The 70,131-nt window shown below is 38.1% G+C and overlaps 2 protein-coding genes, 1 long non-coding RNA gene and 2 pseudogenes across 4 annotated transcripts; 2 read left to right on the top strand and 3 right to left on the bottom strand.

Annotated features, from left to right (window-relative positions):
- Window positions 1-23,094: 23,094 nt before the first annotated feature.
- On the bottom strand, window positions 23,095-26,449 carry LOC137746569 (uncharacterized). Of its 2 annotated transcripts, XR_011069869.1 has the most exons (5): window positions 26,209-26,449; window positions 26,041-26,079; window positions 25,442-25,528; window positions 24,666-24,753; window positions 23,095-23,164 (listed from the first exon to the last, which is right to left on the bottom strand). It is a non-coding gene; the product is annotated as an uncharacterized lncRNA (long non-coding RNA). The 2 variants fall into 2 exon arrangements; XR_011069870.1 differs by lacking the exons at window positions 23,095-23,164; window positions 24,666-24,753 and adding an exon at window positions 24,790-25,143.
- Window positions 26,450-28,470: 2,021 nt separating this feature from the next.
- On the top strand, window positions 28,471-29,441 carry LOC137746891 (L10-interacting MYB domain-containing protein-like; annotated as a pseudogene).
- Window positions 29,442-31,831: 2,390 nt separating this feature from the next.
- Window positions 31,832-32,578, bottom strand: LOC137747887 (UPF0496 protein At2g18630-like; annotated as a pseudogene).
- Window positions 32,579-43,127: 10,549 nt separating this feature from the next.
- Window positions 43,128-43,921, bottom strand: LOC137746668 (EPIDERMAL PATTERNING FACTOR-like protein 2). Its single transcript, XM_068486668.1, has 2 exons — window positions 43,586-43,921; window positions 43,128-43,461 (listed from the first exon to the last, which is right to left on the bottom strand). The coding sequence occupies exons 1-2, from the start codon at window positions 43,709-43,711 to the stop codon at window positions 43,201-43,203; spliced, it is 387 nt and encodes a 128-aa protein (XP_068342769.1). The 5' UTR covers window positions 43,712-43,921; the 3' UTR covers window positions 43,128-43,200.
- Window positions 43,922-59,977: 16,056 nt separating this feature from the next.
- LOC137747412 (ubiquitin-conjugating enzyme E2 1-like) lies at window positions 59,978-62,090 on the top strand. Its single transcript, XM_068487516.1, has 6 exons — window positions 59,978-60,155; window positions 60,228-60,312; window positions 60,421-60,513; window positions 61,509-61,597; window positions 61,694-61,779; window positions 61,878-62,090. The coding sequence occupies exons 1-6, from the start codon at window positions 60,090-60,092 to the stop codon at window positions 61,921-61,923; spliced, it is 465 nt and encodes a 154-aa protein (XP_068343617.1). The 5' UTR covers window positions 59,978-60,089; the 3' UTR covers window positions 61,924-62,090.
- Window positions 62,091-70,131: the final 8,041 nt, after the last annotated feature.

The following is a 70,131-nucleotide window of genomic DNA, read 5'->3' as shown; positions in this document are numbered from 1 at the left end:
TTTATGCAAAATTCGTGGGATTCTATCACCTATCACTTCTAATGTTGTTTCTCACTGTTTTTAAGTGTTTTTAGTGCATTTTAAGCTGTTTTGGTGTGTGTTGAAGTAAAAATCCGAAAATTTGAAAAAAGTGTTTTGAAAAAGCCAAAAAGAGTTGTTTTTGTGTGTTTGTTTGTGTCTTAGGGTACCTTCCAACACAATGATGAGGATTTGGTTTTTAATGCATGACTGTTAAAGAGAGTTACAAACAATGATGGACGTGTGATTTGCTCTTTGGTTTATGCTTGGTTGTAGTTATAGTTTACGAATTCACATGTAATCACAAAGGATAAAATCAGTTTTTGTAACATGCTTGAAGGAAGGAACTCAAACAAACGCTACATCCCTGAGAGACTTGAGCCTAAACGTTTATTTGGAGAGTTATTAATCTGTGCATTCTTGTTTTCTAAAGTCGTTGCATGATCTCATTATTCTTTCCTTGGTTGCTACTTAGAATGCGTTTCATCACTATAGTTCCAAATACTAGAACTCATACCCGTTTCATTCAAAGCATGAAATTGATTAGCATAACAAATAACAAGATGAAGTTGTGTAGTAGTCACCACCATAGCCAAACAGCCGAATCCACCCTTGTCACTTGTATTGTAGGTTTAAACCCCTTTGAGCCTTATTTAGCCTATTTTCTTGTTAACCACATCATCCTTACCTAGCCTAGAATAGGACTTTCCATACCTTTGTTCTTAAAGTATAGTGGAGCATAACTTAGAAGGAATTCCTATTGAGTGACATTTGTGCAGAAAACAAGTGTGGGGGAAGGGATTTTGTGAGTGTGGGTGTGCCAAAGTCTTAAAAGGGGCACAAGAAAAAGAAAAAAAAAATTTGTGAAAAAGAAGAAAAAGAAGAAGAAAAGAAAGAAAAGGAATGAAAATAAGTGAGAATGAACTCACAAGTGAGATTGTTGAAGAAAGGGTCCAAAAAGTTGAATATGGCCCTAATTTTTGTGTGACTTCCCCCTTTGGGTGATCAAAGTTGACTTCCGCGTTCTAAAGGGAATTCTAAGTGCCTAATTCAATACTTTGCTCACTATTGCTTTAAGAATGTTTGTTATCCTTTACCTTTCGTTGTTAGCCAATACCCTAGCCTCGTTACAACCCTTTGACTTCTATCTTGATTGTTATGTGTTTCAATATGTGGAGTTTAAAGTGGGTTTGGAGCATATGGTATCCCTGGTTCTCGTATCTAGGTAGTAGCATTCCATTCATGAGATCATATACATACATGTTAATAATTCCAGAAAATGCTTTTCTTGTTCTAACATATGTGAGTGTTCGTCTACATGTTTACATCAATCTTCTCACGTATACCTAGTGTAGGGAGTGTAGTTAGAAAATCTGTGTGAAAATTGAGAGTACACCTAGTAAGGAATTGAGGGAATTCTCTAAGGCATGTTACTACATTCAAAATGTTGTTTTAATTGATTAAATGCGAGCTAGTGAATGATGACTATGATTACGTATGCTCGAGGGTAAGGATTGCTTAAATCTATGTGAGTAGTGATCTTTAACATGTTATGTTTCATTGGAAATCCCTGAGGCAACGTTGGAAGGTTTAGAGTTATGTTTTGTTTCTTTTGTTTATTTGTTTTGCTCGAGGACTAGCAAAAGATAAGTGTGGGGGAATTTGATAGGAGCATATTTAGGCGACTTAACTACCTTATTCTAGTGCATTTGTGCTATTATTTCTTAGTTAATGTCGTATTACAACTCAATTTCGTGTGTTTGTAGGTCCTATGGGTTAAAGTATCAAGAAAGTGCATTTTGGTGCATTTTGGAGCTATTTTGGGCACTAGGTGGTGAGCTTGTATGTGGGCTAACATGGATGGACGAATTTGGACTTCAAGAAGTTGGAAATGTGATAAGAAGAGGAAGGAACTAAGCTAAGGACAAAGTGGATAAGGAAAGTGCAAGAAAATAGGAAACATTATCCAAAACCTTATCCAACCTTATCCAACATTATCCAATTATCCAAAACATTATCCAAACCTTATCTCATCTTATCCTATCCAAACCTTATCATGTCTTACTCCTAATTGCATGGGGACCTAAATGGATCATTCTAGAACCTATTTCTAGAAGCATCCTAGTCTAGAAGGCCCAAATCTGCCACAAAACCTATTCTTTCTAGAAACCCTAGAAAAGTGGCGCCCAAACCTTTCTAGAAGGCTTTACCTTGCCTTGCAAGGCAAGCTACCCTCTCCCCTAAATCAGCCGCACCTTCCTAGGCCCAATCCCTTTGGGATTCTGAATTCCAAGGCCTAATCCTTGTGGATTTGGGTATACAAATCAGTTTATAGAACTATGTGGGCCAAAACCTTCTCCTAAGTGGATTTGAATCACCATGGCCGAATTCTAGGGCCCTAATCCACCAAATCAGCTAAGTAAACCCTTATCTAATAAACCCTAGGACTATATAAACATATTTTCAGCCACAAATTCGTACCACCCCCTTATGCTATTCAGAAACCCTTGTGCCGCACCTCCATTCTCCATTCTTGACCTCCATAGACCTTCCTCCACATCCATACACCTCTGCCGCACCCTTCCCCACCATAATCAACCATTCTCCATCCCTCCAAACAAGAAAACACCATCCAAAACCACCAATTCCATCACCCTAACTTTGTGCCGCAGCAAGGAGGAGGAAGAGGAGCCAATCTGTGCATCGAATCCATCTTGGAATTGCTGAGCATTTAGGTGTATTCTTTCTTATGATTTCCATGTTTAAATTCAATACTTTTTGTTGTGCAAGCATGAGGAACTAATCCCCCCTTTGGCTAGGGGGGAATTTCAAAACCATGGTTATATTTGCATGATGATTTGATTACTTTCAGTTGTGATTTCATGAATGATGAATTCAATTTACTTATCTATTTTAATTAAAACTTGCTTATGTATATGAATTGAGAGTGCACGCTTGATTTGCATGCATAAACATGATGCTAGGGTATGAGGGAACTTCACCTAATCGTTGGGAACTCACATCCATGAGTAGTTAAGATTGTTGGTCGCAATTATGTTAAGTAAATTCTTGGTATAAGTATCATGCGCTTTCATAGTTACGAATGCCTCGTCAACACCTATGATTTCCATAGAACCTAATGATCTTTGATTGTCTTTCTATCATGCGCTTTCATATAGAAAACTTTTAAGGAATAATTTGATTGCAATGCGCTAATTCCATTCAATTCAATGACCTAAGGGAAATCTGAGAGTTAATTTAAGCGTACCTAATTAACTTGGGGTGTTGAGGTTCATAAATTCATCGAATAAGCAACTGGAGATTATTTTGTATGCAAGTATGCCATGTGTGGAGAAAAAAACCTCCTAGCCATCTCACCATCCACTTAATTTCACCAATTTCGTCAGAATCTGCCTATTTTACATATTTGTTTTGTTTGTTTGATTTTCGTCAAAAACCAAATCCCCAAGTATCTTAGAGTGTCTAATTAGTTAGAATATGTTTTAGATTGTGTTTTTGAGTGTTTTGATTCAAGTTGTTACCCAAATTCGTCCAAATTAGTGAAAGTGCTCAAAACTGCCCAGAAAGTGTTTTTAAGGCAGTTTTGAGTGTTTTGGGGCTGTTTTGAGTCTTTGGGTTTGTTTTAGTGTTTTTATTGTTTAGCTTTGCATTCTTTGAGTCTAGTTTAGTGTTTTAACCTTTGTTTTACGTTTTTGAGTCAGTTTCCAAGTGATTTAGCAATCCCTCCTAATCCCCGGTTTAGAATGATCCCTACTTATTTATATGCTACAATTGTCAAAAGAGGGTTAATTTGTGTGTTAAGTTAATTTTCGCATCACGTTAACACATAAGTAGAAGCTAAGTATCTTTTGATGTTGTCAAAGGTTTCTTGGTGCTCCTTTCTCCATTCAAACTTTTTTTGCCTTTTCAATCTCAATGAAGGAATTAAAGGTTGAATCTTCCTACCAAATTGGCAGTAAATCTTCTTAAAAAGTTGATCATTCCTAGCAACCTATGCAATTGTACTTTTTTGGTGAGTCAGAAGTCTCAATGACGGCTCTGGCTTTGTTCTTATCCACCTCCACACCTCTTTGGTCTACCATGAATCCAAAAAGTTGCCCAATCTTACTCCAAAGGCACACTTTCTGGGGTTCATTTTCAACTTTTGCAATCTCATCCTCTGCAAAGCTTGTCTAAGGTCATCGATGAACACTTCTATACTATACCCAATTAGATCATAAAAGATGACATTCATTGCCCTTTGATATGTGGCACCATCATTCTTTAGCCCGAAGGGCATCACCACATATCCATAAGCCCTTACATGGCCTGGGCGCCTAATTGTTGTTTTGTGTACATCCTCATGTGCATTTGTTATTTGATTATAACCAACATTTCCATCCATGAAGGACAAAACTTTGTGTTTTTCCACTATGTTAATGGACATGTCAGCTATTGGCATATGGTAATCATCATTAGGAGTGGCTTCATTTATGTTTTTTATAGTCCACACCAAGGTTATAAACAACGCTAGGCACTAATCGGGCGGTGAGCTAGGCGGGCTAGGTGGATTTGTACTTTTCTAAGTAAATTTATTATGTAATGTATAAATAAGTGCATGTTTACCAATAAAACGTACTTGTATAGAGTATTTGGAAAAGATAAAATGAAAAATAAAAGAATATATAAGTATTTATAGGAATATTCTATAATTTTAGAAATTTTCTTAAGACTATAAGTTTTAAATCATTATTGGGCTCCTTATTTATTTTATTTTTTTAAATACTTTTGCTTTTATCATGAGAGACTGGGATTCAACCACCTGCTCATTTATCCCTATCTATTTAATAGCTTATTTAATAATTTTTTTTTCTCTTTCTATCCTCTATCCTACTCTGCAATTTACTCCCATCTTCCTTTTTTCTCATTCTTTACCTCTACAGAACCCACCTTCTTCCCATCCATCATATTCTCAGTGAAGTATGGTTACAAATAAGGAATAGCAGATGCGAGTTGCAGGTTTGAGTTGCATGAACGACTAGGGAATAGCAAGTTTGATGCTTTTGGAAATTGCAGATGCAAGTTGTAGGTTTGAGTTGCAGACGGGGAATCAATGAAGCAGATGCATGTAGTGGTGAGATTGAAGAACCTACCTAGACTGCCGCCTAGAGCGCCTAGCAAGCGCTAAGGCGGCCGCCTAATATTCTCCGTTTTTTGTAACCGTTCTGGCTAGAATCGCAGTGAGGCTTCGCCGCCCAGCTCCTAAGTGGCCGTCTAGGGTGATTTTTAGAACACTAGTCCATACAACATCATACTGTATTTGTCGATACTTTCAAAGCATGTACAATATTAGCCAACCATTTTACATATTTGGTAAGTCTTATAAAACCTGCCTTCACTAATCTCTCAATCTTTTCTTTGATATTCTTTTTGATCTCCTTGGACATTCTCATTGGTGCTTACTTTATTGGCTTGCAACCTCCTTTATTGGCATCCTATGCTCCACCAAGCTTGGATCCAGTCCTGGCATTTCAGTGTAATGGCATGCAAAATAATCCTTGAACTCATGTAAAAGGTCAATTATTTTCCCTGATCGTCTGTCTCCAATAAGCCACTGATATGTATTGGCCTGGAATGTCCTTAAATTAATGGGTTCTAAAGGATCCTGGACTTCAGGTGCCAACTTGTCGGGCTCTGTAAGCGAAAACCCTATCATCTTTAGGCATTTGGGCTCATCATCAGGCCAATCAAGATCGTAGGTACCCTTTACCATTTAGATGGCTATGTCTACCTCTTATTCTCCCAAAATTTCTCTTCCGTATTCATCCTTGGTTCTAGAAGTTCCTTACTTCCCTATTCGGCTATTTCTCTGGCTGAATCCTACTTGATCTCTCTCATCTCCCTTGCATACTCCAGCAGTCTCTTGATTAAGGACCTGAATGTTACCACTTGGTCATTCTTGATTTGATTTGTAGTTAGACATCCCCGAGTTTAGGATGCTACATAGCATTAAGTCCAGTTCGGATGGCCAGTATTATTTTGCGGCCAAAGTTAGTCTTGCTTAGGAAACCTATATTCAGGACATCCCTTGGCATGACAAAGATTGGTTCAAATACATACTAGTTGCTGATTGAGCATAGGAATGAGACATTAGTAGAGTTTAGTTTCTATTTAGCCCTCTAACTGTTCCTAGCTTTAAAGACGAGTTGCTTGATATTAGAGTGAGTCGTCCGGACTTGATTCGTCGAGCGCTGCAAATTATGGCTATCTACCGTAACTAGAAGTGGTTATTTTCTACTAAGGGCTTCAATGATTGGGGGAAAGACATTGACGCTTTTCACTATTCTAGATTCCCTCTAAAGATTTGGATTGGGTTGATGTTGCAATGCCTATAGAAGGCCACACTCATTTAAACTAGTGGATACTTTATCACTTGTCCCAAAGAAGTGGAAATATCCTAGGAACTTTTCTTGTCTTCCAATTATTGCAACTCCTTAGCCTTAATTGATGATTAAAGACATGCCCTTTGTGGGTCTTGGAGAGGAAGATGAAATCCCTCTCTGCAAGGGTGCTCTTGCGTCGTAAACTCCCAGTGTCTCTACCCTTACATCCGTGGTAGATAAAAAGCCTTCTTAAATCCCCTTGTTTCCTCCGATGGTGCTGCCCTATTCCTCGGAGTCGGAGTCCTATTTTTCTTCTTTGGTTTCTTTAACTAAGTATTCCATCTGTGTCGAGTGAAGTTGTTGTGCCCTCTATTACCTTAGTGCCAACTTCTATCCCTCCGCTGCAATTATTCGCAGATGAGCCATTCACTTATGATGATCTTCTTCCAACAATCCTATTAAGATTCGAAAGGATATCTCATCCTCCTCTCGTGATTTGGCCTTCAATTGGCCAAATTGCACTACCTTTGAATGTTAGTGGTATTCAAAATGTGAATTACGTCCATGCATTGCTCAGAGTTGCTATTGCCCCTACCGACTTCAAAAAAACTTGTACCTCTATTGATGATTTTATGATGCGGTTTTATGAGAGTCGCTATGAGGTATCTAACTTGATCTTCCTTGTTTTACTTCATTGATATTCATGAATGCCCTTTGATATATTCTTTGTGATAAGCCAACGTTTGGATAGAGATTGCCTTATTTCATCAAGCAAGGCGAATCCAAGAGCTTGAGTGATGTTATGGACCTCGAAATAACGGCGAAGGGCAGAACAATAGTTGCTAGCCCAAACTGAAGAACTCAAGAGTGCGCACGCCAAGCAGCAAAGTTATTGTCATCACTAAATGGCTGTTAGTGGGGTGAGTTATGGAGAAGAAACTAGGGCAGCAAGCAGGAACAAAAAGGCTGCAGGTTGCAGTGAGAGAAAAAAAAAGAGAAGAAAGAAAATAAAATAAAAAAGGTGCAACTGACAAAAATGGGAGGGAAGAAAGCAAGACAGCAAGAAGTTAGACGAGGAAGAAGACAACAACATTGAGGAAGGAAGGAGAGAAGAGGAGACTTGCTTCTTTCAGTTTTATATTCTCAAACCCATGTCTTTCTTTTGGTTTAATTTGAGAATAATGTGTAACTAAATTTTTAGTAGTTAGGGGCTGTTTTGAAGCCCCGAATATGATTGCAAATGTGTTTTGACATTTCGTTTCAATTTCTTTTATGAAAGGATGAAAATTGCTTCACTACTTGTCTCATTGATGAATTCTTTATGTGTTTTCTACGGATGCATACTTAGTAAGCATATTTAGGATTTTAATACAATGAATATGTGTGTGTCTACCCTTGTCAAATAAGGACCTACATATGTTCAAGAGTAGTACTTGTTACTTGCGATTAACATGTGATTCAATTTCTAGGATAAGTAAGACAACGCTAGTACTTACGATGCCTTGTGATGAGTCAAACTCTTTTCATTCGTAATGATTTCTACTTGTTAAATCTATGAACACGCCATTCTAGATTGCATGCTAGGGACTAAGTTAAGTTGAAAATGTCATTCTCTTAATATACTACATAAGAAAGAGTAATAGGTTGAGTTCTAACATTGAGCCAACTTGAGCATCTTCATCCAGAAATGAAAGGAATTTGAATGAAACAGAACATGTTTGCATGATTATTTAGTGGTGGATAGCAATTCCTGTAACTCGTTTTTCTTAATTAGTGAACTACTTAACATCTGTTTCTATCATGTTTTTGTTTGATTTAATATAAATAGAAAATCAACTCTAAAAATCCCAAAAATTTGTGCAAATGTAGTTCTGTGTCTTTAGTGTCTGCATATAAAATTTCGTAAACTTTAGATAAGTGTAGTCGATCTAATAATTATTTTTCGGTGACTGGTCAATAGGGACAGTAGCCCAGTTTTTGTGACATTTTAAGTAGTTAGATAAAACAATTTTCTGCGGGAAAGATCTTTATTTTCATATGCTACAATTAACAAATCTTAGTGTTAATAAAAAAAAAATCAATAAAATATTTGTGTGCTACTTAGTGATGTGCTTTTAATCCTAGCACCTTCCTAGGATAATGTTGTATGTAGACGGGTTGTCCATCACATGGAAAGTCGTTACATGTTCAGATAGTTATGCTCTCACAATCAGCGTAGGACGAATTTTGCTGGCCCAAATCAGTTCAATGTCAATCGGTCTGCACCTAGGATTTCAGGCTCTACACATTATCGTCATCTTTTCCTCAGGTCTCACAGTCAGCGTGGTCCCCATTTTGCTGGCCTAAACCAGTTCAATGTCAACCGTGGGCCTCATCAATGCTGGAACTGCCAGCAATTTGGTCATATTACAACCCAATGTCCACGAAACACGAATTTCTAACGTGCCTTTGTTGGAATACATGTTACCAATCCAACAGATTCCCGTTGGTACCTGGGCTCTGAAGAAACTAATCATATGACTATGTCACACCTTTCATTCAGTCTTCTACCACGTCACATTCCTCTTATCAAGTTGTTATCGATAATGGTGCCTTTCTTCCCATCGCTCACTCTGGTAATGTCATCTTTTTTTATGAGTCTTTTATTCGTTTTTCAAAATTTCTTCATGTTCCTTCCCTTCGTAAAAATCTTATGTCTATTGCTCAACTCACTCATGATCTTCTTGTTAATGTTACCTATTATCTTTGGGGCTATGGTATTCATGACTTATATTCTAATAAACTCGATGTAAAGATAATCTCCATCCCATTCTGCCATCCTCGTTCAGTCTCCTAATTTCAACGAGCTCTCGCCACCATTATCATTCCATCCTCTCCCTGGCATTGTCATCTCGGACATCCATTTGATTATGTTCTTAGAAAACTAGTCTCTCAATTTTGTTAGGGTTTCATCTTTCTTTATTTTCCAATAAATGTAACCAATGTACGCTTGCTAAGTCTACACGTCTTTCTTTTTTGTCTCACAACCTGTTGCCTCTAAAAATTACAAAACCTACGTGGCGTGCAGGCCGAGTAACTAATAAGCTAACTACGTCATTTGGTTGAATGCGGGGCGTGCCAACTCGTCGGTCGAGGAGTAAAATTTGTTGATGCTGTGCTGAGTGTGTTGCTGACTTCTTGATCTTGCGACTGCGGCCGAGGAAGGAACAAGTATCGGCCTTTGGATTCTCGAGCCTGAAGACAAGGCTGCTAATTCTGCAAAGTTCACGAATTGTCGGCCCCGGATTCGGTCACTGTGATTATATTCGTGAGAATATAAGCACGTCGAATCGACACCAGACTATATAGACACAAGTACTCAAAGGTGATGTATATCTTGATGGTAAATGTGGTTCGGCCGTCAGAATGCCGAACTTTGAAACTCACTTGTGAGTATCCAATCCTAAAATCACTCAGCGTTTAATGTATCGAATCTCATAACTCGTAATACCTTACTTCGCCGAGAAGGCTAATAAGATAACCTCTGCCAATAAGGATTCGGAAACCCTTCTCGACCGAGACTTGGATAGGTAACCAGTCGGCCTCAATGCAGTGCTGTTTATCCAAACTGAAGGTGATCCTTGGTCGATTGATTCTACGACGACAGTGTTGTTTATCCAAACTGAAGATGTTCGCCCGTTGCCTCCAAATTACTGTTTATCCAAACCGAAGGTGTGTTGGCGGAGAAAGAAAAATGAAAAATCTCACGTTGTTTGAGAGGTTTGCGCAGGGCAGTAGTGTGTTGAATTGGAGACCTCGATTGTTGCATGATGTCTTGTATTTATAGCACCAAATTCTCTTCGAGATCGAGTCAAAATCATATCTGGATAGGGACTTCATGTTCTGTTCCAACTCCACTCGACCAATCCTACTCCTATTAGGACTTTGAACTCACCCCTTTTTGAGGCCATATTCATTGCTAGTCGAGAATCCAAATTGCATTAGGACCCCTTATGGTATCAGGACTTATTCGACCCTCTTTTCTTATCTGAACTACTCCTTCTTGCAATAGGACTCGACCATCCCTGCTGAACGGCCCGAAACTACCAAGCAGCCCACATAATACACTCGGAAAGCTTTGGGCGGAACCTACGCTTGGCCCAATAACATTTTGGGCCCAAACATTGCCCCCTCGCTTCTGAGGTCTTCGGCCTAGAATCCCTTGGCCGATTTTTGACCTTGAGGAAGCAAACCCCAGGAGATAACTACGGGATAATGAAAAGCCTAACACATCCTAACCGTCAGGCGCATTTATGTTACATGATTGCACGACCCGAATTTTCCACACGTCTTGCCATGTGTCAACCCCTAGGCTAACCTAGCAGCTTTTAATCATGACCTTAGAAAATGTGAGCCAGTCGAAATGTCCTCTCCGCATTAAATCCGCCGTAACACGTAATCGTGCGTCCTCGAACCACGAAAAACCTCGATCCCTTCCTCGAGATCCCCTAGATATCCATAATGATTAAGAATTTCCCAGTCGATTTTGCCCTAAATTTTGAAAATCAAATGCTTTTAAAGATCAAATGTTTAACCTTCCTCTCAATACACCTATAAATACCTGAAACCTTTCCATTCGTTTATTACGCTTCCAAACCCCTTAAATCTTCTTGTCATTCTGCTTTCAAAATCCCAGAAAACTTCCCAAGCTCTCCCAGAAATCCTTTCAAGCTCTCTGAAATGGCTTCCAATACCTTTATTTCCAAACTCTTTGACGAATGTGCCAAATGCCGGGACTTCACCGACTGGAGTACCATAAAAAACCTACGATGCCCCTTATCAAATCTTGGGGCAACTTTTCAAGGACAACGTTCTGGTGTCCATTACCAACCTCCTCAAGGATCATTGTCTGGCACCCTTGGGTCAAGGTTTCTACTGGTCGAAGTAGGAATCAACTAAACCCCAAGGAGCTTGGCCTTCAACCACCAAGACTTAGGTAGCATGGGTCGAAATGATGGAGAAGTTCTTTAGCAAAGAATGAAGGGTTCTTGGCATCTACGATGCCATTAGGCTCTCGACCATCGAGACTATCATGGACAATGAGCTTCTTATGACAGCTTTGAGCTTTTGGTGCTTGGCCACTAATACCATGGTCCTTCCGCTCGACCTCATTAGTCCTACTGTTCTTAATATCTCGGCCATTCTTGGGACCTCTCATTCGGTCTTCCAGTCGACGTCTCTCTCTCTGGGTGTCCATCTAGTCTCGACCTCAAGATGTTCTTCGACGAACGTGCCGTCGAATCGCTAAAGAAGAAACACCAAGAGCCCCTAAAAGAAGAAGTTCATAAACTGCACAAGAACTTCTTCAACTACAACACTCTTATCCAGCACTTCGCTGGCTGAGGCAAAGAAAACTTTAAGAAATGAGAGCATGAAACCTTCCTTTTTTATTGGTACAACAAATTCATTTGTTGTACCAAGTCAAGTAAGTGTTTGATCGAGAACATGTCGGTTGCTGAGGCATTAGCCAGTGGTCACGTTCTGGCCCTCAACTCGGCTGTTCTTGCCCAACTTACCCGTTGTCTGGCCGAGGCAACGGTAAACAAGATTGATCCACACCAGACTGGCCCACTCTAGGTTCTTCAACTCTGGCTGCAGGTCTATTTCACCACCCATAGGCCAGAAACCCCAAACTTCGTACCCACAAAAATCTTGGGTCTTCAATTGGGCTCTAGACCCCCCCTCCTCATTCGGTCGAAGAAGTTTTCAAATACTTCTTCGGCCTAAAAGAACTCTCTGATGATGAATTCTTGATCTGCCATCATCAAGAATACCCCTCTTCCATCAAGCTCCCTTCCTCGACATGGGATGAAGCCAAAGATGCCGACCTCCGAAAGAGCCTGGGGTCGTTTATTCTGACTCGCGACCTTCCTTTTGGCTGTGACGCCAAACATACAAGTTGAGAAGTCTACCGACCCCACTTCACCGCACAGCAACTTGGATATCTTCAAGGTTGCCCGTTGCCCCTATTATCATCCCATTCTTTCCTGAGTCGATGACGTCTTTCTAGTTCTTCGGAAAGAGAATGCAGGGAAGTCGAGCAAGAATTTCAAGAAAGATGTGAAAAATTCCGCCTTCGGCTAAAAGTTCCTGAGATTCTCAATATCGCGACCTTCGTCGACTGGTGGATCGCTTATACTCAAGACTTATTCGACGTGCATGTCAAAGACGTTATCGAGAAAATATTCGACGACCGCTCGAAGAAGACTTCCGCCCCCATAGAAAAAGATCAAGGTATTTGTATATTTTTATACCTAACTCAACTCTGCTAACTTGCTTTGGTTTCCTTAGGCGGTCAAGCGCTGAAAATGACGGAAGTGATTGTTGCGGCCGCTGTTAAGAAGAAGTCAATGCCTTTTTCCAAGAAAACCAAAACCATCGCACACGCCCTGTCGAGCAAACAACCCCGCTAGGACGCCGAGACGGGAGCTGAAGCTTCTCCACCTCCAAAACACGTCAAGAAATTGGCGAAAAAGGGGGAACGGAAGATTCACGTCATTTCCAGCCAGACCACGAGAGCAATTGATCCTACTGTCTCTCTTCCCTTTCCGGTTGTCCAGGCCTTAACGGAAAAAAGGTCAACGTCATCCCATCAACAAGCCGAATCAATCCCTAAGGTTGTGGCTAGACCAACTGTCGCTCTATCTGCAGCTTCGAAGTCGGCCGTTGCACCTGTTGTGGAGAAGATGGCCACACCCGTCAAGACAACTCCCAACAAACAACCGACGATCATTCTGGAAGACGTATGATTCTATTGTTGGTAACTCCCTTTATCTCATCGAATTTGCAAGTATTGACAGCTCTTTATCTTAGGATGACGCCAATGATGAGATCTAGTTGATAAGTCGCCCTCGACCAGCCAAAGCCCCTATTGTAAATCCCCCTTCCGTGGTTGAGGCGGCCGCCCCAAGTCCTTCAATGCAAGGGCCTCGACTCTGTAAATGAGTGAACGACCTTACAAATGACAGTTTCTTAAGTATGAAGAATGTCGCTTATTTGTCCGATCTTCTGGAGCGGACTCGGTAACATTTTACCACTTTTGAACAAGTTCTCCATGCCTAGGACAACTTAAAGACTGTACATGAAGCCAATCGGTCAGAGGTCAAGGCAATAAAAACGAAGAAAACATAGCTGACCAGTTTTGATCGCCAAATTTCTGAGCTTCAGCTTCCGCCGAGTTTCAATAACAAAGGTTGGTTGTTGCTTCAGAGCACGAGAGGGAATTCGAGGCGAATAAGGCTCGATTGACGACTTTCGCAATTGGCATAAAGCAGATCCAGCAGCTTCAACTTAATAAGAAGACAAGGCAGGCCAAGATCATACTGAGCGAAGTAAGGTGGTTGGAGTTAAAGGCCGTTCTCGAAACCTTTCTCCCCTCGACCCCTTAGAATTTTTAGGAGCCTTTTATAAATGTATCTGTACGTCTTTTTATAAATTCAATACAATGATATTCATTCTCGCATCTCCCACGTGACTGGATAGTATTTCTTTAAAAATTTTCCATTGATTGGTAATTTATGAACAAAACTAGTTCGGTCTTTAAGGTATACGCCCCCTTGCCGAGAACTTTGTGGACGATGAACGGTCTTTCCTAATTCGGTGACCATTTGCCAAACCTAGGGTCTTTAATCCCCACGGGCAACATAGTTTGCCAAACCAACTCTCCCTCGCCGAACGTTTTTTGTTTAACGCGTTGATTATAAGATCACTCGGCAATTTTCTTCTGTGCTACTAATAAATTACACACGTCAAGCCGAATTTCTTCCAAGTCTTCTAACTCTTGTCTCATGGCTTGATTGTATTCGACACTAAACAAGCTACTTTGCTCGATCACTCGTAACGAGTTTATACTTTGCTCGATCACTCGTAACGAGTTTATACTTAGCTCGACTGGTAACATAGCGTCATGTCTGTAAGTTAACGCATAAGGAGTCGTTCCGGTGGTTGATCGGGGTGAAGTTTGGTAGGCCTATAATGCTTCATTTAGCTTTAAATGCCACATCCCAGGCCTTTCTCTTACCGTTTTTTCAAGAATACCGATCAATACTTTATTGCTTGCTTCGGCCTACCCATTCGCCTGTGGGTAATACGGCGTAGACTACTCAAGTCGAATACTCAGGTTCGCCGTGTATTCCTTAAACCTGTCGGCTGTGAAGATTGTGCCATACAAAATTGCAAATCTGGTCACAATATGTTCCTCTACAAAATTGCAAACTTCTTTGGTCGTTAATTCGGCGTATGGCTTTGCCTTGACCCACTTGGTGAAGTAGTCGGTTGCCACTAATATCCATGCGTGTTTTGCCACTCCAGAAGATGGCGTGATTTTACCGATTACGTCCATTGCCCATCCTCTGAACGACCATGGTTTGGTAACTGAGTGGAGTAATTCGGCTGGGGCTCTCTGTATAGGGTCGTGAATCTGACATTGTATGCATCCCCGTGCATATTCAATGCAATCCTTAAATATACTAGGCTAGAAGTAACCATGTCGACAAAGCAACCAATGCATTTTACGCCCAGATTGGTGCGCCCCACAAATCCCTTCGTGTACTTCAGCGATTGCTTGAGCCTCCTCTTGTGGGCCGAGGCATAATAACAATAAACCATCCTCACCCTTTCGATACAACTTATTCTGGTATGACACGTAGTTTGTAGAATGTACTCTCGTTTTGCGGTCATGTTTGTCGCTAGGATTGTCGAGATATAGTATAATTGACGTTCTCCAATCGTCTGGCATTGTCTTAACGGTGCATACATTTACAGGGTATCCTCGTTCTAGCAATGACGGTAAAAACATCACTCGTGTGCGTATCACTTGACTGCGCTGGAAATCTTGCTGATTAACCAAGGCTGGGTAAGACAGCCATTCTGTGGGTGTTGCTTGGCCTAACTTGCCCTCTGGGAGTTGTGCTCCGGAGGCTATTTGGGCGAGTTCGTCTGCGTTAATGTTTCGAACACGTGAAAGGTGCTTAAATGTAATTCTTTCAAACGACTCGGCCAAATAGGTGGCAACCATGTGATAGGGCGCTAGAGTACAACTTATGCAACGAAAAACGCCGTTTAGTTGGTTAATCACCGAGGATGAAGACACGAGCTGCTTTTAAGTCGTGGAGGACGTGAATGCCGATAATGAGAGCTTTATACTCGGCCTGATTATTCGTACAACTGAAATCTAACTTGAGAGAGAAATACCATCGGTAGTGGTCGGGAGATTGAATGAAGATACCAACACCAGCCGAGGTTGAGGTGCTAGAACCATCAAAATGCATTGTCCAGTAGTTGTCTCATGTTTGGACTAAACCGATGTCGACTTCGCTGCCCTCAAAACCATAAGAAGATAGGTGTTGGGCCAAAAAATCGGCTAGGGCTTGACCTCTGACGGCCTTTTGGGTTACGTACTGCAAACTGAACTCTGATAATGCCATTGTCCATTTCCCAATTCGGCATTTGACGATAGGTCGCATAAGCATGTAACGAATAAAGATCTGGTTATAGCCAGCATGGTCGTCCATGAAGGACAACGTTTCATGATTGGTTGCGGCATCAATTAATAAATCTAAGATCAGCATCATATATTCATCCTTGGGAATTGCCAATTCAAATTATAAAAATCGATGCAGATGCGCAGGGCTCTACTTTTCCTTAGCACCGGGACAATATTGGCTAACCACTTGATGTACAGAATGGTCAGAATAAACCCGGTTTGCAGAAGTCGAACTAATTCGTCCTTTATGCCGAGTTGTACTTCGGTTGAGAATCAGCATGGGAGGTTGTTAGAAAGGCTTACAACCAATTTTGATGCGTAACTCATGTTCAACGAGGTTTCGGTCGAGGCCTGGCATCGCATGATAATTCCACGTAAAACAATCTTTAAACTCGTTGAGTAATTTACTAAGCTCGATCTTCATGGAAGAAGGTAACAACGCACTAATAAACAACAGCCGAGGCTCATCGGCTGTGCCAACATTTATTTCTTCTAATGGGTCTTTGACTTGAGGACAATTATCTTCGAGTTCGGCCAATGCGGCCTGAACTTTGTCTAGCGATAAAATTGGGCCGTTATCCGCTTCGACCAAAAATTTGATGAAGTTTATGCCCGAGTGTGGTTGCTTAGCAATGGCATACCAATGAGCCAGTAGACATTCCATGGTGGATGAAACCGCGACCTAACGCCTTTCTTGTTTGGCAGCGTCAGTCATCGGCGTTGGTAATTAGATCTGCCAAGCCGAGTCTCGCCGAATCTTGCTGTACAGTTTTGGCCCCTACCTCGATGGCTTTCTGAACTGAAATTTGAGTCAGCCGTTCGTCCTAGTTGAAACCCTGTAAGGTGATGTAGCCAACGTGATCGTCATAATAGCGAGCCTAAATCATGTTGGTTTCAAATGGCTGATTGTCGACTGGATGGACTACGATCGATTTGCCATCCCAAAAGATGAGAACTTGGTATAGCGATGAAGGAATGCAACTTATTTGATGGATCCAATTGCGGTCGAGCAACGCATTATAGTTGGTCTTTGAGTCAATTATAAAGAATGCAGTCATGTGGTTGCGACTTGCAACGCTAACTTCTAATAGAAGCACTCATTTGGTTTGAAACTTGTCGCTGATGAAGCTACTCATCATAATCCCTAATGGTATGAGCTCGTCATTGGAGCGGCGTAATGCCTTTATGATGGAAATCGGCATGATGTTGATTGTGGCTCCACAGTTAACAAACACTTTGGAAATGGGGTATCCTTCAATATGAGTCGTGACGTATAACGGCTTTAGATGTTGGAGATTAACAGAAGGAGAGTTGGGAAACAATTAGGCCAGGGCTGCATTAAGTTTATCGACTTTACTAATTTCCTCATCTTCCTCATGAGCGATAAAATCCACTTGTGTTACTTTTTCGGCAACCACGTCCCCATCCAAAAAATTGGACTGGTGGGTTCTCGGTTGAAATTCAGCCGGTATGACATGGACCATGTTGATTTCCATGTGCTCGAGGATCAAAGGACCCATCAGGTCTTGGTCGTCGACTTCCAGATTAGTAGATGTGGTATCAGTCTTTGGAGTGTCTTCAACCGGATTATTTATCACCTCGGTATGTACCTGCTCTTGAGGCGCGTTGACTGAACCTATTTCATTCTGATTATCGTCCTAGAGCCTGTTTATTGCCGAAAAGTGATTTTGTTTTTGTAATGCTTTACGAGCTCGTTTTTCGTAGGCGATTTAGGCATTCCTTGTGTCCAGGTATGCATCTAAGCACGCCACACGATTTTCTTCATCGGCCGTAAGGCCAAAAAGAGACACGGTCGAGAAGACTTCGAAATGATATCGTAGGTGTTGAAGGTCTTCGAGTGAAAAAGGTAGCTCGACGATGGCTATATCTGTGTATGGGTCGACCTCAAAGCCGGCTCGAGCCTCATATATATGCTGGAACCTAGCTTTTATTGCTGGATCGGTGGTTTTCTGAATAATTTGTTCAGCATCAAGGCAAGTTAGTGCTAGGTCGAGGGCTTCCTAACATGCCTTGGGCAGTCCGTACAAGTCATTGGCGGAATATTTCTTATGAAATTCCCGGATGTACTCCAAGGATTCATCGAGAAATGAAGAGTGTAGATTGCTTCTTATCTGAAATGCTCAAGACGAGCCTTCATCTCTCCGGGTCGAAGAAAGAGCTTGATGCGTTTCTTGAACTCTTCAATGGTGGTTTCAAAGTCGCGATCAACTGCCTTTTTCTTTTGAAGTAATTCGGCCATAATGGTCAGGGTAGGTCGGTCGTCACCACTTCCTACTGCCTCTTTTGGTTGCCACCGGGTAGTCGAATTAGCTTGTGCTTCTTGTCGTCGAGCCATGCAATCTATCTGCTGATGACGACGTTTTTGAGACTTAGATAACGCCGTATACAAGCCAGTTGGAGAATTGTAACTATACCAATGTTGGTCACGTGGCTTAGGTGGCTTGAAGGTTTTTCGACCTACCGATGAACTTGAGCTGCTGGAGTTACGTGAGTAATAATCCTCATTATAGAATAACGCGTCAAAGTTAAAATGTCGTTTGACTGGGGTTGGGTCTTTTGCTTGTACCTGTGGGCCGAGTTTCTTAAACACTTGCCGTCGTTGGTCGGCACCGAGTTCCTTCAGTAGTTTTGCTGCGACCGTGGACGGCGGACATGAAGTTGGAGCCGGAGATGTTCTCTTTTTAGGTTCAATTTGTGTTTTACAGTGGCCACACAAAACCATTGATTCATCAGTTTCTTCAGAACTAGAACCTGATATAGGTTCGACGATGGCCAGCCCTGAAGACTTCATGGGTGATGCATTTGAAAATAAATTAATCTTGAGTCTCGGTTGGTAACCTTTCTTACGGACATGCTGTACCGGGACGAATTCGACCTTCTCTTTTCCTTTGTTCTTAGGGAGATGAGCATCCACCATACCAATTGTCATCGAGGGGAAGGGATTGACGTCAATTGCCATCTGTTTCTCAGGGAATTTTAACTTACCCTTTTTAATCCAACTTTGAATCGCATCACGGAACACGAAGCAATTATTGGTAGCATGCTTGTTTGAATTATGGTACTTGCAATATGTTTTGCTTTTCAATTCTTCGGCCTTAAGAATGTTGTGTCTTGGCCGAAGTTTTATGATCTTTGCTACCAACAACTAGTCGAAAATTACATCGGCCTTGGTGATATCGAAAGTGTAAACTTTTGATATTTTAATCATCTTTTTAGAGGCCGAGCGGGTTTTGGCATCTTGGGGACTGATTTGAGCTAATGCCTTGCAAACGTATGGTTTATCTATCACTATTTCAGCCACATCCACACTAGCGTATTAAGGATCCTCGCTTTCGGCCAATGCGTAGCTAACCGTGGGATTCTTGTATATCGTTCCCCGGGATGGGGACTTTGATATTTTTTCCTTTCGGAGCAAATAATTATACTGCTCAGCGTGCTGAGCAAGTTTGTACATATCTCGGATATTTGCCCCTAGGAATTTCTTTTTGTATTCCACGTCCAGGCCGTTTAGGGCAATTATGACGAATTCAACTTTAGGGAGAAATGTTCTGCACTAATTCCTGGCTGACTTGAACCTTGTTAAGTATTCCATTGGCGATTCGTCTAAAGCTTGAGCCATCCTAGCCAACGATGAAACGGACATTTCCATCCCTGGTCGATATAATTGTTCATAGAATTTCTCGACCAATTCCTCCCAACTCTGGACGGAGTTCGGCGGGAGATTGATGTACCAAGCAAAGACTGAACCTGTTAGTGAAATGTTGAATAGCCGCAGTTTATGAAAGTCGTTATTAACGTCTCCATATTGCGCAGTGAACCGAGCTACATGTTCTAATGAAGATAAAGACGATTCTCCGGTGAAAAGACTGAAGTCAGGGATCTTGAAGCCTTTAGGGTATTCAAACTTTTCCACATAAATCGGGTACAGATGGATGAACTTTGGGAACTTCGGCCCTTTTTTTAAGGCCGAGTTGATCATTATTTGGACCTTGGTCATATTGACGGATGCTGCTTCTACTCCCTGGTCAGGCCCATCAGATCTACTACTTGATCCGCCTCTTTTTTCCAAGTTAATTGGTTGTAGCCGAGCAGATCCCTTCTCAGCTTGTAACATCCTTAAGGGGAAACTGTCAAGGTTGGCCCACATGGCCATCTTCAAAGGCTTTACTGACCAATAGTTTAAGCAACATGGTCTGTGAATCACTATTGCTTTGTATTGCTTCAAGCAGATTATTCATTTTCTGGCCAATCGACTGTTCGACCTGCCGAGATTGTTCATCCAGTCGTTTTAGAAAAAACGACCTAGTTTGCAGATCAGAACCTTCTCCACCATTTTTGTCGCAATCTTCCACTATTCATTCGAAGAAAATGCCTGCCGTTTGGTTAAGAATTTCTAGGTTGCGAGGTTGTCCACCGAGATAAATCTCCTTCTCTTGGTGTGTCACACTTGTAACCTCAGGTGGCACAACAATGAAGGGATTTTGCACCTGAGACAAATCTTGTCCAGGGCCTTGTACTGGTAAGTCGATTGTTGACTTTCCCATGATTGTTTTCTTCTTTATAGACCGTGTCTTAATGGTCATGAACTCTGAAGATCTAGCACAATGTCCCAGTAGGAGTGCCAAAATGTTGACTCTAAAAATTACAAAACCTACGTGGCGTGCAGGTTGAGTAACTAATAAGCTAACTACGTCCTTCGGTTGAATGCGGGACGTGCCAACTTGTTGACCGAGCTCGGTCGAGGAGTAAAATTTGTTGATGCTGCGCTGAGTGCGCTGCTGACTTCTTGATCTTGCGATTGCGGCCGAGGAAGGAACAAGTCTCGGCCTTTGGATTCTCGAGCTTGAAGACAAGGCTGCTAATTCTGCAAAGTTCACGAATTGTCGACGCCAGATTCGGTCACAGTGATTATATTCGTGAGAGTATAAACACGTCGAATCGACACCATACTATATGGACACAAGTACTCAAAGGTGATGTATGTCTTGATGGTAAACGTGGTTCGGCTGTCAGAATGCCGAACTCTGAAACTCACTTGTAAGTATCCAATCGTAAAATCACTCAGCGTTCAATGTGCCGAATGTCGTAACTCGTAACACCTTACTTCGCCGATAAGGCTAATAAGATGACCTATGCCAATAAGGATTTGGAAACCCTTCTCGGCCGAGACTTGGATAAGTAACCAGTCGACCTCGACGCAATGTTGTTTATCCAAACTAAAGGTGATCCTTGGTCGATTTGAAGCATCACCGTTGATGTCAAACGGAAGCCAAAACAGGAATGCTGCAACCATCGAAGTATCGGAACAACAACATGCAGCAGCCGCGGCGAAGGGAAACGCAGAAAAGATAATCTCGGTCACTGCCGCCATTGCTGCAAGACGGGTAAAACCATTCGAGTTTCGTCAGTCCATCGCAACTCTCCTCTTTCCACTGCTTACGCCGTTCGCGATGATCAGAGAGGAGGAGGAGGAGAAGTTCCAGGAGGGCGGAACAAAGAGAGGCGTGTAGCCGACTAAATAATACCGTGGTTTTGGACGGAATAACTAAGCGGATATTAGCCGGATAAAGGAGGTGGAGCCGGATTATTTAATCCGGTGACTATTTAATCCAAACGGACACCAAACACCGTATTCCATATTATTAATACTATCTGGTACCTTATACGGTGTGTCAAAGAGGGCCTAAGCTTTCTCCGAAATATGGTACACATGAAGTATGACCCACTTAGCAATGTTACTCCTTCAACCCGAAAGAGAAAAATAAATAAAAATATGAATTCTACCTTTAGCATTTAAGAATTGTCATATAGAATTCACTAGGCAATGCTGCCCGCACGTTGATGTGGGATTAAAAACTATGTTGATTACTATGCTTGAAAAACGCAGAGATAGTCGAAGAAAACAATAAGATAAATTTAGATATACAAAACACTATAATCATTCACTGCGGTTCATTGCTTTCACCCAATTTTCAACTAGGACAAGCATTTGTACACAAAAGATAAGAAAATGCTGGACTATGTACACGCATAAAATATTGGTCAACCAGGACTACACATTTTTACCCGCATTTAGACAGAGAGCATTGGAAAATGCTGGAACCTAGGTTAGAAAGAGTTATTTACATACCAAAAAATAAGAGAAACATTGTTCGATGCATATAGATTAGAGGTGCGAAGGTAACTTCTATTCAAAAGGAAGATTCAACGTTCTTTGGGCAGCAGAATGGACAGGAGAAAGTTGATAATGATCTGAAATAAACAATATAACCAAGAGTTGTTTCAAGTAAGAAGCTAGAAAAAGACAATGAGATGACAACATTTGGCAACTATTTTTCAGTTAAGGCAAAAACAGATAAAATGCTTTGGAGGAAAATTAAATGAACAATAGGATACCAATTCAAAAAAAAGCATGTAATAAGAATCTTAAATTTCGACTGTAGTAAGTTTGACAGACAGCTTCTTAAAAAATTGAAAAATGAGAATAGATTTGTTGAATTTGTATATGTTGGGTTTTTTCTAGCCCATGATAAGTTGTCATACGTCTATAAGGAATTATAGTCTTAGAGGATTAAATTGTTTTCCCAATTGGAGTTGTTTACCCAATTGGAGTTAGTTTCTCAATTGGAGAGGGTTTTATAACTAGTTTCCAATTAGGATTAATAATCCTTATTGAAGAAGACCTTTATTATGTCTATATAAAGGGACTATTGTACTAGTTTTGGGGAGGGAGCAAAACAATAAATTGTATACCACTCAAGGGATTAGAGTGAGAATATTGTAAAATGTGCAAGAGAAAAGAAAAGAGATTGTACTTCTTGTTCTCATTCTTTCAGGTTTTTCGTCAAGTCCTAGTTCTAGAGATTTGGCAAGATTATTGCTTGTACTCATTATTGATATAATGAAAGATTGTTGTTGTTGTCCCGTGGACGTAGGCACATATTGCTGAACCACGTAAATTCTTGGTGTTATTTATCTTGGTTATTTGTTTTCGATTTCCGGAGTTTGTTCTATTTTTCCCATTCTTAAACGCGATATTCTCGAACAGTTAGATAAATTAAAACTTGTACAAAAAGCAAGTATAAAGAGTAGTTACCTATCTTTTTTGGAAGAACCGGAATCTGTTTTTGCAGTAGTTGGAGACAACTGTTTTTTCAATAGCTTGATAGGAACTTGGTCAAAGTCCTACACATTTTCTTCTGAGATATCTTCTACATCACTGTTTGAAATTGGTGACAAAGATCGGCAAACATGAGCATGCGATAGTTTAAGATTTGGACATTGGTAAAACAAATTATACAATTAGGAATGACCATTGGTCAGAACTGGCAAAAAGACGTCTTCTGACCGATTCCCTTTTTCTTTTGTATGACTGAGCACTTCTGTCAGGCGGCGAAGCAGAAGATGAAACTGTAGTTGATGACACTGTGATGTATTTTAGCAAGCTCTGTGGAGTTGCTAGTTCCATGGTTAAATCTTCTGAAACGTTGTAAATCAAGACATCGTTCATGTTTAACATGTTTTTCCTAGTTCCAAACCGTAAATGAAAAATCTTCTTCTGCCCTATCAGTCTACGAAATTCATTTGGCAATTGATGTTGATCCACCAGTCTTGGATTGAGCACTAAATCTCAGCAGGTTGTGCCAAAAAGCTTCTCACCAGATTTGCCAATAATTAAAGCAATCATTTCAATGGTTTCGTCCTCAAGGACCAAGTTTAGTTTGTACCTGCATGTAAAAGTTTAAATTAGATAAGATTGAACATCAGTGATATATTTCTTATACAAAACCAAAGAAAACACGTTGAGAAAAACTGTTTAGTGTTTACTCTTTCTGATCAAGACATTTTGAAGATCAATTGATATGAAGTAAGTGAAAAAGAAGAATGAAAACTTACGGAAGAAAAGAATTTGAACAAATTATTTGACATAGTGGATAACCATTTGAGTAAATAATGAATGTCAAATATTTTTAGTGAATATTAGTTTTTTTAGCACTATCGTTTTAACAGATTGATTAATTAACCAATGCAATGAAAAACAAATGCAGAATCTAGATTTTTAAACCCATCATATGATGAATACTTCGATTGAGTAATATCAATTTATTATTTTCCAATACCACTTAAAGTGGGAAGCATAGATTTTTCATTTGTATATAACTATAATAAACTGTTCCTATGAAAGATACTGTTATGCATTATGACAGCAATAATTTTAACCAATAAGATGGAATGGATTTCTAATTGCATAACATTGATATTTTAAAAAAAAATTATTAGAACACCAATAATTTTAGGCAGTAAATTGTAACATGAGGCACAGGCAAAAAAGAAGAAATGGAAGAAATATTTTGTGCAATTGGTGATATAATCATAACATGTTAAAAAATACCAAGGAGTTGGCAGCTGGTTTGCATGTTTTTGGCAAATCAATTGCCCAGTTGTTTGATCTTTGTGCATTTGTTTGGCACATTTTAGGCAAGCACTGTACCACCAATCGTAGTGTGTGTCAAACTGCTTGACAGATGCTTTGCAGAGAAAGGTTTTGTACTGTAAAACAATTTAACAAAGACTTGTATAAGAAGGATTAATAATATTGATATTTTTAACCAAATGTGTCAACATGCACTCAACATTTTTAACAAAAGATAAACAGATTAAATAAGATTAAATACCCAGTACAAATCTGGATATAAAAAAGCCAACTCTTCAATTGTTACCTTCTTTGCTGTCTGCAAGATTTGAGCTTTACTGGCTTGTTTTGAAGAGGGTGGCAGTATTTTTAAAGGCTCTGTGAATTTGGAAAAGCTGCATAGTTTAAAATAGCACATTAATTGACACATTTTGTGAGAATAGCCTTTCTTGTATTGTAAGAGCATATAACATTTTTTTAATAAATTGTAAACAATATTCTTCATGAACTTAGTAGACATTGTTATGACCGGCAGACGGAATTTATTTACTTTTTATTCCAAAAACGATACATTTTAAAAGACTTACAATCAACTTGGGGACATCAGACCACCTATGAGTATCAGGATTTCACATTGCAAATTGAGTTTACAATTATAGGAAACAAATAGAGGTTTAGTTGTTCTCTAAATCTGGAAGTACCTGTGATGTTTTTTTAAAAGACTATTCGCAATAGCTTAAACCAACTCGGTCCCTTTCGTTATACATTCCTTCACTAATTCCTCCCTAAATACCATGAAAAGAAAAAAAACAAATCAGAATTTCACCCACTGCACAAAAACCCATCAGCATAGTGTGAAAAAATCACTATTTCACTTAAAGACTGCCACTTTACTCCAAATAAAATCCCAATTTCCAAAAGTAAATTTTCAATTAATTTCTCAAAAGCAATCATTTCAAAAAGCCCATAAGTATACAAAAATATTACCGAAAAATAGAGATATATTGAATAAGTAAAGAAGAATAACTTTAGAGAAGGGGATGGAGGGGAAGCTGTCATGAGGGTCAAAGGCCATGAGATTACCCAGATCGACTTGAATATGTTGCTGCCGTGTCTCCATTGCTGCTTTCCTGCAGTTGCTTTTCATCCTCTCCATTCGACAGTCCAGGTCTGCAACCCCAAAAACATACAGAAACGATTAGCTTCGCGGTCGGATTATCAAATCATGCGGTGACAGGACCGACATACACGCAAATAAAAAAATTCATCAATTTGTTTTTTCTGAATCCATAATTCAGATTCGAGTTCGAATTCAAGCGACTGGATATTTCGATTTGCCGTTGATTGGAACGATCTGGATGAATTTTGGTTTCGGGATTCTAGGAGTGGACGAACGCAGGTTTTTTTTTTTTTTTTTTTTTTTTTTTTTTTTTTTTTTCATTTCATGAGCGATGAGGCAGATGAAAGCAGATGGAAGCAACCGGAAGCAACTGGAAGCAAATAGAAATCCTGACCAGACCAACACGTGGGCAAAACCGAGATGAACTAAGAACAACTTCAATAAAGAAACTAATTGATTCAAAACATAAAAATCTTCCAAACCAACATAAACAATACATTTGATTCCCAAACAGAACCCAGAATCTAAAATAGTAAAAATGGTAAGGAATATTGCGGATTACCTTTGACTTCATCAAGCTCGCGTGATCGTACTGATCACCCTGTAAATTTTATATATATATATATATATATATATAATAAAACAAAAAACACACATGAAACCAAAAATAATTTCAGGGAAATTGATAGATAATCAAATTTATTTGCAGAGGCGAAGAGGGGTAACCTACCGTACTACAATTTACCTCTACCAAGTTAAATGGATTATACTCATCCAGCCATCTTGCCCACTCTGATGGAGCAATCTTTCTTCAATTAATCTACCTTTGTTGGGCAACTATGACTGAGTTATGGGTTGTGGATTTAAGATTTCTCTTTCGGGGAAAGGAGGAGGATTCTAGGTTGGGGAAAGCAAGGAGCAAGGAGAAAAAGGAGGGTGCCCAAAAAAAGCTAAACGATTTCTAGGGTTTGATGGAGCCTGCAGCCAGTTGAAGGAAAACTGAGGCAGGTTTTGGGATTGAAGTGATTTTTAAAAAAGTGGGCATGAAAAAAAGTTGGAAAGGTTTTGCATGTTTAGTAAACTTTTAAAATCAGCTTTATTTCAAAGTTTTGGATGAAAATAAGTTAAAAATCTAAAACTGCAAATAGCAGCTTCCAAAAACCAGTTTATTTTCAAAAACATGGGTGAACCGTAAGTTTTAATGAATTTTTCAATAACCCAAAATTGCCCTTCTTTCCTCACACTTTCAGCTCTCGCCTTCAACACGCTCTCGCAATACCCGAACCAGAAAACCAGCGATCTCTCTCATTCCAAAAACCAACGATCTCTCTCGTTCTTTAGGTTTCTCCGACTCGGCGTCCTTCCTTTGGTAAGCTTCTCTTCTCTAAAATTTCATTATTATTTGTTTGGATTTTTAAATTTGGGGACAGGAGAGTGAGAGGGAAAGAGGGGTGGGAAGAGCAAAAGGATGAGTGTATGGGTGTCGGGAAAAAAAATTGGGAATGGAGGGTCGGGAAAAAAATTAATTGGGGAAGGTGATATGGTTTGTGGAAAAGTTTAATTGGGAAAAAAAATTAATTGGGGAAAAAATTAGGGTTTGTGGAGCAAACAAGAAAAATTGAGAGAGAAGTTTGATTACATCTCTATTCATTTTTTTTAGAAGGTCTACTTCTGATTTATCTTAGGGTTTAGGTATCTATGAAAGGGTAATTTCCTATAAAGCTCTACTCTGCTTCTAATCTGTGAACTCTGCTTCTAATTTGTCATGAGCCGTTCCCTCGTCTCTTGTGATTCAGCACACCCCTCTACGACACTGTTTCATCGTCTTCTTCAAGCTCTCGCAGTCTCTTCTGAAACTCCAACCTCCAGGTCAATGCTCGTATCTTATCTCTCTCTCAGTCTGCTATCGTGTTTTATATTATTATTTTTTTCTTCTGAATTCTTCATTTATGTTATTCTTTTTAATTAGTACTAGGTTTGAGTTTTTGGTTCACAGTTTTTGGTTTAGGCTGATTAATATCCTTTTTTCATTCTTTTCATGATTTCTGCTAATTTTATTTGTCTAATTTTTGTTTATTTGTAGAAAAATATGGTTATATTTGGTTCCTTTATCGATTTATATATATTTTTATCATGATAGTCATCCAAAAATGATGCAGAGTACTATCTATGAGATTGTGGTGTAACTTAGATGTGGTGTAGTCTCTAGTTGGTGGAGGTTCTTGGGTTACATTTCGTTTTCCTGTTACGACATGATAAACTTTAAATATACATATTTTGAATTTAATTGGAATGCAAGTGTTAAGATCTGTCATGGTAGAAGGTCTACATTCCTTAAGGATATAAGTGATAATATAACATTTTATACTAAGTTTCAGCATGGGCCAATTCAAAACTTGAAAAATGTTACCTAGACAATGGTTCTTATAGGAGGAACCAGTGGTTTTTGTTGGAGCGTTGTTGTTAGTGCTTCATGTTTTCTATATCGAATGTGCAGTCCACACTTGTGTCACTCGGCTGGATGAGTTCCATGTAGTAGGTTGTTTATTTAAAATACTAATGTTCATGTGGTATTAAATTATCTGGTCAAATATTTCTTCATGCTCAGTACCAAACATAAGTCTTGTGTAGAAGGGTTAACTCTGGAGTTCAATGATAATCTGGACATCCATCCTTTATTTGTTGGCAATTATTCTCTCAATGATTCAGTTGGTTTACCTCTCTCTCAATGATTCAGTTGGTTTACCTCCTACCAGTCTTCTGTTGCTGTTCTTGCTGTTGTTGTTATTGCTATTGTTTTGTGAATTGTTGCTGCAATTCTTGCTATTGTTTTGTGAATTGTTGTTGGATTCTATTGTTGTTTTTGCTGTTGTTGTTCTTGGTTATATTACAATATCATTTGTTATTGTTTTAATATATATATATATATATGTATGTATGTATGTATGTATGTATGTATGTATGTATGTATACAAATCAGTAGTTGGTATCGATGGCAAAGAAGGGGGCATCTTCGTCAAATCCTTCAGATGGAATGCCCACATTATATCTATATTTTGTGATGTTTGCATTAAGGAGGTTGAGGCCGGGTAAACACTTTAACGAAGAAGGATATGCAAATATTAGAGCTAACTTCAAGGCAAAGACAGGGCATGATTATAAAAGAGTGCAACTAAAAAAATAAGTGGGATGCACTTAAAAATCAATGGAAGTTGTGGAAAGAGCTAGTTGGTAAAGAAACTGGCCTAGGGTGGAATTCGAGCAAGGGTACCGTTGATGCCTCTGATGAGTGGTGAAATAATAAAATTCAGGTTTGTGTATTTATCTTTTAATATGTATTATGATATCATGCAATATGTATTAACCATATTCTTTCTTACTTGTAGATAAACAAAGAATATAGAAAATTGCAAAAAAAAGGGCATTAGTCCTGAGATGGAGGACAAGTTGGATAGGATGTTCTCGAGTACAGTTGCTACCGGTGAACATGCCTGGGCACCTTCATTTGGAGTACTACCACTAGAGACAAGAAAGGAATCTATAGGACAAATTGATTCAGATGATGAGGAAGAAATTGAGACTATGCAGGATCTAAGGCAAGCTAGTACGAAGGGAAAAAAAAGAGTGGCTTATCAATGAGAATTGCAAAAGAAGAAGGTTGATAAGAAAGGGAAAAAAAGTGGAGGTGTTGCAAAACTTTGTGGTCAAATTGACTGTCTTGTTGAAGCTTATGAAACTAGGAGTTCTGCAAACTCATTGATGAGGTCGCCGCATATAGGTACTAGTACTCCGGAAGTGTTAGTGGTTGTTGTACAATTGCCTGGTTGTGAACCACCTAGCGAGTTACGGTTGTTTGCTACATATTTATTTTGTAATGCAGAGAAGCGAGAGGTGTTTGGCACGATGCAAGATCCTGAAGTCCAGTTGACTTGGTTGAAATATATGTTCAATAAACAACAATAGAAGCTATAACTATGAATAATTACTATGTGTGGTTTGTACTTTGCATTAAGATTATGTGTTGAATGTTGCTTATATTTTGTGTTTATTGAATGTTGGATTATATGTTGAATGTTGGATTATGACTTGTTCTTGAATGTCGGATTATGACTTCTTAGTGATTGTTGGATTATGACTTGTGGAATGTTGAATTATGTGTTAGGTTACAGGTGTATATTCAATATGAACACCTTTGATGATGATGTTGAGGATTTGAAGGATGGTCTAATTATATGCGCTGTAACGAGAGCTGTTGAAACATATTATTTAAAATATGTCCACAAAACTCCGTGTATGAATTCTTCCCAAACAGGTAATATTTGGTTGATGGAAGTACTACAAGGAAATGATGTGCGATGCTATAGAATGTTTAGGATGAACAAAGATGTTTTTTTATAGATTATCCAATGACCTGCAAACTAATTATGGATTGAAAGGTTCAAGGAGAATATATTAGGAATGTTCTTGCATATATTGGGACATGGTGTGAAAAATATATTAGCGCAAGAGAGATTTCAACATTCTGGTGAGACTGTTAGTAGATATTTTGGTGCTATGTTGGATATCGTATGTAAGATGGCTATAGATATTATCAAACCAATGGATTCGGAGTTTCATGGCATTCCCTAAGAAATAAGGAGAGATACAAGATGCATGCCTCATTTTAAGGTAAAGTTTGACTCATCTTCTAACTTATTTGCAAACTATAAGTGTAGGTTGACGGTTTTCTTCTATGTTATTATTTTTAGGATTGTATTGGTGCTATAAATGGAGTACATGTTGAGGCTTCAATACCACATTCGGATCAAGTTCCATACATTGGTAGAAAAGGAATGCCGACTCAAAATGTTATGGCTGCATGTAATTATGACAAGCAATTCACATTTGCTTGTGCCGGATGGGAAGGCACTGCACATGATACAAGGGTTTTCTATCCGTGCTACGAAATCCAAATTTACACTTTTCTAAGCCTCCAAATGGTAATCTTATTACTTATTATAACATTGTACATACTTGCTTTCTATAATTATTACAATACAAAACAAAATTTTCAATTTTCAGGAAAATATTACTTGTTAGATGCAGGGTACCCACAAATGAGAGGTTACTTGGGACCATATAAAGGAGAAAGATATCATCTTCCATATTTTCGTAGGGGTACCGAACCAACGGGTCATAAAGAGGTATTCAACTATGTGCATTCTTCTCTTAGGAGCATCATTGAACGAACTTTTGGGGTATGGAAGAAAAGATGGGCAATTTTTAAGGGATATGCCTAATTACCCGTTCAATAAGCAAGTAAAGATTGTCATTGCTACAATGGCTCTTCATAACTACATGAGGAGGTATTCTAAACGTGATCGCCATTTTGATGACCCCATGGATTATTGTGAAGAGAACGATAGTAGTGACGATGATGATGAAGAATACCAAAATTATCAAGCTGAAGGATTACATGAGATAGAAGCATTAAGAAATAGAATAGCGGCAAGTTTGATGAATGCATCTAATTAGACTACTTTCAAGTACATTAATGCCTAACAATATTGTACTAATGAATCCTAACTATTCAATTTAAAATATTTCAATTGAAGTAGTTTGTCATACTAATTAATATTTAAAATAAAGTTTATAAATATTTTCTTTTAGAAATAAAGTATATTTAGTAATTCACCTTTATTTGTTAAGAAAATTAAATTAATGACACATCTAGTATTATACCCTTTTTAGTCATTTCACACAGTCACAGCTGTTTTACATAAAAGTTTACCAAACACTATAATACTGCTTTTTTTTTTCCAAAAGCACTTTTACAAAAAAGTTTTTCAAACACTCTGCTGCTTTATTTCACAGCTGCTTATTCTCGCAGCACAGCAGAAGTAGTTTTTTTTCAAAGCACAACAATACCAAACCAGCCCTGAAGCGGTGGAAAGGAAGCAATGAAACCGTGAGAGAAGAAAATTAAAAGGGAATGAAACCGTGAAAGCAAGATTGAAGCGGTGGAAAGGATAAACAATGAGTCGAAAAGAGAGAGGGAAGAAGCAGCGAAAACCCACGCGTCCCATTTTTTTTTCCGTTTGATAGCAAAGCAATAAGGGCAAAGTTGAAAGAAAAGAAAAATGGGCGAGGGAAAAATTGGATATTCATTGTAGAAGTAATAGTGAATTGAGTCTTAAACGACACAACGAGAATTATCTTGAAAGTTAGGCTTTTAGTATATATATATATATTTTGGCCCAAGGTTAAGAGTTAGCTTTAGCATGGTGTATACGTTTCACTAATAGACCACCAAGAAGATAGCAGTGATCAAAAACACATACCAAAAATTGTATTTCATTGGTCGAGATGCCTAATTATTCTCTCAAAATCACTGCCCTTATATTCTGGCTCACATTATCAATGGTTTCCACAAACACATCAAGCTTCATCTTGATTTCATCTATCACTAGCTTCATAGCTACGCTCTTTTCTTTAATAGCAAAATCAGCATTGTGCAACAGTGATTTAATACCATTTTTAAATTTGTCAGCAAGCACCCAGATGTTGTCCAAGTCTTTCATTGTGACGAATGTTCCAATCTGCATTTAGCTGATTATCTCCCTCTGCACTTTCAGTCCCCTTTCGTAGTTATTCCAAAGTATATTACACCATTTTCCAACTAAACCTATTGGAACAGCGAATGCTCCTGCTAAGGCCTTTACAAGTAGTGGTGCAGCAATGGCAGTTGACACTACAGAGAAACCAATATAGAGACGAATGTTTGAGAAACTGCAACTTCATAAAAGAAAACTTGATAAGAAGTTGAAATCAGTGAATGCTTGAAGGAGGGTGCCAAATGTTATATTTGTTGGCACATTTATCTCTATATTGGTTTCTCTGCAGTTTCTTAAACATCGATACCCGGTTCTTATTAACAGTCTAAAACAGTACAAAGAACTTATCCATGAAATGATCCCCAGCTGCGTTAAATGCCCTCAATTCTTTTAAGGTTCTCTTACATTTGCCTCTGCCCGTATTTCTTCCTCAAACTGCCTAATTGCAACTTGAATTATCAGCTGGTTATTAAGCGCACGATTAAGACATTGTTCGAGGGAAGTAAAAAAGTTCAACAATAGAGCACAGACATCCAAACATTGCACAATTCCAAAATGTTAATTCGAGAAAATCAAACCTCACAAACTTCAAGATCGCTGCTACAAAACTCATCTCAAGGAGGCTGGAATCCAACTAAGTTCGACTATCATGCTCATTTTCCCAACGACAGCCTATCGGTGGTGTACGCGCACCTATTATCACCTTCATTCACATGCCGCGATTTCTCCGGTAAGGCTTTAACAGGCTTCTCAGGATCCTTTTGGTGCTCTTAAATTGCTTGGTCAGAAGTAACCCAAAGCTCTCTCTCTCAGACATCCCTCTCTTCCAACCAGAAAAATGACATCATCATCTGTAAATTTTTACTATGTATATGTGTGTGTTTTAGTAATTTTGGTTTGTCCTATTTTTATTCCAAGATAAAGAAATTATCACATTTTGAAGTATTTCCCTAGGATATTCCTAAAACTGAAAGTGACCTAATTGCACTCGTTTATAAATAGATTATCTTGAAATGCAATCCTCATTTCTCATTTGTAGAGAAACGGAGAAGAGAGGGAGAGAAATGCCAAACATAGCTGTAAAGATCTACAGTGTGTTCTTCGAGTTCCTCTTGAAACACCATTTGCAAGACCGGATCCAAACCCAACTCGACGAGTTAAGCACCTTTCTCTTTCTCTCTCTCTCTCTCTCTCTCTCTCTCTCTCATTGTCCTCATTTCTAGAACCGCCATGGCATCCATGGGGCCAACCACGCCAATCTCTCTCTATTGTGTGTATATTAGCTTGACCTAAATTGTGAATTGTGGGTTTTTTTTTCTCTGTTAAAAACATGGAAATTTTTATGTCGTCTCTTTCTCTCCCACACACACACAATCACACACATAATCATCAGCCCTTGGTTTAACTTTCTGGCCAATTCTAGCTAGATGTCCTGATAACTATGTGGGTAATTTGTCACGGATGTTTGGCCATCTACTTGGGGTTGTCAGCTATCACGATAAATTAGAAGGTTTTGGAAAGTGGGTTTTCGTTAATTTAATGTTAATTGAAAACCCATTGATGGATTTTTCAAGTTAAAGTAATTGGTTTGGTGTTTTTTGGAAGAGATCCAAATTCTTTAATTTTCCAGAAACCTAGATACATTGTACATACACTACATGCACATGACAATGCATATGATATGCTCACAGATATGAACTTAACCCAAAAATCCATAGCTCACAACTCTCTCTTCGAAATCAGAAAAATGACACAATGAGTTGTGAGTGTTTACAATTTATATTGGGTATTTTCTCATTTCGCTTTTGTGCATAGTGTGCATGGAGCATGTGCATTTTGTCCTATTTTACTTCCATAATTAAGAAAATTGATCATTTCTGGCAATGTTCCAAAAAATATGTGAATAAAAGAAGGTGTCAATAAAGGGAAGCTTTACCATTGTTGATGTCTCTATGTTAACGTATTTTTGGATAACTTTTTAAGGACTTCAAATATACCCCTAGACTTTCATACAAAAATCTAACAGATAAAGCAAAGTAATGTTACACTTACCACATATCTGTGTTGAGAATAAATCTCACATTGATAAGAGAATGGACCTTACATGTGTTTATAAGTAGTTGGGCTACTCCCATGGTTTTACGGTGGAACCTTAACTTCTTCATGGTATCAGAGCAGGTTGGTCCACGTGTGAAGCCCAACGGTCATAAGTGCTCCATGTCATCTAATTCATTTTTTCCATGTGTTTGGCTTGAAAATTTGCCACACATGAGGGCGCATATTAAGAATAAATTCCACATTGATGAGAGGAAGGACCTTGCATGTGCTTATAAAAGGTTGGGCTAGTCTCCATATTGCCAATTGGTTTTATGGTCGAACCCCAACTTTCTTCATGTTATCTGCTTAAAATGCATATACACATATCATGTTATAGATCATAGACATGCCATTGAACCACAAAAGTCAAGAACAACTTTGTAACTGCAAAGATTGAATAATGAGCATACCTATAGCATCAGATGAAGATGATGATGCTATGAAAGTTCTTTGTAGCAGTTAACCTTCTCCTCTTTAGCCATTAATCCATATTAACATATGATAACACAATCCTAGTACAATCTCAAGTCCTCAAAACTCGAACCACTATCAGTACTATCAATCCCATAAGAATTGGGATTACTAAAAAACTTATTAACAAGACTTTTCTACATTTAATTCTCACACTATAACCAGATCCGATGTTATTTTCATACTCATATTCTAACCTTCTAACACTTGAGCATAAAACATAACATCCAGTATATCGAATTATGGAAGTGATCACTAAGTCTGAAATAAACCAAAAACTTATCCCCACATTCAAATTTACCTATACATTTAAAAGCACAGAACTCTAGAACTTCATCTGCACACTTACAAAATTAATTCAAGAATCACAAGACTCTAATGTGCATTTTGTAAACATATGCACTTATCATATTACATGACTCCCACTTATCAAAATGATCTCAACACACCAAAGTCAAGAATCTAATTATTAACCATAAAAGTTAACTAATCACAACAAAACAATAGTTCTAGAAATGCATCAATAAAATCACAAATCAATTTTCTAGCAAATCAAACTACCATTTATAAAAATTGTCTTCTGGTACAATCAATCACCCAAAAGGAAAAATTGAACCCTTATTGAAAACCAAAAGAATAACAAAAGAGAAATAAGCTGGAATACTATCTGAACTAATCATACCAGCATATCAACTAACAAACTGACTTTTATTTCAAGGTCTGCAGCTTCAACAACCAAGAATAATCAAAGAAGCATCAAATGCAATCCTTAAGGATTTGATTTCTTGCTCACTCCCACTTGTCAAAAGACTCTAAAACTCCCATCTTCATAACATGGCCTAAACACATTATTTGGCAGTGCTTTTGTAAGTGAATCTGCAACCATCAAATCTATTGACACATATATTACCTAATTTTTTCATTTTTTTGACCACTTTCTTCACCTTAAGAAATTTAACATCCATCAATCTCGAGGTTGAAGTCCTCTTGTTGTTCTTTGAGGAAAAATACAATTGCATTATTATCACAGAACATCTTCACAGGTCTTTTTACAGATTCAACTATCTTAATCTCAGTGATAAAATTCTTGAGCCAAACTGCGTGCTTTATACCTTCAAAGCATGCTACAAACTTAGCTTCCATTGTAGAAGTTGGCACAATGGTTTTCTTAGCACTCTTCCATGAAATAGCAACTCCACTCATCATGAAAATATAACCACTGGTAGATTTTCTTTCATCCCTATCACCTACAAAATCTGAACCTATGAAACCAATTAGTTCCAATGAATTTTCTCAGCCATACATCAATATGTGTCCTTTTATTCTCTACAAATATCTCAAATTTTCTTTGCAGCAACTCAATGAGCCTCTCTTAGATATGATTGAAACCTTTTTAGCAAACCAACAATGAATGTTAAGTCTGGTCTTGTGCATATAGTAGAATACAAAGGCTACCAACTAATGAAGCATAAGGTTTTATCTTCATTAATTCAACCTCATATTCACTGTTAGGACATTGGTGTTTGCAAAACTTGTCTCATTTGTTCACTGGAATATCTTCTTTGTTACAATTCTCCATGTTGAACCTGTTCAGTACTCTTTCAATATACCCTCTTTGACATAAACCAAGTAGCTTTATGTTTCTATCTCTCACAATTTTAATTCCCAGAACATAATGGGCCTCACCTAGGACCTTCATGTCAAAATTGGTCTAAGAACAGCCTTGGTCTCCTACAGTAATTGCTTGTCTGAACTAGCAAGAAGGATATCATCAACACACATAATTAAGAAAATAAACTTTGAGCCCTTAAACTTGAGATAAATGCAATCATCCAACTTATTTTCTATAAAACCATGTGCAATAATCGCTTGGTCAAATTTGAGGAACCATTGTCTTGAACCTTGCTTAAGTTCGTATATTAACTTATTATGCTTATAGACCACTCTCCTTCTTCCTTTCAACAAATCCAGTAGGTTGTACCATGTATATATCTGCCAACAGATATCCATTCAAGAAAGCTGTTTTTACATCCTTTTGATATAATTCCAAATCAAAGTGAGTTATTATAGCCTAATAATCCGCATGGAATCCTTCGAAGAAACAAGTGAGAAAATGTCATTGTAGTATATTCCTTCTCTTTGAGTGAAACCCTTTTGCAACTAATCTAGCTTTATAACTCGCAATTCTTCTAGCAGCATCTCTCTTAGTTTTATAAACTCATTTGCATTCTATAGGCTTAATATGTAATGTCTTATTCACTACAGTCCAAATATAATTCTTGGACATTGAATCCAATTCCTTTTTCATTGCCTTCTGCCATAAAACTACTTGAGCACTCTGCATTGCTTGATTATAGGTTATAAGATCATCAATGTCTCCTAAATCAAACTTAGCTTTTTGTAGATGCACATAATCTTGTGGAATGGTAAGTTTTCTAATTCTTTCAGACTTTCTTGGTGAAAATTGAACAAATAGCTGATCCGATTCTTAAGCATGTTGATCTTGAATTTGAATACCTTCAATGTTTGATTGTTTTGCCACTTTTTGAGTTCTCTTGTGCAACCGTAGTTTCATCCATCTCTTGATCTGAATCAAAGTTGGATGCAAGCAGCTGTGGCAATATAGGAACAGATTCATAATTCGTCTGTGATGTACTGTCAGTTTGTTGCTCAACTTCTTCAAAAACAAAGATGTCTAGTACCAATTTTGATACATCCCCATCTTCAAGAAACATTGCATTATGAGTTTTCTGCACTTTAGTATGTGCTTGAGGATAATAAAACTTGAAACCTTTTGACTTCTCAAAATATCCAATGAAAAACATGAAGTAGTCTTAGAATCAAGCTTCTTCTCATTAGGATTATAAAACCTAGCTTCAGCCTTGCAACCTCAAACATATAAGTGATCAAACTAGGTCTTCTGTGTGTCCACATTTCAAAGGGTGTTTTTGGCACTGCTTTCGAATGAACTCTATTCAGTATGTAATTTGTTGTTTTCGGAGATTCACCCCAAAAAAATCCAAACAATTTGGATTTGGTAATCATGCTCCTTACCATCCCCATTAGTGTTCTATTTCTTCTCATTGCCACCTCTGTTGAGGTGTACCAGGGGTGGTATATTATGCCACAATCCTTTGTTGCTTAAGAAAACAAGCAAAATGACCTTTTTGTTGGCCTGCTTCTGTGTACACGCCAAAGTGTTTCCCTTTTCTATCTGATCTAACAATTTTAATCACTAAATTTAATTGTTTTTCAACTTCAAACTTAAGGATTTTAAAACAATTAAGAGCTGAGGACTTTTCACTGATCAGGAAAATATGACAATATCTGGAGAAATCATCAATAAGCTCACAAAATATGAATTTCCACATATGGTTTTAACAGGAAATGGACCACATATATCAGTGTATATAATTTCAAGTAGACTATGACTTCTTTTAGCATCCAATTTCTTTTCATTAGTCATTTTTCCCCTTAAACAATCAACACAATGAAAGATGCATTTTTAAAATCAATGGAAAGAATTAAATTCAATTTTGACAACTGGGAAATCCTATATTTTGAAATATGTCCCAATCTTTTATGCCAAAGCATGAAAGTGTGATCAGAACCATGCATCCTTTTGGGTGTGGTATTCAAAAGACGGGCATTCAATTTTCCTCTATTGTACATTGTAATCCCCATAAATGATCATGCATGAATGCCTTTCCAATTAATGAACCTTTACTGGAAAACTTAACACATATATCATCACCAATGAAAACATATTTCTATTTAACTAATTTTGATGCAGATATTAAGTTTCTTCTCATTGTAGGAAAACATCATCCAATTGCATTATGAAACCAGTGACTAATTTAAGTCTAACCACCCAAATAGCTTCTACATTGACTTTTGTTCCTTTTCCAACAAAAACATTGAAGCAACTAGTTTCTTTTTGTTTTCTAAAACCAAGAAATGAGTTTGTAATGTGAACTGATGATATCAAACCACCATGAATTAGGAGAGATTTCAATGAAATTTGATTCCTCACAAACATAAACATTAGCCTTTCCTTTAAGCCTTAACCAGTCCTTAAAAATTTCACAATTTTTTCTGTAGTGACCCTTAGTCTTACAATGATGGCATCTAACCTTTTCTATGTTTTTAGTCTTCACTTTAAAATGGTTAGACTTAGAGGAATTGAAATTCTTAGCAAGCACAACAATTTTATCATTAGGCTTGGATTTAGAAAATTTACCAAAATTGAAGTTCTTCCCCTTAGCAACTTGCACATAGTTGACAGATTCAACTTCCTTTGTTTCTCTCCTGCTTTTGATGAATTTCTTCTTGTACACACTGGATTATAAGCTCACCCACTATCCCATATTTGTCTTGAGTATTGTAAGAGACTTTCAGTTGGCTGATTTCTGAGGCAAAGCTTCCAAGATCATGAACACCATTTGTTTTTCAAATATTTTGACATCCATAGAATTAAGTTTCTCAGCAGCATCAGTTAGCTTCATAATATGATCTATGATAGAAATTCTTCCTTCAAACTTGTAGTTAGTGAGTAAAGTCACGTGCTGAGCAATCTCAGCATTTTTTGATACTTTAAATTTGCCTTCAATAGCCTTGATATAATCAGATGCAAGATCACACTTCTTAATACCCCCACACACAATGTCAATCATTCCACTTTCCAATATTGAAAGTGCAACCTTATTTTCCCTTCACCTCTCAAAATCAGTCTTCTCGGCTTTAGTACTTTTATATGTGAGAGGCACTAGTTGTGGTGTATCAAGTGCAATGTCATACTCATTTAGTGTTAATAACAATTTTATCTATCTCCTCCACTTCTAATAGTTGCTTTCACCAGTAAGTATTGGCACAGATGCCAAATCGATTGATTTAAGCGAGACTGCAAAATGCAACAATGAAATCAGCACTTTGAATCTTATAAGATTCCTGATTTCTATCCACTTCACTCAAACCATACACAATGAACCAATTTAATCATATATATATAGCCTTGCAATCATATAAAAGAAGACACATATAGATAAACAATTCACCATGAACATTATTCATATATTCATGTTCAAAAGATACCCAAAATTTGCATCACATGTATCTGCATATTCAAATTTCCAATTACACAGATTAAATTAATGCAGTATTTAATTGGCAGTGGAAACAATTGATTAGATTGAAAGACATTGAGTGGGATTCGGTAATACCAGGTATGATCGAAAATTTCATAATTCATATTACTCTAATCTTGTTATCTTTCCCAAGCATGTTCAAATAAAGAAAATTTACTGAATCAGGTATATGATCAAAAATTTCATAATTCATATTACTGTAATCTTGCTAACTTTCTCAAACATGTTCAAATAAAGAAAACATATTATGTAGATTGCAACAATATTTCAAATCTATGTACATACCTCTGAACTGAAGATTATGATAAGTTTTTCTGCGATTATCATAGATTGATATAAGTCATGGTGTACAATCGTGCAATCTCTAGAGAGAGTGAGCGAAGAAGGAGCGAGAGTGAATGAAAGAAGAGAGGGAGAACCAAGATTTTCCAATTGTCATATTTTTACTTTTACTTAAAAGGTGAGTTAATGGCTATATAGTCTAAACGACATTGTTTGTATCAAAACTAATTAAAATGCAAGTTTTACTAATTTTCGAGTTTCGACAGTTCTTTGATGAACACACCAGATTTGATCTTGCTAAAGTTCTTAAACAAAATTTTTTAACTCAACATCAATAATCACCCATGGCTCTGATACCACATGTAAGATGCATATACACATATCTTGTTATAGATCATAAACATTCCATTGAACAACAAAAGTCAAGAACAATTTTATAACTTCAAAGATCGAATAATGAACATACCTGCAACACCAGATGAAGATGATGAAGCCATGAAAGTTCTTTGTAACAGTTAACCTTCTCCTTTTTAGCAATAATCAAGTGCTCTCAAAGAATAGGGCGTTGAATCAATACGAGCAGTGGCTAGTGTTTATATACTAAATATTATACTTACTGTTCTCCTATTAGAATCAGCATAGGATTCAACTATCCAATCTATATTAACATGTGATTAAACACCATCCTAGTATAATCTTAAGCCCTCAAAACTCGAACCACTATAACCAGATTCAATGTTATGTTCATACTCATATTCTAACAACCAAAGCAAGGTTGTTTCATATGTGAAGCCATACGGCCACACATACTCCACGTCACCCGAGTTATATTGTTCACATGTTAAGCTTGACTATTCGCCACACATGAGGAGGTGTGTTGAAAATGAATCCCACATTGATGAGATGAGGGACCTTACATGTGTTTATAAGTAGTTGGCTACTCCCCATATTGACAACTAGTTTTATGGTGGAACCTCAACTTCTTCAATTTGTACCATATCACTAATAGAGGTAGGTACAAATGATAGTACAAATATATGATAAGAGTAGCATCCTTTATTAAAATACCAAGCACTTGAGAATTTTTGGCCTTTCTAATAGGCAAGTTGAGAATGCAAACAAAACCACTCATTCGTCCAGGGTTAAAAAAATTATCCATTCTTTAAATTAGAGTAATGTTAGGAATACTAAATTTATAAACTAAATTTGAAAACTAAATGATGTGTCACCAATAGGAAATGAGCACGTTTATCAACGTTTAAGTAATAATTCAATTATCAATTTCCATGTCATTTAGTTTACAAAATTTAGTCTCCCTAGCATTACTCTTTAAATTATTATAATAGTTTTGGACTCTCTCTCTTCCTCTAATAATAGTAAAAAAAACATAAAAATAAAGGGAAGTGTTATTGACACTCTAAAAATCTCATTTTACACTCCTCACAAGTGTATTTTTTTTCCTAATATAAAAAGTTTGAAGTGTAGAATGAGATTTTTGAAGTGTTAATAACAATTCCCAAAATAAAAATAAACAATTAACTACAAACTAACAACATAGTTTACGTCAGCATAAAAACAAAGGGGTTTAATTAAGAAGAATTAGAGAGCGAGCATTTTTGGGAAATGGGAAGTGTACTTGGAGTTGGAGAGCAGCACAGAGTAGAACACAGTTTAAAGGGAGGCAGATTGTCTGTCGTCCTGTTATGGTGCCCTCCCCATGCCCTCCTATTTGTGCGGTCACGGTTAAGTCACGTCAACATTTTATATTCTTATTGCTTTTTGTCTTATTATCTCTATAAAAAAAATCAATATAAAATGTTGACATGATTTAACCGTGACCGCACAAAATAGGAGGGCATGGGAGGGCACGGTATTATGATGGCAAACAATCTGCCTCCCAGTTTAAAGTGGTGAATGGGTGAGTCGTTACGTATGTTATATCTATGTAAAATGCCATACTAACTCTTGGGAAGATGAAACAGTAGCTTATTGAAGAGGTAAAATCTCACAAAATCATGCATTGTATTGTCCTTTCAGTCCATTCATGCACAAAGCAAGGCCACAGTATTATAATACAAATGTAATTGTCACTTTCCATCATACAACAAACCAAGAAATGCCCTAAGAAAATGTTCTGAGTTTAACATGGATGTGGCATTTCTGCAGCCTCAATTATTGACTGACACGTATTTATAAACTTAACTTTCTTTAACTTTTTTGTCAGACACTTAATATGTGTCAATTAATGACTGAAGCCATAGAAAAGCCACACGCATTTTGGACGCAAAAGATTCGATCTATGAGAAATCAAGGTCGCCAACCCTCCATGCATACAACTTCCACCCAACTCATATTTCCATTATACTATACTACGCTCATTAATCGATGTATGGTTTTAAATGTTTTTTACAATAATATATTTACACTAAGGAGTAAGAAAAATGATTGATATCAAACTCGTCATCAAACCTAAGATTTTTTTACTTACAAGTAGAGATAAAAATGGAAAAACTATAAGCATTAGAGGTTAACCAATATTACAACTTGCATGGACCAACATGAAGTTTAACTAGACGTAGAATTTAACAAAAATATCTGACAAACTATCAAGTTAACCTTATTATTATCAAATATCATGTATATACATACATTGGCTACGAGTGATATGCTCTTAATTAAGGTAATTAAGAGCAATTTAGATTAGTTAAGGTGATTAAGAAAAGTAAACCATACCATAACTTTCACCCAAAAAAAATATATATAAAGCGAACATAATGAATGAAAAATCAGGGTCCACAGCAGCAAAGTAGTTGTCATTTTCCACCATACAAACAACAAGAAATGGACAAGAAAATCAGGGGTCAAGCCGCCAAACGATGATATTTGCATTAGTACATATTTATAGTGCTAATCAATAAAATTACAAAAATGTTAAGACTTGGAAAAAAAAAAAAAAAAAGCAGGGGAGCTGAAATTACATAGAGCATAAGGAACCAAATATTTAGTTTCTTTTTTCTGGAGTTAGTATCATTATCATATGAGTTACATTCCATTTACAGGATCCAAAAATGGGTAAACTCCTTCTCAACCTAAAATAAACCATAATTAATTAAATAATTAACAAACTAATCATGATTAGGGATTGAAGATGGAGCTGCCACACTTGCACTTCCAACTCATGGGCTTGTAGTTGCTGGAGTTATCATCGCCTCTGGCATAAGCAATGCTGGATACAACTTTGGAGGAGTTTTTGCTGCCTGTTATTGCATTTACTTGGGGATTTTCAGGCATTTGAATTGCCTCGCAGTGCGCACAGGAGCTGCACCTTCTCTCACACCTTGGAGGCCTCGAACCTATCTGACCTCTCAGATTCACTTTACTCTCTTCATTCCCTGCCTACCCAAATCAAACAACACAAAAAACAACCAAAAAAATTATCACATTGGGTTCAAATCACAGGCGTTTGATGAAAGTTCTCTGAGAAAGTTTTGAACTTATAGCCCACTGGATAAAAACCCACCTGGGAAATGGCAACTTTGTTGTGAATTGCTCTGCTTTCAGCCAATTGGGTACAAAATCTGAACTGGGTTGGGCACAGAATCAAGAGAAACATAAGGGAAATTGAGTAGAAGTGGAAGCAACCCATTAAAGTGGAAGCGGAGAGGAAGATTTTGGAGGTGAGGGAGGGACAAAATAATGAAATGGCTTGTGAAAATTTAAGTGGGAAAATTGATGTGAATAAACAAACTAAAGGGTCAGAAATCCTGTAAGCGAAAGACAGGTTAATATATAAGTTTGATGTGCTTCTGGAGGAGCAGCAGAAATGGGGGTTTTTGAGGTGATCGTCTGATGGAACGTGGACGTAGATGGATGCTTGGATGGATGGACAAATGAGAAAAATGGCAGAGAGGAGCCAGTAAAAAGGAGGTATGAAAAGGGAATAACTTAAAGCCTCGACTTGGGAGTCCTGTAAAATCAAAATGTTTTATAAAAATTTGAAGGAAGAAAGGACGAGAACTAGAAAATAACAGCAGGGTTAGATTTGGGATAGAGGACAAGGAACCCCAACAGCGAAAAATCACTGAAATTTTAACCCCACAAGATATGAGATCAGTTGGCGCTAAAGGACATGGATTTTACAGCTATGGATTTTTGGGGGTTTTCGCTTTCAGTGGAATTTTTATTTTTTTGGTGGGAAAAATTGTTATTTAATATTCGATGGAAGTTGTTTTCTGGGATTTCTTGCTGCGGTGGGTCTGAATCTGATCAGCACTTCCGCAGTAGCACAACATAATCACGCTATCTCTCTCTCTCTCTCTCTCTCCCTCCTGAATAATGATAGTGTAATCACATGCACAGTTTCACATGGCATGCTGCAAAAGATGTGAATCGAAAAGTTGGGTTTTCATCATTCTTTCGAATCACATTCGTTATTTTTTTTACTGCCACGATGTGAACCGTCAGCAAGTATAGAATAGATTGAAAAACTAAAATGGGTGACGGGTGTGGTCCGTTTGGGTCAGAATTGAAGTGCGTTGGACTCCAAGGCCCCAAGCTATCCAACCCGACTTTAGAGAGAATAATAATATTGGGAAGAATAAATTTTAAACCAAATTTATAAATCAAATGATATGTCATCAACCGAAAATAAGCACGTTAATTAATATTTAGCTAATAATTCAATCACCAATCACCAATTACCAACCACCAACATCCACATCATTTGGTAAAGATTTAGAAATTTTGGTCTCCCTAGCATTACATTAGAGAAAAACCCAACTTATTTTGTGACACTAAAGAAATTGGATTTTACCATTAAGAATCAATTAAAGCATGACATGTGGATATAAATATGATGGATCCACCACGCAATAACTTTCCTTTTATTTCATGGATGCATTTAATTTCAGTGTTAGACTGCCTATGTTAAGACAGGATCAAACCATTCGTAGTTCACCCTGTACTAATCTGTGAGATTCTTGAGGCATTAACGAGCATGTCTGACTAGATTTTAGTCTACATAACGAAACCATATGAGAATTAGAATTTTCATTCGTCATTCAGCCATATCACACAGTTTTCCAACACAATTCTACAATCATTAAAAATAATCAATCAACGACCCAAAGATGCATAATATAACTATGCTAATCAACCAATACAGTCAAGTATTGATTCACAAAATTTGATAAAGCAAGTGTCTTTTCTGAGTAATTTCTATTCACAAGAATCAAAGGTTTCGGACTAACTCAGCGGAACAGAACAAGGGTTAGGATTTTAGACCACTCAATGGAATTCAACTCAAGAATGCATATGGTTCCCTATTACAGAATAACTAGGCGGAGCTATAAGCATCCATCCGATAGCGTGATTCCCTAACGCGGATTAACCAGGCAGGATCACCTATGGATCTAATCTAACCAAGTAGGCAATGATCGCCTAATACAGATTAACCAAGCAGAAATCACCCCTAGAATGCATACGGTCCTATGCAGATTAACCAGACGGGACCATCCCTAGGGTGCGCATGGTCCCCCAATGCGGTTTAATCAAGCGGGACCATGGACATGATGCCAATAGGATAGTTCCCCAATGCGGATTAACCAGGCATAACTACCTATGGGAATCAAGTAATCAAGTAGGCAGTAACTTCTCAATGAGGATTAAAATAGAAAGAGCCATCAAGTCTCTCTCTAATTTCTACTTCCTACTTTTCTTAACCGTAAACCATATTAATTATGTAAATAACAACTTATAATTAGTCATTAGAAGAATAAAGAACTTTGGGATGTTTACCCATATATGCAAGCTACAGGTTGATCAAAAGTGAAGTAGTTTGTTCCTTACTCCTTTCTTCTATTTGAAACTAATCAATTAGTAGCGAAACTAATATCATATATCCCTTTTTAACATGTAACAATGTGTATAGTTTGACAAGATGAAAACCAGCTTGCTCCTGTCCAAATGTATACAGATACATATATATATATTCACCTTCTGGGAAATCAATTGACACATATATAAAGCAGTATTGCAAATGTAGAAATCTCGTAGGATTGGATTTGTGAAGCTAATTTCACAATACTAATTCAAAAGTAGTTTTGATTGATCAACTCCAAACACATGCTTTATTTGAAATAGTGGAAACAATAAATATATAAATACACACACAAAAGTATAGTTTCATGCCGTGAAAGCTAGTTTCGTTTAGCTCCAGTATTTACATCCACGTATATATACGCACACACTTAATAAAAAACTAGCATTTCTGCATGCACTTTCGCGCATGCGAAAATTTGTTTTTGATTTTAATCATGGCGAGTTACAAATTTTTAGTTATGAATCTTTGGGTCATTGATACTTGAGAAAAGTATGGACCGTATGAATATATTGATATTAAATTTTGGAAACACTAAAATTTTTTTATAGACAATTTCAAATATTATACGTAGTGAGTTTTTAATAGAAAAGAGGACATATGCTTCCGACTACAATTCTTTGCTTTGGCCCCTCTTAATTCAACAAAGCTCCTCCAACCATGTTGGTTTCAATTTGGCTTTTTATAAACCATCGGTGCGAGGAAGAGAATGATATCCTTCGACCTGTCAAAAACAAATTGTATAAGGCAATTGTACTCTAATAGAAAAGATAAGAGAATAAAACGAAAATAAAAGAGTAAACAGGTAAAATTGAAAAAAAATAAATAAATAAAAGTTAGAAGGTGTTGCAGTCATATTTAGAATAGAAATGTGATTGTGCAAATTCTAGTAGATATGGGAATGTATCTTAGGAGTTGATTACTTATTAAGAGTTGTAATCCTAAAGGAAAAGGTTTTTGCCTATCCTATTACTATAAATAAAGGCACAATGGGGTGATACAAACACACCTCACAATTAAATCATTCTCTCTTCTCTCTAATTGCGGTCGGTCCCTTCTCTCTCTCTAAAACCCTAGATTAGTTCAATCAAATAGGCCTACAATGATGCATGAACCCCTTTATGTTTATATTTTCCTTACGATATATATATATATATAGTGTATATGTTTATATATTTGTCAATATATATATTTGTTTCATGCATTACGCAATTAAATTGCTATGTGGAATTGTGAGTCAAGGCATATTCATAAATTAGAAGCAAATCTAGGGTATATAAAACCCTAACCATGCTGAAAAAATATATGGCGTTAGGCATTATGCGGCACCACCGCCGCACCACCACTGTGGAGCAGCAGCCTATTGGGCTCGCTGTCCCTGCACCACTGCTGGGCTTTGGCCTGGATTGGATGGCACCACGGGCCCGAAGACGCCTGCCCACACTCGCATGCCCGCAGCCATGCTGGGCTTCGTCCCCCTTGCCCCGGCCTGCATGCCGTAGCCTTTTTGGTTGCTGGGCTTATGCCACAGCCCAATGATCTCGACCCTAGCCACAGTCGGGCCTCGCGTGACCCAAACACTCAAGCCAGCTTTGTTGGGCTTGCTTCCTGCGCCATGGTCTCGGCCCCAATTAAGCCAGCAGTTGTTGCTGGGCTTCAAAACCCATACGGTCGCGGCCTGAAGCCACCCATAGGCTGCATATTGCAGCCAATCCCGAGCCCCATTTTTGGGCTATATTTTTCGACCCAATGCTATTATTTGGCTTCCACGATCAACCATGTTTGGTCCCGATCAACCATTTTTGGGCTATATTTTTTATGTACTTTTTTATTATTATTTTAATATTTAAATAATATTAAATGATTTTTTTTGTTTTTAATAAATTTTTTATTAATTTTTTAATAAAAATGGGTCCCGGATCAAGCCACGTCAGCATTTAACTGAGAAATAAAAGGCCAAACTAACGGAAGATATAACATTGACACAAATTCGTAAGATGAGGTATGACATTGTCAATTTTAAAAGATGAGGTATGAAAGTGTCATTTGACCCATACTTGAGGTAGTTTTTTGAATCGTTGACATACTTTCGTAGTAACGAAACTCTCACACTTGAGTTCCCGAAGAAACTCAAACCCACTATACTTAAGTCAGCACATTGCATTCTGTGTTTCTTGCAAAAACCTCTCATTTATGAACTAGTCGTTCATAAAAACTAAATTGAACCTGTAGTTTCAAATTTAGTGCCTTTGAAACCCAGTTTTCATTCAAAACATACCACATGAAACCTGTAGTTTTCATGCATAAATTAAACCAATACATGTCTATAGAACCTGTATGTTCTACGATATATGTCTATGGATCACCATATGACTAATCACGTTTTTTTTGTACCCTCTGTTTTAGGGACATGTCGAACTTGAACAAGCTCGATTTCATCGCTTTATAAGTCTCTGGAAGAAACTATCTGAAATGGGTTCAAGGCGTGAAGCTCCATCTGATTGCAAAAGGTATTAGAGCCGCCATCGAGGCTCCTACCGATGACAAACCTATTGACGAAGCTCATAAAGCTATTGTAATGATCTTCATTCGAAGACACATCCATGATGCACTGCGGACCAAGTACCTCGCTGAAGAGGACCCACGCACCCTCTGGCTTGCTCTGGCCAACCATCTCGATCACCAGAATGACATCTTCTTGCCTGAAGCAAGAAACGACTGGTAGCATCTTCGTTTCCAAGACTTTAAGTTCGTGAATGAATACAAATATGAAGTTTGTAGAATCCGTTCACTGCAGAAATTCTGTAAAGTGGAACTAACCGAATCAGATCTCTTGGAAAATATCTATTCGACTTTCCATGCCACCAATATTATCTTGCAGCAACAATATAGGGCACATAAATTCACCAAGTTTTTGGATTATATCTCTATTTTACTTCTCACTGAAAAACAAAACTAGCTTTTGATGAAGAATCATCAAGTTTGACCTACTAGCTCGAACGCCGCGCCTGAAGCGTATGCAATTCTAGCAGCCACAAATGACGAAAGAACCGTCATGGCTGTGGCAATGGACGGCAAGCCACGGGCCCAAGGTCAACAGAATGCCACACCTAAGTGAGGAAATGTGATCCAGTAGCGTCCACCACTTGCCCCTAAGGCCCCGAACATTAGGAATAAGGGCAAAGCTCCGGTTCAGTCAACTTCTACTGAAATGGACATGTGCTACCCCTGTGGATCAACTGATTATTGGTCATGCGTATGCCGAGCATCCCCTGAGGCTATTGCTAAGTATCATTCCCGTCGTGCATCTAACTTTGCATATGTGGATCATCCAGAAGATGCGACTACATCAATGGAGGTATTGGATTTTCAGGGGGCGTCAGCTCTTATGGATGAATAAAATAGACATGCTTTTAGGGTGTTTACCCTAATGGCCAAACCCACTAGGAGTGGCCGGCCCCTCTTTTCTATTTTTCTAGGTTTATGGTTTAATTTTGAACAATTTTTCTAAGTTTTTGGAATAATTTGTTTGGTTTTGGTTTGTTTTGAATTATGGATTGATTATTTGATGGATATTAGTTCTCAAGTTGTTTGATTGAATGAATGGACTTATATTTATGCATGTGACCAATTCAATCAATTTATCTCTAGGTATGTCTAGTAAGGAAGTTAGTTGTCTGGCAGATAGTGCAACCACACACACCATCTTGCTTGAACAACACTATTTTACTAACTTAATACCCAAGAAAGCCCCTTTGACAACTCTCTCAGGCCCATCCAACCTGATTGAAGGATGCAAAAAGGCTCGTATCATGTTGTCCAATGGTACTATCTTAACCATTAAGAAGGCATTCTATTCTCCACGTTCCGAAATAATGTTGTTGAGTTTTAGAGATATTCGAGATAATCATATCATATTAAAAACACTGAAGACAATGGTTCTCAATTTCTTTGTATAACTTCATACGAATATGGCCAGAAACGTATTCACGAGAAGTTAGAACGTCTCTCTAGTGGGTTGTATATCACAACCATTCGCGGCATAGAAGCCCACAATGTGGCCGCCCCTATGCCTGAGTTCCAGGACACTTTGTTGCTTTGACATGACCGTTTGGGACATTCTAGACGTGACATGATGCGCCGTATCCTCAAATCATCACATGGGCATCATTTACCTTTCTATGCTGGATTCCCGCCATGCAAAGTGTGTTCTATAAGGAAGTTAAATACTCAACCCTCACATACAAAGATTATTCATGACCCCCCTAAGTTTCTTTAGAGAATTCAAGGGGACATTTGTGGACCTATCCAACCAACATGCGGACAAGATGGTCACATGTTTGCCTATTGTCTACACACAACGCTGCGTTTGCTAAACTCCTAGCACAAATCATTAAGCTAAGGGCTCACCACCCTGATTATCTGATTAAGTCAATTTGACTGGATAACGCTGGAGAGTTTACGTCACATAATTTTGACGATTATTGCATGTCAGTAGGGATTGATGTGGAACATCCTATACCCTATGTTCACACCCAAAATGGCCTGGCAGAAGTTTTCATAAAGCACCTTCAATTGATAGCTTAGACTAACCAAACTGCCCGTATCTGTCTAGGGCTATGCAATATTGCATGCAGCTATGTTGGTCCGCCTGAGGTCCACCGCTACTTAACCACATTCACCGTTACAGTTGGTCGCTGGATACTAGCCTGACATCTCGCATTTACGGGTGTTTAGGTGAGCCATTTATATGTCAATAGCGCCGCCACTACGTAGGAAAATAGGTCCACAAAGAAAATGGGAATCTATGTCAGTTATGATTTGCCATCAATTGTTCGCTATTTAGAACCCTTGACATGAGATCTCTTTACCGCACGTTTTGCTGATTTTTATTTTGATGAGACAGTCTTCTTGTTGTTATGGGAGATAAGCATACTAATGTTCCTGTAGAACGTCGCGAATTGTCGTGGTATGCTTCCACTGTGTCTCATTTAGATCCCTGCACTACCCAGTCTAAAACTGAGGTGCAATGAATGATAGATTTTCAAAGCATTGCTCAAAGCATGTCGGATGCTTTTAATGATCTAGCAAAGGTGACAAGATCATATATACTCGCTGCAAATGCATCTGCAAGGATAGATGTACCCTATGTACGTCCACAACCTGCCTAGGAAGGCCAGACCATCCCTGAAGTGGGGAGGCTGCATGTTCTACGTGACAAGGTACATTGGCGGCTAGCCAATCATCTGTTTCAACCTTGAAGTGTGGCAGACCCCTTGGTTCAAAGGATTCACAATCCTGGAATAGAAAAATGGCACCAACTAGTGACCCTAGTTTGAATCTGACAGTCGCTCACTCATCTGTTCCAACGTATAAGGTTATTCTAGATTATGGTGATGTCTTAGACAAGACAACCCGGCCTCTCGAGAATTGTGAGATTTCGATCCACTATGCAATATTGCATAAGGTTTGGATAGGAATGAGATGATCGTCAACGATGCATTTATGTACACAGTAGCTACTGACATTATGCTTAGCAATGACATCAAACCACGTTCCGTATATGAATATCGACGTAGAACATATTGGTCAAATTGGAAACAAGCAATCTAGGTCGAACTCGATTCACTTGTGAAATGTAGAGTGTTTGGGCCTATTGTTCCTACACCACCACCCGTGAAGCCCGTTGGCTATAAGTGGGTTTTCGTGAGGAAGCGTAATGAAAAGAATGAAATAGTGCAATACAAAGAATGCCTCGTGGCGCAAGGCTTCTTTCAACGCTCTGGGATTGATTACGAGGAGACGTATTCCCCCGTAATGGACGTTATAATGTTCTACTACCTTATTAGTTTGGTAGTTTTTGAAAAACTGAACATGCAGCTTATGGACATGGTAACCGCGTATCTCTATGGGGATCTAGATACGAAAATATACATGGAAGTTCCAAAATGACTTCCATTGACTGGTTCAAATAGTTCTAAACCAAGGAACACTCTCTCAATTAGGTTGAGGAGGTCGTTCTACGGATTGAAACAATCCAAACGGATGTGATATAATCGTCTGAGTGAATATTTGACAAGTTAGGGTTATGTGAACAATGAATTATACCCATGCATGTTCATAAAGAAGTCACATTCTAGATTTGCAATCATTGTAGTTTATGTAGACGACAGGAACCTCATTGAAACTCCCGCAAAGCTTGAGGAAATTGCTGCACACTTGAAATTAGAATTTGAGATGAAAGATATTGGGAAAACTCGATACTGCCTCGACTTGGAGATCAAGCATTGTTCAGATGGAATTCTAGTACATCAACTGAACTACACCCAAAAGGTGTTGCGATGTTTTAATGAAGATAAAACGAAGCCTTCGAGTACTCCTATGGTCGTTCGAACTCTAGATGCTAAACGAGATCCCTTCTGTCTTAAGGATGATGAGGAAGAGATTTTGGAACCCGAAGTTCCTTACCTAATTGCAATTGGAGCTTTATTGCACTTGACTCAGTGCACTAGACCTGACATCTTTTTCGCTGTTAATCTTTTGGCTAGATACAAAAATGCTCTTACATACAGACACTGGAATGGTGTTAAAGACATTTTTCGTTACCTCAAGGGTACAACAAATTTGGGCTTGTTCTATACCCATGAATCTTTGAGTGTTGCCGCCCCCTATGTTTCTGGGATTAATTCTTGCCTTGTTAGTTACGCAGATATTGGATATCTGTCTAACCCACATAGGGCTCATTTTTAAACAGGTTATGTCTTTACCATTAGAGACATCGCTATATCTTGGAGGTCTACCAAGCAAACACTAGTTGCGACTTCTTCGAACCATGCTGAGATTCTTGTCTTGCATGAAGCATCACGTGAGTGTTTTTGGCTGAGAGCAGTTATGGAACATATTCGAAGCACTAGTGGTCTTACTTCCATCGTTGACCTTCTTACGATGATCTTTTAAGACAATGTCATATGTATCGAGTAGTTAAAGAAGGGATACATCAATGGAGACAACACCAAGCACATAGCGCTGAAGTTCTTTTACTCACACCAGCAGCAGTAGCATCAAAACATTGAAGTCAAGCAAATCCGTTCCTAGGACAACCTAAGCGATCTCTTCACCATGTCATTGCCCAAGTCTACTTTTCAGAAGCTCGTCCAAGAAATCGGTATGGTTAAATTATTTGAGTTGAATCGTTTGTAGTTCTCTTATTTAGAAGTTATGTCTAACTCAGGAGGAGTATCCTGAAACATACTCACTCAATCTTAATGTACTATTTTTCCTACGATTAGGAGCATTTTTCCCACTAGGTTTTTGCTACCTAACGAGGTTTTGATGAGGCACCCATCCTGGAATAATCATACTCTGTTGAGTTCACTACCTTCGTCATGTTTGACGTTTGTTTTAGACATTATGCATACTTCTCACTTTTCTCCTTAGTCTATGGGTTTTTCCCATGCCTTAGGTTTAACGATAGCGAGGTTTTGTGAGTTTTACTACCAATGCATACTTTCTTAAATTTAAGACATGCGTTCACTTGTTATGCCGATGACTTCATCAACTATTCTACCATATCTACTGAAGATTTGATGCGATGGTTTGTCGAGTATTTCCACACTCAAGGGAGAGTGTTGTAGTTATATTTAGAATATAAATGTGATTGTGTAAATCCTAGTAGATATGGGAATGTATCTTGTATTCTTATTAGGAGTTGATTACTTATTAAAAGTTGTAATCCTAAAGGGAAAAGTTTTTGTCTATCCTACTACTTTAAATAAAGACACAATGGGATGATAAAAAACACACCTCACAATTAAATCACTCTCTCTTCTCTCTAATTGCCGCCAGCCCCTTCTTTCTCTAATCCTCTAGATTAGTTCAATCAAATAGACCTACAACAAAAGGAAGAATTTAAAGACACTGATTTGGTTTGATGTTGTTAATGCAATCAACAACACTTTTTTGTCATTCCTCCAGTTGAACCAAAAGTCAAAATTAATTTATCAGAAGAAAAAACAAGGGAAATGTTATTGGCACTCTAAACATCTCATTCTACACTTCTCACAAGTGTATTTTTCTTTCCTAATATAGAAAGTTTAGAGTGTAGAATGAGATTTTTGGAGTGCTAATAACAATTCTCAAAAACAATACATTTAGCCGAAATGTGAAGAATTTTCTCAAATTTATTAGAGAACCATAATTCATAAATCAAAAACCGGCGTAAGCAAAATAGTAAGACCCCTTTTTGCTTGTTATATTTTTTTCTTTCTATTTTTCTAAGAAGTCATCAACATGAAATTCAGATGGATGCTTCTAGAATGATCTTACACAACCGTAGATTATGTATGTGGTTAAGAGAATGAGAGATAAAGAATTCAAAAAAATTTCAACTGCAAAAGGACATGAATGGTTGACAAACTCCGTTTGGAAGCCTTCCTCACAAAGCCAAAGCCTTTCTTTTGCATCAGGAAACTCCCCAAACTCTCTTAATGGATCCCTTCTTGTTCCTCAAATTTTCAAGGGTATTTTCAAATGGTCTTAAACTGGAACTACGATATCCTGATTGGAATGAAATTCATACAAGTTGAACACAAACAAATTCTGAAACTTAATTGAAACTTGTAAAAACCAAATTTTGGAGAATCCGAAAATTGAACTGTATTATGATTAATCATATAATCAGGATATGATCCAATAAATATCATATATCCTTGTCGGGAGAAGACAATTGTCATGGAATTGAATTTGCAATTTGGTTTAGTCATCGTATAAAAACACTAACCTGCCATTTGAATGGGAATTAACTCCCTGTAAAGTTTCACAAAGCTAAATTATTGATTAAAAATTCGAAACATTAACAGTCGTAATTGTTTAGTGGACTGGAATTAGAGAGATGAGATGAACGATACCGTTCTTTTATGAAAGAACTAGCATATGGGTGCACACAAAGTGTGTGAGAAAATTTTTTATTTTTGTTTTTGAAATAGAAGGAGAGAGGAAGAGAGTGATAGAAAGTGTGGGAGTGGGAAATCTTCTATTTTTTTATTTTTTATTTTTAATTAGAGATATGTTAAGATTACATGTAGGTGAGACTTTGAAAAAAAACTACAGCAAAATTAGGTTGTGTGAAATTACATTTATGCCTCATATTTTTTATTCATGTTCTGTTTTAATTAGAGGGTTAAACTGGTAATTTCATAGGGTTTTGGTTGACAATGAGTATTTTATTAATTAGTAGAGATATGGGCACACACAAAGTGTGTGAGAAATTTTTTTACTTTTGTTTTTGAAATAGAAGGAGAGAGGAAGAGAGTGATAGAGAATGTGGGAATGAGAATTTTTTTTTAATTTTTTTTTTTAAACTTATAGATACATTAGGATTACATGTAGGTGAGGCTTTGAAAACAAAACAAAAAAACAAAATTTGATTGTGTGAAATTACATTTCTGCCCCATATTTCTTATTCATGTTCAGTTTTAATTAAAGTGTTAAACTGGTAATTTCATAGGTTTTTGTTGACAATGAGTGTTTTATTAATTAGTAGAGATGACATGGATTTTTATTAAGAAACTGCTCTGTAATAGGTTTTGGAGGACGTAAATATGGGGTGTGTGGGGGTAACTGACATGTGATTTTATTAAAAGAAATAGAAAATCTTTTTTTTTATATACATAGGAATTATGTTCCTTATTTCTTTGTGTCTTGCGGATTTTTTTTTTCAAGGGCTTTTGGAACCAATTGTTTTTGGTGAAGCCTTGAGATACTAAAATTGACTTCTGCCTTTCTAATTAGAGATATGCACTTTAAAATACGGGTCTTCACACTGCTGCCTACTTGCTAGAGCCCCATTCCACCCACTTTCTTATCCACCCGGATGCCAAAGGAGACCCAAATACCAGATACCCAATCCCAATTCTTGTTTTTCCCACCCCCAAAGTACATCATTTGGAGATGATTTAGACCTAATCTGGGTGTTATTTTCACTCTTGTGTTGGAGATAGTTTAACTTGTTAAGTACTAGGTTTATTGTTTGGCTTCCATTGTCAAAATTTGTAAATGCTATCACACATACTCATAATTTAGAGTTAGGGTTCAATGCTAATCTGGATTTTCTACTAGGATTGAACTTGTCAAAGCACCAGCCTTCTACACTACAAAAGCTTTGAATCATACATTTGCATTTGCATTTCAAGCTTATTTTTCCAGATTCCTTTAGTTTAGTGCAGTTGTTTAGTCAAAAATTTCGTCTACTGTCCAGCTGTCTAGGCATGCAAATTAAGAAAGCCCATGTGGGACATCTGACACCTTATCTTGTGCGTGGAATTCTCACCCTTGATCTAAAAAGGTCTCTTGGCTTGTGACACGCGTCTCCTTGTTCCTCTAGTCTGAAACATCCAGCCCTTCCATTAAAAGAGGTTTCAAGGTTTCATTTGTTTCTTGGTTAGGATTTTTACATTTCAGAAAAATAGTGCACTTAGTCTAGAGCTACCTCTTAAGCTTCCAAACCGAAACCCTAGCCACAAAACCATCTCATGCACAAACACCCAATCACTACATATTAGGGTTGCATTGTTTTAATGGTTTTGCATTAAGCATTGGTCTAAATTTAAGTTTCATATCCTTCATAAACCAAATGTTTGGATTCAAGTTAGATTCTTCCTTCAACTGTTTGACTAGAGAATCTGACTGGTCATTTCAATCCAGATTTCATAAACATATCATAACATCATATCATCGATCGTGTTGATCTCGGTGCCACAAGGTGAAGAGCTCAAGAGAAGCTATCACTTCGTGAAGACCGAAGGAGTTCATCTTGTGTAAGACAAGGTTATACAAAGGTAAAGCTACTCCGTATATGGGATCTGGGAATTAAGCTTGTGTGGTCTTTGTATGAACTTTGTTTACACTAGTGGATTGGACTCAGTGGAGAGTCCCTAGTTTTTTTAACCCAGAGGTGGGTTTTTCTGGCCAAAAACTTCCTTGTGTTCAATACTTTACAAAGCATCCTTTATGACCAAATAACCATTGTTAGAGGTAAACATTTTAGGGTTTGCTAGCATTAACACTTTGTTAACCAAGTAAACATAACACAAGAATTAAGGCTAAAACATAACTGACGATCACACTGCCTTGTTTTAGCTTTATAAGTTTGCTTGGTTTATATACTTGTAAGCCCCTAACAATATGTACTCAATTGACTAAAACGTTTGACTACTGAGTACAGTTGGTTTCAAAGTTTTTATTGTAGGGTAATCCATCTGATACCAGTTTTATAACTAGAATTTAGAAACGATTTAAAAAAAAAAATCAACTCCAATCATGCTCCCTAATCCACCTCCTAAGATAGGGATACATCTAGGAAGCTCCTAAATATAGGAAGGGAGACATGAGCTCCTAGTGGCTATTTGCAATTAATGCTAACTACTTCTAATATTATTTTAATAAATAACTAGTTCCTATTGGCTAATTATTATTTTAATACATAACTAGTTCCCATTGGCTAATTATTGACTCATAGTAATTATAACTCTTTGAAGTATGAAGTACGATTGGAGCACAATTTTGTCAGAGAGGTCCTTTAATAATTTTTGATAGTTTTAGCTAACTTTGCTATAAAATAGATAGCATGATTAGAGGTACTATAGTATACGAATGCCTTGGGTAAAGAAAATATTTACTTGTAATGGGTTCATTTTCTTCTTTCTTTGCACATATTGTCACAAATAAGTGATGTAAAGAGAGTGAATAAGAATTTGTTACATACAAGTTTTTTTTTCCTTAAATAATCAATGTGGTCAATTTGTGAGTTCATATTTTTCCATTGATAAAAGTTGGTCGCACAAAATGTCATATATTTTTAGTCCAAAACAATTTGTTATCTTTAGAAGTTTCTTGTATGCTCAAATCTCAATACAACATGGAATATGGGCAATGTAAATGCACTCTCTCCGTTGGGCTTAAAACTCAAATCAATCTCCTTGTACGTTAGAGTCGTTTAGAATAGTACAAAATCTCACAATCAATTAGTTTATCTTGAGTTGATTGAAGTCATGTAGGGGATTGTTTGCACTCATAAACCCTCGATGTAGCCCAAATGAAAAGATCCAAGGCCCAAATGGAAATGGTTAGCCCAAGGGACTTATAAACAAGCACGCACAGAACTGTATTCTTGTTTACCCACCAAAACACCAAAAGAGTCCCAATCCCAACCAATCACCACCGCCAAACCAGGTGCTCTCTAAAACAAAATAAAAAACTTGATTTGTATGTGAGAGGTATTAAGTTTGATTCTCGTCAAAAATGAATTTGAACCATATTATTGCCAGCCCATTATGAGGCTTAGCCAACTCCTTCATTCCCCTAGTGTGATAATATCGTTTGTTAACAAAAAAAACTTGATTAAGGAGAATGATATACCTAAAACTAAATTACTACTTTTGTGGCGTTTCGGTAACATCATTGTTGTGTGTAAGTTTTTTTTTACGATGAAATCAAATGATATTCTTGGACTAGAACTTTATGTGGAGGTGAACATGTTCTATGCGAGTTGCTTTCACTCACTTGAAAGAGGCCTTTAAATCCATTATTTCTGCAAGAGAAATCACAATCCAAGAAAATGATAAACGTACATCTTTTTAGCATACTACTAATTCATGCTTAATTTTGTCTATTGTTATTCAAAGATTAAAAATAAAGAGGGCTATGAAAAGTTAGGCGTGCGTAAAAATCCGCTCACGATTATCAAACAATGTTATTCTCTTCATATACGATGCTTTATTTCTAGTCATCGAATTGCAAAAAATTCCATGATAATTTAAAAGTGTCCAAAGAGAGAAAAAGTGTGCAATGTGCGATTTTCTTTCCTATTAAAAAAGTTACAAGCACCATAGACAAATTTGTTATTCAAATTTCATGAGAGCCAGCAAACAAATCTTATCTTATATATAGAAAGTCGGAGGAAAAGTGCATAGTGCAAAACAATGTTTTTGGGTCACAGACTTTGGTGTCACTTGCTTCGACAAAAATAATTGGATGAAAATACCCCTTGACCAAAACAATTTCAAAGCATGAAATATGAATGCATAAAATAATCCAAGGGTAATTTGGTAAATTTATTTTTAAATAATTTTATCATAACATGCACAACAGTGCGCATGCAGCCAAAATTTTGGGGTCACGATGGTTGGACCAAAATGCCCCTCAGCCACAAAAAATCACAACAGCAAAATTGAATGCAGTAAGGGTAATTTGGTAATTTGGCTATCATAAAATATAATATAAATATAAGTGGGAAGAGATAAAAGAATAAAAAAAATGAAAGAAAAGAAAGAAAAGAATAAGCAAATTACAAAAACATTTAAAATGTATAAATCACGGGTAGCGCTCTGTGATTCAAAAAATGTATTTTACATGCGATTGTTTATTAAATATTATTTCTCAATTTTTAATTAAGAGGTGTATAGTGCATGTTATAAAAAAGTTTCTCGCATACGTATAATAATGTGATTCAATTAGTTGTTAAATGATCATTTTTTTCTTTATAAAAAAATCTTTCGCACGCGGATAATAATGTGATTAAATTAATTATCAAAATATTTTTTTTTGATAAATAATATTATCTATACTAAGGGGGAGGGAATGCACTTAACCTCACAATAAGCTAACAATAATGTAATTCAATCAATTGTGTATTAAATATCATTTTCTCTATTTCTAATGTAAATTTTATACAAACTGATTTTATTATGTTAATTCAGCAACTTTAATTAGTTTATGAGGGGCTTGTTCTAGCATGATAAAAAATTATTCATTTACTTCAAATATTTAATTTTTCTTTTGTCAATTTACATATATAAATATATTTAAAATGTATAAGTCGTGTACGTCTCGTTGAAAGCTAGTTTAAAGAAAACGGAAGGATTTACAGCCAGAGATTAGAGAGATACAAACACATTGCGCACAAAGACAGAGACAGAGGGCCAGTTTCGATTCCTACCTTTTCTTTCTTTATTAATTTCGAAAAAATATCAGCAAGAAAAAAAAAAAAAAAAGCATCCAAAATCTGTGCCTCTTTTGCTTTACTATATATTCTGCGACCTACCGAGCTTCTGGTCCGCAAGGACGCAAAGCTCCGCGATTTGCATCTGAGATGGCGTCGTCGGCGCAGCTCCGGCTCATGTCCGATCTCAGAACCATCATCAACGAGCCCCCCGAGGTAAATTCCGATCAAGTTTACCTTCAGATCAAATCCGATCAGAAATGCTGAACTGCATCTGGGTTTTTGCAGGGTTGCAGCGCCAGCCCTGTGTCTGATGACAATCTGATGGTGTGGAGCGCCACCATATTCGGGCCTGATGAGACCCCATGGGAAGGTTGTGGGCAGATCTGTTTCTGTTTTTTTTTTTTGTTCTGTGTTTTCTTTGTTTGTTGATTTGGTTTTGGAATTTGACTGTTTTGATGTTAAATTTGGAAAAACTCAGGAGGTGTTTATAGCTTGAGGTTGACATTTAGTGAACGTTATCCCGAAAAGCCGCCTCGGGTTCGTTTCACCTCCGAAATTTTCCATCCAAATGGTTAGTTTGATCAAAATCATATCTATTCTACTTTGCTTTCTGTATATAGGAAATGTTAGCAACAACTGAACTCAAAAGCTTAAGCTTGTAATCTTGCAATTAACAAATAATTGAAGGTTTCAACTCAGGGACTCTCGTAAGTTGTAACCCAAGTTATGATACCATGTTAAACGACCACGCAATGAACATTTCATCTCAGATAAGTTATGATAACCTTAGGTAGCGTTTATCAAGTGATTAGAGGTCAACTTTACTTGTTACTGGGATTATGCATTCTAGTCTTTACCTGTATAGATGGATCGAGTGTCTGAGGGTTGTGAACTTCCATAATTTCACTTTAAAAACAACAATGAAATTGTCTGAACCAACAAACAATATCGAGCAAACAGCGCTGCTGAGAAATGCTCTGTTCTGTTGTATAGCATTTCAAGTCCCTGGTTTGAAGTTTTACAGGCCATTGAAGACGCTATATGCATATTCTTTTTGCACCGCTGCTAATTAACTTTCAAGAGTATGGCATGATGATGATGAGATTTGACAATTGCCCGATCCTTGTTTTTATGTTCATACCGGTAATATTTTTGATATGTATTTTCCTTGTCAATGTAACAAGCAGCACGGTAATAGTGGTTAATATCTTTTGTTCTTAAATATATATCGGTTTCAATACACCAACAAAGAGGGATTATGAAAATTATAGTATAAATGAGCACTACTACAGAGGACGGTGTCTGATTGCAAAAGAATAAGAGAAATCCAAGAACAAAAGCCAAAAGCTTTTATCTTAGCTCAAATTCAACAGCTTACAGTATATATTTCTTCTCATTATATTGGTTCATGTATTAATAAACATATTGCGTTTTTGTTTATTTGTTCCTTGACCCCTCAGTTCTACCCTGCTTCCGGTTTATTGATTGACAAGTCTACATTTCTACATTTCTGCATTTTTATCCGAGCAAAAGAATTCTGACTCGTTACTTATGTTGTTTGTGCAGTTTATCGTGATGGTTCACTGTGCATGGATATAATTCAGGATGCATGGTCACCATGCCACAATGTATCTACGATTTTGACGTCTGTTCAAGTAATTTTCAAATCGGACTACTCATTTCCTTCTCTCTTACATTCATATTACATGGCGATCATGTTGGTTAATTTACTACTGAACAAATTGTTGCAGTCACTTCTCACTGATCCAAACGCTGCAAGTCCAGCAAACCCTGATGCTGCTCACATGTACCAGCATGATATACAAGCTTACAACAAGTTAGTAAACTTTTGATTTTTCGTTTGTCATTTCTTCTCCTGAATTAATTTATTTCTACTTGTGCCCATTCGAACCGACTCTTCTTCATAATTTGTAGGAGGGTACGCGGTTGTGCTCGTCATTCCATTGAGTCTTTGCAGTAGCACTTTGAAATTATTATTCGTGTCTACTTTTTTAACACTTTTGGACAAGGCTTTGTTTTTGCTTTATGCCTATCCGCAGCTCGTGTATCTCGCTCTTATTGTTGAATGTAATCATATATACACTATTTAAAGTTGACGTCAATATAACACATAAAAGCATGTTTAAATTTCACTTGTCGGATCTCGAAGAGTTCCAAAGTGATTGTAATGCAACCTATTGACCCTACTGTTGGAGATATTCGATGAGCATCATATACTGCTGCAAGAGACGATTAGCAAAGGAGTACAAACATTGGTCAGAAGTAGTATCATTTTATTGCTTGAGGCCGGTGGCAATAAACCTTTAAGCCCCTTTTCTCCTTTCCTTTTCGTCCCCCTCCCCCTCCCCCTTCCCTACCTCCTATTTTCAGTTTCTGCACCTGAGAAACTAGGATGTGGGAGGCTTTCTCTGGATCCGTGTTTGGTAGCTGGATATGTGTGTGGGAGGCTTCTCTGGATCCGTGTTTGGTTTCTGGATCTGTGTTTGGCTCCATTCGACAGGAGGTGAGACAAAGAATGGGCTAGAGTTCTGCTTCTTCTGGTGGACTTTTTGGCGTTTCTGGCGGCCGGCCGTCTCCACTAACGCTCCTAGTGGATTTTTTTGGGACCTTTTATGTGGGCCTCCTTATTACTTGGGTAAGGATTGTCTTCATGTAATATTTGTGTTGGATGCAGAAGGAAACCTTTATTTATTTATGGGTAAATTATATTTTACCTCTTCATGTTTGAGTGTAATTGCAACTTTATGTAATATTTTTAAAACATTTCAATCACATAACTTATCATTTAATTACAATTTCATACATCCATTAGTCAAACCATTAATTTGACCGTTAAGTGATAACGTGGAAAATAAAAGTTCCTATATTTTTATGGCTTGGCAAATAAAAACAATTAAATATTACAAATCAATTAAAAATAAATAAATTAAACAAAATGACCCCACTTATCTCTCTCTCTCTCTCTCTCTCATTTCTCTCTCTAAAAATCTCCAGCCCCAAACCTAGTGGTTGCAGCCACTTTCATCTTCTTCTTTAACGATCCGACGCACCCAGACGACTCAGACAGCAGCTCCATCGCTGTTCCCCATCGATGTCAGACCACCACTATGACCTAATGTTCCTCATGGAACAAAGCCCAAGTCCCTGCTTGGTGATTTTCAAACCCCAAGCTATCGAATTGAAGAGCCCCGTCTCGGACACGACTTCCCATGACAAAGTCGACAGTGTCCTCCTCCCCCTTTTCTCCCTAACCACTCTGGCCAAAGCCCCCTTATCTTCGTCGGAAACCAAAATCGCAGAGCTAACCAATTTAGAGACCCTAAATTCGACGTAGCACTAAGATCTAAGCCGTCGGGGAGAAGGAAATCCTCGGCCACCACTTGCTGTTTCGAGCAGGTGTCCAACATTCATCCGCACCTGTTTCCCCCTTTGTCCGTCCCTCATCCCTTCCACCACCAAAACCACAACCCACTCCCCCACCCCTGACGGCAAAATCGGGACAGCAAGCCCTTGGAACTTCTTTGTTAACAACAACAAAGATGTTTTCGATTTGGGATTGGACCCTCTTATTTTGAATTGCAACCCCTTTCATTTTTTTTTTTTGCAGAATCGCAACACTCAACCCTTTGCAGAGAACAAGAACTATGCCTTTCTTTTGAATTATTGATTTTTTTTTTTTTGGCTCATGATTTCTTGCTCCTAGACCCCTGGTCTTCTTTGAGCGTCTATGGCCATTTGGCCGTTGTTAGTGGCGACAAACGGTGGTGCAGCGAGGTTGCTTGAGCAACTTCAGCAGGGTAGGCAGATCGGCCACATCCCAAAAAATCTTGAAAGCCTGAAATCTGGAGGTAGCAATGTGTGTCGTTCTGTAGGAAAAATTGGGTTAGGCGAAGAGGAGAGTGAGGGATGGGCGAAGACTAAGAGAAGAAGAGAGAGAAAGGAAATGGTGGGTTGGAGAAGAAAGAGAGAGCCCTTCTATAATTAAAAATTATTTTATTAATTTTAATTCCACATGTTACATGTATATGGGGCCTGTGAGATCCATATAAGCAGATAACTGAAAATCTAATAGAAATTGAGACGGTTGTATGGAATTGAAATGAAATAATAGTAAAGGTATAAATTGAAATGTTTTAAAGATATTGTAAGAAGTTGTAATTGCACCCAAACTTGAAGGTGCAAAATGTAATTTACCCTTTATTTATTTACAAGTCTCACAGCCCTCACTGAGGCAAACTATGAATACTAGATATAACCTCAAAATAATAGGGGTCAAGGTTGGCCAGTGAGACGATAGGGGATAAGCTTACTAGCTAAAGCCCCTAAATGACCGCTCAATGATAAAGGAGGTAGGGCTGCAGAAAGAGCCAAAATGTTTGCCTAGAAGCAGCCACCCTTGAAAGAGTGCGTTATAGCTCATTGATCGAGCACTCTTGCATCGAATATTGATGGGGCTAAGCAATTTGTTGAAGCTGTGGGATGTAAAAATGCATAGGGGAGAGAAGCACTCGCGTGAGAGGCAATGGATAAAGTGGAAGATAGAATGTCGGCTTGAGTAACGCAAACATTAGTGAGAATCCAATGCCCCAAAAGCATAAGGGTTCCTCCACAAGGTTCCTTCCATAGAGGGCGAGTCAAGTCCTAAGATCAAGATGAAAGGCATAATGGATGGACAACAGGTGAATATTTATGTATTACCCCTCGTTGGTCCAGAGGGACGGAAAAGACTGGGTTAGTTGTAGCTATATCTGATCCGTACTTCCTTGCCCGAGTGGAGCTCATATAGCTGGACCATGTCGAGTGGTACCTGGGTGAGAGAGTGTTATGGCAATTTGGGATTTATCAGCCGGTTCCTGATCAACTACCCTAATCCTTCCATGTATTGCGGACAAGTGAAGCTGCTAGATATAGCTTATTGGAAACTTTAAGAGATCATATTAGACACTTCAATGCTAGAGGAGACTTCTTCAAGATGCATTTGATCGACCGCGAGGGCTATGTTGAATGGTATGCTTCAAGGTCCACATAACTGACCCTATCCTCGTGTTTTAAGGAAAAACTTCTCTTAGTTTTGTTTTCTTTGCCTTTTTTTTTTTCGCTAAATAGATCCTTTACCTGCGTTTTGCAGTTCTAGCACTTCCTTTCTTACTCGAATACACCTCGCTCCGCTCTTGTATAACCCTATTTTGGTCTCTTGCTTACGGTTCTTTTAACTCTTTGGAAGAATGGGTTATTCCAAGAATTGGTACAAGATATCCACGCACATAGCAAGAAGGATATGATGCTGGTTGCTATTCAATTAGGTGTTATAAACTTGCCAATGTTTTTATCATGAACAATTATAAGGGTTGCAACGTGAGTATATTCTTTAAGGATCAATTCATTGATTTGGTGATATTCCACACAAACAAGCATAAATATGAATCCTTAAATTGGGTACCTTAAGTAGTAGTGGTATTAGCACAAACACCACCAAGAAAGATTCGTGACAAATAAAGTAGACACAATGAACATACTCCAAGGCGTAATAATGTCATCATCGATAAGTGAGGCCACATTAAACCATCACTGACGAGCAACCACATCACTCACTAGGCAAGACATCACCCGCTAGACGCAATACAAGACCTACAATAATCCGAGAATAGAGTCCACTAATTGGCTTCTCTCTACCTACAACTTTACCACTTTTGTGAGATCCGCCATTACCGCAAGCTAAGCAAGACGGATCCGCCACAGATTCAACCAGGTAAGGCGGCGACGTTATAAGAAGAGTAGTTCCACCCTGGAAATCAAACTGTATGAGGTGGATTAGACCCACCTACAATAAAAAATACTCTAAAGTTAGTGATTTAGCACAAGATCAAGGGAAAAACCTTGTAGTAAGGACAATTCTCAAAATTGAGGAGGAGGTTCTATCAAAGACATGATAAAATGGTTTCCCGCCAAATGGTGGGCGAAAAGATAGGTTTGGGTAGCACCATTAAAGGGAGAGAAAAAGAAAATAAAGGAAGGGACGCTAAATGAGTGGTTGGGGAGAAGGGGAAGAGAAAGGAAGGCGGAGGTGTAGAGGCTAGGAGGTGTGGAGGATTAGGAGACATGAGGAGAGGCTACCACCAGCCCCAAGCCAAAGCAAGGGGTTGATGGCTGGGCTTGGTTGCCGATCTAGTGTTTACTTATGTGAGGTATGATGTGTGGCGTCCCATTAGTATCCTCTCACTTTTTATGGGACAATTATAAAATTAGATATGCAGAATCTCTGTCGGATATCCTTTGGTTTTTATTATGAAATCTCCATTTACCAAAAAAAAAAAAAAAAAAATTAAGGACCTAATATTAGTTGTGTAAGCATTGGAAGGAATGTAGGTTGACAATTTTTTCAACTCTTCTTAGTGATTCTTACACTTGTGATATAATAATATGTTTTACTTTACTACCTTGAAGTATTGTGGTTTTCAAACTTTTATATATCAAATTTTTTATTTTTATCCCAGTTTCATACCTAAAGTTATGTTTTTCTCCTAGGTTTATATTTTCCTTAGATTGACCGTTAGTAACTTCTTTAAAGCGTGACGAGGCTCTCATGTGGATAATGATTGTGCATCTACTTGTAACTGTGGCTGACACACCCCGACCGAGATCAGGGCGTGCTGGCCGTCACCCGAAGGTGACGTAGCCATGTGCGCGTGCGGAAGCTATGAAGATAGTAATATAAAAGTACGAATAATTAAAATCTACTAGCATACAAAGTACTAGTGTATGTGAGACACAATTTCAGAGCAAATCTACAGCAGTCCAAAAGGAAAGATACGACATAATTACACCCGAAGGTGACCCTACAATGGTGAGTGTCTGTCAGAAATGCCGGGATGCCCTCTGGGATAAACCACCGAACTTGCTAGACCACTAGAACCTGGAGGGGCGCAAAAACAAAAGCGTGAGTGGGCAAAAACAAAGTTCTTTGAAAACTCTTTAGCAAAATACATTCTAACCCCTCGCCGTAAAACCTGTATACTTCCCAGAAAATGAACATATATACGTATGTATAGATATGTCAATCATGCTCCATGATATGCCATTCATGCTCGAGAATATGCCACAACGGAATCTCATAATCAAATGTAAATGCTCAAGCGTAAATCACATCAATAGCATACAATCTGACAGCCGGGAGTCACCTAACGTGACCTGTACGGCTGCATATAGAGCTCCAATCTCAACTCAATAACTGAATTTGCACACGAGTCGGAACCACCTAACGTGGTCTGTACGACAGGCTGGTGTAATATATATATGTATGCTCTAGTGCTACGATCACGTGAAGCTGGGCGATAAATCGCGGGTCACCTACGAGTTGGAACCACCTAATGTGGTCTGTACGACAAGCCTAAGCACCTAACTTGGATCCAAGGCGAGCATGCGGTGCGGGTGAACATACACGTGAAGGCTATGCCCCAACTCTGGGCGGGAGCACTAACACCGGGGGTGCAGATTATGAGCTCTCTAAGCATCTCAAACCATTACTGCATAACAAACATGAATACCGCTTACCTGGCACTTACCTGTGCGTCCACAGCACCAATACACATATATAAATTTATGCCGCTACTAATGCATGTAATGATGCATAAGTGATAATAATAAAATGCATGGCATAAATCAATTACTCTTTTTAATCTATTTCTGGGAATTTAAATGTATATAGGTATATACGGAAAACAAAAGCCCACTCACTGATAAGTGGAAGGGTCGTAGCCCCCCTGCCTCGAGTGTGTACGCTCGTCCTCGGAAAACGAATCACCTATACGCGAAATAGCTACGAAAACGTTAATTTAAAAGCACATAACCAACTTCTCGTAATAACTTCTCATACATTGCTCAAAATGGACAATTGAATATACCAACGTGCTCTACACAACCTCAGGGTCACAACCATATTTTTAAAATAATTTTTGGACCCCGCACGCGCCCCCACGCGCCGTCCTAGGCACGGACCTACGCACCCCCACGCGCGGCCACGTGCCATGCACACTGACGGCGTCAACTGACGCCGTCAGGAATATTCCGTTAAACTGACGGAATATTCCATTAACCTTAACTGACGCCGTCAACTGCCGTTAGGAATATTCCGTTAAACTTAACGGAATATTCCCCTTTCTTCTCCGGCGAGCCTCCGGGGCTGGCGACGGCGCCGGAAAACTGGGAAAATTTCAAACTTAGTTTTCTCCTTCGTTTTTCAACTATTTTTCACGATCTTTATACCAAAATGAAGCTTAGGACTAGTAGAATCACGATAGGCTAGTTTTAAGGCCTAAAAATCACACGATCATACCTGCAACAACGATCCAAGTTCGGCCAACTTTACATCCAACGATCGTGACGTCCAAATTCACCCAACGAACCACTCCGAGGCTCCTTGGGACCTCACAAACACAACTACAAGCTTCAAATGTCCAAAAACTAAGTAAATTAAATTTGCATGAACAGTAGCCAAAACTGAGCTCGTGAAATCGACGTGAAAACGTTGGAGTTCCTACCTGAAAATGGCACCTCTGAACTCCTCTCAGCCTCACGAGCACGAGGGTGGTCTTGGTTTCTTGATTCGTGAAGATTTGAGTTTGTTTGTGTGTGTGTCCGTATGTAGAATGAAGAAGAAGAAGAAGAAATGAACTCGGGGAGAGAGAGAGAGACAGAGACAGAGAGTGACAAAAGTGAGGGAAAGAGGGAGGGAATCCCGGGAGAAAAAGAAAGGGTATGAGTGTGTGTGGTCCTACAACACCACACCATACCACACTAATGTGTAAACGAACAAATTAGGGGTAAAATCATAATTTCCCATGTACGTTTTAATAATCCCGGGACGGGATGTTACAGTGGCTCCACGTTGACAATTGAAAAACAAAAAAATTTAGCAGAATGAAAATTAAAAAGAATAACAAATAACTTTTTTCCTCTCGTCTTCCTCCCGGGTGGAAGAAGTTTGATCCCGCCCATTTCTCCTTCCCATCCTGCCTCTACGTCTTCGACCTCAACTAATGGCTTAAATTCGACTTGGATTTCCTCTCGTCCTGCTCTGCACACCCTGTCCCCTCCTCTCTCGACCTCGTTTTCCCCTATCGAATCCGCTCCCTGACTGGAATTTGCAGAGCATTGCAAATTTTTAATCTGGAATTTGCGAAATTGGCAGAGGAATTTCGCCGGAATCTCTCAAACGATATCGATATCGGCAATGCGGAACATTGATTCTGTTGGCATTAAAGCTTCAAATCCCGGTTGGGTTATTGCCCACTCATGTAGCCTCCACAATTAAGCCACCATTTTGCGCAATTTCTCAGAAAATCGTAGAGGGCAAATCTCAAAGATAAAGAAGTTTAAAGTATGGTTTTTTTGGGGTTAATTTGTTCTGGATTGTAATTCAAAAAGAGGAATTTGTTTCAGATAAATCAATATTTTTGTGATATTTTGGGCTTGCCTTGCAGAATTGTGGCCAATAACAAATGGGTTCTCCTCAAACTCCATGAACCACGAACAAAAATTGGTTTTTTTTTTATTTTTTCAGGGTGGAATTTTTGTGGTTTTTGTTATTTTCTTAAAGGTTTTTGGTTGTGCATTTTGTTTCCACTGCGGACAGTTAGGGATGGTAAGAGGTCGATTAGCAGAGACTTTTGGTAAGGTTTTTAGATTTCATTGATGGGATTGTTATGAAAAGGCATGTGCTCGCACTGAAATTAGTAAAGATTCACACATCTCGAGCTCGTCTTTGTCTACTGGCGTGAAGAACAACAGAAATCAAGGTGGTGATGGCGTTGGTGTGAGTAATAATGATCAATATGACGAGATTTAAGTTCATGTCGACGACATTGAAATTGAAGACGACGTTCAGACCCCGTCCATTCCTGTGGCAAATCCTCCAGCTCAAACTACTTCTTCTGGGTTTGTTTAGGTTTTGATTTCATAAATTGGGTTTTTTCTTAATTGGCTCCATTAACTTTCTTGTTTTGGAGTTCAGGGATTTGGGCAACTCTAACTTCTCTGGGAGTTTGAGGCTAGAGCTTGGGCAGCTGATGAAATAAGGTAGAGATTCGTTTGTGGTAGGAGTACAGTAGCGTCTTTGTCACCACGGTGCTACGTCTTGGCTGGCGTTGCAGCGTGGAGGGGAGAAAGGGAC

The sequence above is a fragment of the Pyrus communis genome, chromosome 10 (genome assembly GCF_963583255.1).
Source record: "Pyrus communis chromosome 10, drPyrComm1.1, whole genome shotgun sequence".
NCBI classification, from domain to species: domain Eukaryota; kingdom Viridiplantae; phylum Streptophyta; class Magnoliopsida; order Rosales; family Rosaceae; genus Pyrus; species Pyrus communis.
Note: the sequence above shows the minus strand (reverse complement) of the source record. Positions and strands in the feature narration are given on the sequence as shown.

Coding starts and splice junctions, on each gene's coding strand:
- LOC137746668 (XM_068486668.1), bottom strand. CDS start 43,711: ATGGGTTGCTTCCACTTCTACTCAATTTCCCTTATGTTTCTCTTGATT. Junction 43,462..43,585: donor ACAAAGTTGCCATTTCCCAG/GTGGGTTTTTAT, acceptor TGATTTGGGTAG/GCAGGGAATGAAGAGAGTAA.
- LOC137747412 (XM_068487516.1), top strand. CDS start 60,090: ATGGCGTCGTCGGCGCAGCTCCGGCTCATGTCCGATCTCAGAACCATC. Junction 61,598..61,693: donor CGATTTTGACGTCTGTTCAA/GTAATTTTCAAA, acceptor AAATTGTTGCAG/TCACTTCTCACTGATCCAAA. Junction 61,780..61,877: donor GATATACAAGCTTACAACAA/GTTAGTAAACTT, acceptor CATAATTTGTAG/GAGGGTACGCGGTTGTGCTC.